Genomic DNA, 72,089 nt, shown 5'->3' with positions numbered 1-72,089 from the left:
GAGTTTTGAGCAAGTTCACACCGAAGAGCCTGATCCCCTGAACCGGTCTGGCCTCGGCATGACCGCCGACAGCTGGAGGCTTCCAATCGATGAACAACTGCTTGTCCGGGTCGGTTGATCGATGGAAGGTGATGGCATCCCCAGCTTTGAGGCTCTTCTCTTTCACGAACCGGCTCCACCCCTTGGTGAGCACGTAGCTCTGGCTACTATTCCAGTACGAGTAGCGGAACCTCCATACTTTCCCGCAGGCGTCCTCGAAGTTCAGCAGCACGCCTTTGCAGGCGGCGCTGCGGATCTGGAGCGGGAAGTGCTTCTCGGCGTGCTGTTTCGGTATCACCAGCCGGTTCAGCTTGCCGACGTCGCTCGGCGTGAGGGCCTTGTCGAAGAGGTGCTCGCGCTGCGCTCCGCCGCCCGAGGCTGCAAGGAACCGAGCGCCTAGGCCGCCGCCGCCGCCGCCGGAGCCTGCAGGCATATTCCTCCTGCCGGCCCCGAAAGCGCGCTTGCCCTGCCGGACCTCGTCATCGTAGGTGTGCTTGCGCAGCATGTCGACGATCTCGGCCTTGGAGTGGGAGGCGAGGAACGACAGCTCGGCCGCGTCGGCGTCGTCGGTCTCGGACAGGGGCTTGAAGTTGGTGACGGCGTCGCGGCCACGGAAGCGCTGGGCGGCGACGTCGTAGGCTCGGGCGGCCTCGGACTCCTCGTTGAAGGTACCCAACCAGACCCGCTGGTGCTTCTCGTAGATCTGGGCGCCCCACCGGCCGTTGGGCTGGGGCACGACGCCCTTGAAGTGCGACGACGGCAGCTTCCGGGACTCAGCCTCGATGCCGACCTCCGGGTCGAGAACGACGCTGGCTCCGCTGCCCACCCGCTGCAGGCTTTCAGGGCCCGGCGGCGGCAGCTTCTCTGTCTTACCGCAGACATCCTCGATGCACCTGCTGTCCATGTCTAATACGGATGGCTAGCTCGAGCCTGCAGTAATGGGAAAGTATATAGGACGGGCTAAGGTTTTGGAAACAAACGGGAAGGGAATATATAGAAGGGGGTGAAGCGGTCATGTTGCTAATCGTTTGGGTTGTTATATAAAGCAATATGTTTGCTTGGAATTCATAAAATCTCGTGGGCCGTGGCGTGGGTGTTTGTGTGGGTCAACTCATGCGATGATGGGAAGAAGATTCATGAGAAGGAGGCAGGGCTATCTTCTTGTGTGCTTGTATGTAGGTATGGGTGTGAGGTGGGGGAAGATGAGCTGGGCAAAGTTGGTGGGGCCCAAAAGAAGCAAGTTGATGAGGAAGGGGTTCACATGAGTGTGGACCATACTTGTAGGTGCATCCCCCCTGAACTTTGCTGCTGCTGATGGTGCTGACCAAGGTATGGCCTTCTCTGCTGCTTTTATCCGTTATCACCACCAACCCCTCTCTTTTTTTCTAGATTATTATTATTCTTGTAGCTAATAAACATACAACGTGTTTCACGATATAGAGAAAAAACAAAAAAAATTGTAAATCTTCTCTCGCAGGTATGTATTATAGTATAGAGTTTTTTTTTTTTTTTTGCATGAATATGCTTCTAAAGTTTATTTACTTTAATTAAAAACAAGTACCTCTTTTTGCACAAATACCTCTTTAATAAAAAAGCATATTTATTTTATTTAAAAATAAAATAAAATTTTAAAATAATTTTTTTGTTTTTTATCGTGATCGTCTTATAAATATTTTTATTTACATATCTACCTGTTGCTGGTGGTCCAAACCGAGAACGATTGACACGACGGTGTGAACGGGGTTCCGCCTGAGTTGTCTTGGTTGGTGCTGGTTGCGCTCCACCTTCCGCCAAGGAACCTGCAAACAAGCCTTGCACCACCACCAGGGTGGTGATGGCCCTCCGACGGTCAAGTCAGAGGAGATTGGAGGAGGAGAGATGATAATCACAAGTGGGAGAGAGTGCTCTGGGAGGTATTGCTTACCCCCCCTTCTCCCCCCAGCCGCATATATACCTGGCTGGGAGGTCTCTCAGGGGGGTTTGTCGTCGTGGGGCACGATAGAATGGCCACCGACATGGCCGTTACGGGGCGTCGTGGAGCAGCGCTGGGTACGGTCATGGCAGGGCGTAGTGGAGCTCCGCTTTGTACGGTTGATACAGGAGATCGTGGGCAGCATCGGGTACAGCCGTTGCAGGGAGTAGTGGAGCAGGAGGCCGCGGCGTGCCTCTGGAGAATAGCCTGTCGTTATCAAAAGATCTCCGACTCGGGGTCGGAATGCTGGATCATAGGGCAGCCGACCCGGGGTCGGGCTGCGAAGCCGAGGAGGTCCGACTCGGGGTCGGAATGCTGGATCATAGGGCAGCCGACCCGGGGTCGGGCTGCGGAGCCGAGGAGGTCCGACTCGGGGTCGGAGTGCTGGATCATAGGGCAGCCGACCCGGGGTCGGGCTGCGGAGCCGAGGAGGTCCGACTCGGGGTCGGAGTGCTGGATCATAGGGCAGCCGACCCGGGGTCGGGCTGCGGAGCCGAGGAGGTCCGACTCGGGGTCGGAGTGCTGGATCATAGGGCAGCCGACCCGGGGTCGGGCTGCGGAGCCGAGGAGGTCCGACTCGGGGTCGGAGTGCTGGATCATAGGGCAGCTGTAGCTTTCCTGGATACGCGTGCCGATCACGTGGGGCATGGCGGCTCAATTCCCCCATAACAGTAGCCCCCCACTTCCGAGCCTGGAACCAGAAGGGGAACAGGTGAAGGGAGTGATGTTTCGAGATTGCCGCCATCCTTCGGAGAGGCGCGCGCGCTTCAAGCTTCCCGCCTTCTTTATGGCGTATGGCGGTTGCTGCTGACCTGGCAACCTGAGGATTTCGGCGGACATCCTTCCTTAATGGTGTCGATTCGCCTTTGGGGTGCGAGCGACCCTTCGGCGGCCAGGCGTCTTCTGGCGTCATCGAGGTGTCACTTGCCCTTTCGCCTATTTAATCGGGGGCCCTCCCCCGTCCGTCTTCTTCTTTACGGACATTTTCGAGTTTCTCCTTTGCGCTACCATTGTTGCCGCCGAAACGTTCGCTTGCTTTTCCTTTGACGCTCTCGGAGCCGTTCTTCCTCCTCTTCAAGTGAGTTTCCCACTCTTCTACTTTGAGCTCTTCATACTTTTTCTTTTTGTACTAGTGCACCCCAGTCGTTCCGGCCTTTCCCTCCTTCTTGACCCCGTCCTGACCGTAGATTGGCCATTAGGGATGGGCGAAGTGGGAGCAGATAGCATCAAGTCAAAACTGGTCGCCGAGGACTTAGACGGATTTGTGGCTCGGTACCACCTTCCCGAGGCCTGCAATGTCACGCTCCCAGGGCCTGAGGAGAGGATGTCTCATCCTCCTCGAGGGAAGATCGCCATCAATGAGGGCATCCTCCAGGCCGGGTTCCGCTTTCCCCCTTCAGACCTAGTCTTACAGGTGCTCCGGGGTTTAGGAATGGCACCGACGCAACTGGTGCCGAACTCGTGGCGTGCTCTGACGGTCTTCCAGGTTCTCTGTCGCTTGCATGCGATTCCCGCCACCTTGAACGTTTTCTGGGAGCTCTACGGCCTGAGCGGCCACCCCCAGGACAAAGGGTGGTGGTGCTTCGCAGCGCGGCGAGGGTGCGGCCTTGTCAAGGAGGGTCCTACCTCCATTCACCACTGGAAGGAGCGCTTCTTTTTCGTTGATGCAGACCCCTCCTGGGAAATCAGGGCAATCTGGGGGACGCCGGTGAAGTCCCCAATTGGCCTGTCGAAGTTGTCGAGGGAGGAATCCGAGGGCGTCGCCGCCTTGAAGGGGTTGGTCGCCGAGGGCCAGCTTCCCCCGGTGGGCCGCCTTATTTCTGAGGATACCTTGGTGAACGTCGGTTTGAGCTCGGTCCCCACCGACCGTGAGTCCGCCATCGTTTCTTTAGCTCTTGGTTGCTTCTTGCTGACTTTTGATTCCCGAAGTTCTTCCGGCGCTAGGCCAGGCATCCGAGGGTTAAACCTCAGGAAACTCTTCCGGCGCTAAGCCAGGCATCCGAGGGTTAGGCCTCAGGAAATTCTTCCGGCGCTAAGCCAGGCATCCGAGGGTTAGGCCTCAGGAAATTCTTCCGGCGCTAAGCCAGGCATCCGAGGGTTAGGCCTCAGGAAACTCTTCCGGCGCTGAGCCAGGCATCCGAGGGTTAGGCCTCAGGAAACTCTTCCGGCGCTAGGCCAGGCATCCGAGGGTTAGGCCTCAGGAAACTCTTCCGGCGCTAAGCCAGGCATCCGAGGGTTAGGCCTCAGGAAATTCTTCCGGCGCTAAGCCAGGCATCCGAGGGTTAGGCCTCAGGAAACTCTTCCGGCGCTGAGCCAGGCATCCGAGGGTTAGGCCTCAGGAAACTCTTCCGGCGCTAGGCCAGGCATCCGAGGGTTAGTCCTCAGGAAATTCTTCCGGCGCTAAGCCAGGCATCCGAGGGTTAGGCCTCAGGAAATTCTTCCGGCGCTAGGCCAGGCATCCGAGGGTTAGGCCTCAGAAAATTCTTCCGGCGCTAAGCCAGGCATCCGAGGGTTAGTCCTCAGGAAATTCTTCCGGCGCTAAGCCAGGCATCCGAGGGTTAGGCCTCAGGAAATTCTTCCGGCGCTAGGCCAGGCATCCGAGGGTTAGGCCTCAGGAAATTCTTCCGGCGCTAAGCCAGGCATCCGAGGGTTAGGCCTCAGGAAATTCTTCCGGCGCTAAGCCAGGCATCCGAGGGTTAGGCCTCAGGAAATTCTTCCGCTCGCTGGTCGGCCAAGGCTGGCGCAAGCCGAAGCGACCGGTCGGGGCTTCCGGCTAGTCTGCTCCCGGGATGATCATCGGGTTAGCCAGGCATCTGAGGGTTGTCAAGCCTCAGGAAAATTCCGCTCGTTGGTCGGCCAAGGCTGGCGCAAGCCGAGGCGACCGGTCGGGGCTTCCGGCTAGTCTGCTCCCGGGATGATCATCGGGTTAGCCAGGCATCTGAGGGTTGTCAAGCCTCAGGGAAATTCCGCTCGTTGGTCGGCCAAGGCTGGCGCAAGCCGAGGCGACCGGTCGGGGCTTCCGGCTAGTCTGCTCCCGGGATGATCATCGGGTTAGCCAGGCATCTGAGGGTTGTCAAGCCTCAGGGAAATTCCGCTCGTTGGTCGGCCAAGGCTGGCGCAAGCCGAGGCGACCGGTCGGGGCTTCCGGCTAGTCTGCTCCCGGGATGATCATCGGGTTAGCCAGGCATCCGAGGGCCGAGCCTCGGGAGATTCCACTCGTTGGTCGGCCTAGGCTGGCGCAAGCCGAGGCGACCGGTCGGGGCTTCCGGCTAGTCTGCTCCCGGGATGATCATCGGGTTAGCCAGGCATCCGAGGGCCGAGCCTCGGGAGATTCCACTCGTTGGTCGGCCTAGGCTGGCGCAAGCCGAGGCGACCGGTCGGGGCTTCCGGCTAGTCTGCTCCCGGGATGATCATCGGGTTAGCCAGGCATCTGAGGGTTGTCAAGCCTCAGGGAAATTCCGCTCGTTGGTCGGCCAAGGCTGGCGCAAGCCGAGGCGACCGGTCGGGGCTTCCGGCTAGTCTGCTCCCGGGATGATCATCGGGTTAGCCAGGCATCTGAGGGTTGTCAAGCCTCAGGGAAATTCCGCTCGTTGGTCGGCCAAGGCTGGCGCAAGCCGAGGCGACCGGTCGGGGCTTCCGGCTAGTCTGCTCCCGGGATGATCATCGGGTTAGCCAGGCATCCGAGGGCCGAGCCTCGGGAGATTCCACTCGTTGGTCGGCCTAGGCTGGCGCAAGCCGAGGCGACCGGTCGGGGCTTCCGGCTAGTCTGCTCCCGGAATGATCATCGGGTTAGCCAGGCATCCGAGGGCCGAGCCTCGGGAGATTCCACTCGTTGGTCGGCCTAGGCTGGCGCAAGCCGAGGCGACCGGTCGGGGCTTCCGGCTAGTCTGCTCCCGGGATGATCATCGGGTTAGCCAGGCATCCGAGGGCCGAGCCTCGGGAGATTCCACTCGTTGGTCGGCCTAGGCTGGCGCAAGCCGAGGCGACCGGTCGGGGCTTCCGGCTAGTCTGCTCCCGGGATGATCATCGGGTTAGCCAGGCATCTGAGGGTTGTCAAGCCTCAGGAAAATTCCGCTCGTTGGTCGGCCAAGGCTGGCGCAAGCCGAGGCGACCGGTCGGGGCTTCCGGCTAGTCTGCTCCCGGGATGATCATCGGGTTAGCCAGGCATCCGAGGGCCGAGCCTCGGGACATTCCACTCGTTGGTCGGCCACTTGTCGCTCGCCGCCCATCGGGGTTTCTCTGTGCCCAGCCGCGACCGTGTTTCTCCTCTCCTCCAAGCGTTGCCTGGGGGGAACACGAGAAGGGTATTAAACGCTAATTAATGCGTTACCTGGGAAATCGGATCGCCAGTTGCTGCTGGTGAGGAGTGTTAGTTGAGCGGCCGCGATACGCGGGTTCTTCGAGGAGGATGCGGCCTGGGCGCGAGCGGAGACACGTGGACCTAGGGGTATACGTCACCCGGATCGTCCTGCACAAAGAATGCGATTTAAGGAGAATGACGCTTAGGAAATCGCGGGGAGATACGCCTCGGGAGCCGGAACGGCTCCGGATTCAGTGCGCCTGCATTTATTGGAGCCACCCGTATCGGAACTACCAGGGGGCCGCAGCTTGGCTATAAATACAGGTGCAGGTACGATGGAATTTGCCAAGCCGGAGCTGCAGGTTGCCATGGATCGCGGACCTCCTCCTTGGCATATGACTGAGAGACTCCTGTCGAAGGAAAGGGGAGGCGCTCCCCTTACAACTTCAGCCAACTAGCCGTTTCATCTGGGATCAACAAGGAGGGTCTCCCCGGCGGAACTCCGCTCTAGGCGTTTCATCCGGGATCACATCTCCCCTCCTTGAAGTTCAGCCTCCCGGTTGAGCTCTGCGCCGGACGCTCAATCCGGGACCGCGCCTCCATATACTCTTCCCCCTTGAATCCCTTCTCTTCCCTTTGAGAGTTGCTAGGAAACACTGCCGTGCGGTCGGCTGGTCACCTCGGACCTCTCCAATCCCGGCCGCTGTGGGGAACCGCATGAGCAAATGGTAGGTAGAAACCACCGCGCGAAGGGCGTTCAGTCCGGGTCGTCCGAGGATAGCGTTGTAGGCCGAGGGGACACGGACGACCAAGAACCCGAGCCGCACCGTGACTTCTGCGGGTGCAATGCCCGCAGTCACAGGCAGCTCGATGACACCTTCGGCCGAGATAGCGTCTCCAGTGAATCCTATGAGGGGGGTGGATGTTTTGTGCAACAATTGTCGGAAAAAGTCCATCTTTTGGAAGGCCTCGTAATACAAAATATCAGCTGAGCTTCCACTATCCACAAGAACACGCCTTACATCATAGTCCGCCATAGTGAGAGAGATCACCATGGCGTCATTGTGGGGAGTCTGAACCCCCTTTACATCTTCATCACAAAAAGTGATTACATTTCCGACCCGCTGCCTCTTCGCGACGGCCACTCCTGATACTTCCGCCGAGCCCCCTGCGTTCCTCACGGGCCGAGAGCAGCCCCCAGTGATGGTGTGGATCACTCCCGCAACGGGTCGATTCTGCTCCCGAGGCTCCTGAGGGGCCGGGTCGGCTGGACGCGGGTCTGCGGGGGGACGTCGGTCGTTTACATATCGACCGAGACGCCCTCGGCGAATGAGAGCCTCGATCTCGTCCCGAAGCTGGAAGCAGTCTTCGGTATCGTGGCCGTGGTCTCGGTGGTACTCACAGTACGCCCGAGAAGGCTTCCTCCCAGGGATCTTCTTCATCTGCCTCGGGACCGGGAGGTCCTCCCGCCCCTTGACCTCCATGAGGATCTGGGCCCGGGGGGCCAGGAGTGGGGTGTACCGGTTGAAGCGTCGGTGCGGAGAACGAGGGCGTGTGGCGCCGTGGTTCCTTGCTGGTGACGGGCTTCTGCGCCGGCGTTGAGGCGTCGGGCTCCTCCTCTGGGGTGCCTCTTTTCGCCTTTTCTTCCCGGGCTTTAGAGGGGCCTCGGCGGCCTCCTTGTTCCGGTGGGAGGCTGCCTCCTCGGCGTCTGCATACTGGTTTGCCCGAGACAACAGCTCCGGGAAGCTCCGCGGCAGGCGTTTGTCCAGGGAGAAGGTGAGTCTGCCCTTCCGGAAGCCTCGCTTCAGGGCTGAGAGAGCCACCTCCTGGCTCAAATTCCGGACCTCCAGTGTTGCCTTGTTGAAGCGGGTGAGATAATCCCGCAGGCTCTCTCCCTCGTTCTGCCGGACATCGAAGAGGGAGTCGGAGACCAGTCTTCGCCGGCTACTGACGGCGAAATGGCTGATGAAGAGACGGGTGAACTGGTGGAAGGACTGGATGGAATTAGCCTCCAGGCCGGCGAACCACGCCCTTGCCGGGCCGCGGAGGGTCGCCGGGAAGGCCTTGCAGAGGAGAGGATCCGATGCTCCATGGAGGAGCATAAGAGTCCTGAAACTCTCCACGTGGTCCCGTGGGTCCGCCGCCCCGTCGTAGGGTTCGATCGCCGGCATTTTGAACCCCGGCGGGTTTAGGGTTCGCAGGATCCTTGAGGCAAGCGCCGGCTGGGAGGAGATTTCCAAGTCGGCGAAGGGATCTTTGGAGTGGCCCTTCAGGACCTGGAGCTGTCTGTGGAGATCGTCCACCCGCCGGTCCAGGGAGCGCGACCGGTGGGTGGGAGACAAGGAGCGGCGCGAGGGGGACCGACTGGAGTGCGGGCCCCTCGAGGACTGGGGTGTCTGAGAACGCGCCCGGGTCCGCCTCTCGTACCCCGCGCAGCTCCGATGAGAAGGTCCTGGCAGAATGGACCGCACTCGAGAATCCTCCCCGCGCCGGCGCTCCTCTCCATGGGAGAGGAAGGAGCGCGGGTTGTGAGGAAGAGGCGAGTGCTCGGGGAGCAGCGGCTCCTGAGCCCGCTGCGGCACCCGAGAGATCACACCCTGCAGATTCTGCACTGCCTCCGCGAGGGTGCGAACCTGCTGGGCTAGCTGGTCGAACTGAGCAGGTTCGACCGTCTGAATGGGAGGAGAAGCGGTGGAATGCTGCTGAGAGTGTGTTGGGGACGCAGCAGCCTCCCGGCCAGAGGCGCGAGAGGCTCCGCGACCGGAAGCATTGGAAGCTCCGCGACCACCTCGCCGTGCCATTACGATCGTTCTGAGATTCGGCCCTTCCTCTAGCGCCAACTGTTGCTGGTGGTCCAAACCGAGAACGATTGACACGACGGTGTGAACGGGGTTCCGCCTGAGTTGTCTTGGTTGGTGCTGGTTGCGCTCCACCTTCCGCCAAGGAACCTGCAAACAAGCCTTGCACCACCACCAGGGTGGTGATGGCCCTCCGACGGTCAAGTCAGAGGAGATTGGAGGAGGAGAGATGATAATCACAAGTGGGAGAGAGTGCTCTGGGAGGTATTGCTTACCCCCCCCCTTCTCCCCCCAGCCGCATATATACCTGGCTGGGAGGTCTCTCAGGGGGGTTTGTCGTCGTGGGGCACGATAGAATGGCCACCGACATGGCCGTTACGGGGCGTCGTGGAGCAGCGCTGGGTACGGTCATGGCAGGGCGTAGTGGAGCTCCGCTTTGTACGGTTGATACAGGAGATCGTGGGCAGCATCGGGTACAGCCGTTGCAGGGAGTAGTGGAGCAGGAGGCCGCGGCGTGCCTCTGGAGAATAGCCTGTCGTTATCAAAAGATCTCCGACTCGGGGTCGGAATGCTGGATCATAGGGCAGCCGACCCGGGGTCGGGCTGCGAAGCCGAGGAGGTCCGACTCGGGGTCGGAATGCTGGATCATAGGGCAGCCGACCCGGGGTCGGGCTGCGGAGCCGAGGAGGTCCGACTCGGGGTCGGAGTGCTGGATCATAGGGCAGCCGACCCGGGGTCGGGCTGCGGAGCCGAGGAGGTCCGACTCGGGGTCGGAGTGCTGGATCATAGGGCAGCCGACCCGGGGTCGGGCTGCGGAGCCGAGGAGGTCCGACTCGGGGTCGGAGTGCTGGATCATAGGGCAGCCGACCCGGGGTCGGGCTGCGGAGCCGAGGAGGTCCGACTCGGGGTCGGAGTGCTGGATCATAGGGCAGCTGTAGCTTTCCTGGATACGCGTGCCGATCACGTGGGGCATGGCGGCTCAATTCCCCCATAACACTATCCATTAAAAGTATTTTAGTCATTTTAATTTGAAACCGTTAACTTTTTGAACGGCGTTAGATGACGTGGGTACATTTGTAAAAATAAGGATGAAAAAAAGTAAAATAGCAAAACAAGTGTTTACGAGGGTATATATGTAAATATTAATTTTTGAAGGATATTCATGGAAAATTTGATATTTAAGAGGATGTTTATATAAAAAAATCATATATTATATATAAAGATTTATTATTTGGCTGTTGGATTCTAATGATCCACCCAATAGCATTCTAGATAAGCTTTTACTTTTTTTTTTTTTTTTTTTTTGGAAGGTAGCATTCTAAAGATAAACTTGAGGAAAAGATCTGCCAAGTGCCAACCTCTCCCATTCCCTCACCTCGCCTCCGAGGGCATGGGCCAATGTCCTATCCCAAAGAGAGAGAGACCTGCGGTGGGGTGAGAAGGGATAAGACTCGGACAGCCTAATCCGACCAGAATAAAGGTTGTCAGGGTGCATGCGGCATATCCCTAGTGGCTACCCTGTACTTGGGACTGTCTTATTTGCTAGGTTCAATCGTTCAGATCAGCAGAAGGTTTTGCACAAGTGTATTTATGTGAGAATAATGTGGATATATATTTAGTCTCATATTAATTATTTGCTGGATAGATTTTGAGTACTTATATAGGATCAAAAAATCTAAATAAAAACTTCCGACTAGTCATTTTGAATGAGATTCTAGGTTGTTATAATTTCCAACCACAATTTCTTCAAATGATCATCATAAAACAAAGTTCGAGTTATTTAATTTCATTCATGTTCCCCTGCGCGTGCGGCATCCGTAAACTCTTTTCAAGAAAGGGGATGGCGTATCATACCGGGATTGATTGAACAACTCCATACCTGTATATCATATGTTAGTATAGCTTTTGTTGTACACTTAAATAGCTGATGGATTTTAAACTATATCAATTCATATCCATCCTTACAGTGACATGGAATGTCTACCTCATTTGTTGCTTTTTCGTATACTTTAATATAGGGAATATCATATAGCTAAGATCTATCCTAACCTTGATTATCTTGAATCTGTTATTCAAAATATCATTGCTAAGGCCCCATGCGTTTGATATCTCCAGACTCATTTAATATGATATGTTACCCTGAAGTTCAAGGAAGAACCTGTGATTCAGTGAGTGGCTTCTACGAGTGCTCCTCTACGTATGCTTTTCCCATCACGCTTATGATTCTGTTCAAAGCCTCATTATATTATCCCTCCCACCATCTGCCTCTTCTCAGGTTATCCCATGAGTTTCTGCCGGATCGACCTCAGCACATACTCCACTACAAATTAAATAAATAAAATATTTTTTTATGCGACGAGTGTGAATATAGCCAACAAAACGAAAAAAAAGAATATCACATAGGAGCTTAGGCACGGACACGTGATTCGTCCAAATAAAACCTCCGAAGTGGTGAGCTGCGAAGAAAGCAACCCAGTCTGCAGCACCATTTGTCTTTCTGTAGACATGTGTAGCCTGAAACATGATGATTTGATTAACCTTTTGAACTCTTTTTTAAGATATCATTCCCTTTCATTAGTATGTGTTTGCACTTTTGCCATGTACCTCATCCTATATGCATATAATGAGATAATCTAAAATATAAATAAGTTTGCTTTAAGCGTAAGGGACTGAACGGTTCCCTGTTTGGCATTGGCGGGCCCTTTCTTGTTTCTATAAAATGAAGGATGGACAGTTTTTTCAACAAGAAAAAAAAAACAAATAAAAGAAGATTATAATGAACAAAACAATAGGTCCAATTAAATCTTGGCGGCAGGTAGTTGTTTGATTTCAAGTGGGAAACCTTGTTCTCACACTGAGAGCAATTATGCTCCTAAAATAGTAATTATGTGCCTCAATTATCTTAGTCGCAAGAAGTCCAAATTTTTATTATTTTATTATCATTGGAATGATTAGAAAGACTATTTTTCACAAATTTCAGGCATAGTTTTCACAAGGTCCATCAACACCAGCTACATGTTTTCGAAGGGTATAAGACAATGTAAGTCAAGCAAACAAGTGTAATCAATCATGCAATTTTCTCGAGAAAATTTACTGAAAAGCAGCAAATGGCATGTGAATTTCCATGGTTAGTGATGTCTCGATCAAAATACAAGCTCGCCGCAAATTTTTCTCTATTGGGAAGTCATTAGAGCATGTTATCTCTTCTTGTTTGAATTGTTTTTTTTTTTTTTTCTATCACAGAATATGAAAATTTTGTAAAGGAGAATTATTTTTTTTTTGAGGGGGTTCAAAAAACGTCTTTTCATTTCATATAATTAGTATAATTTGCTAGATCAAGTGAAAGTAAACAGAACAACATAAGTGAAATGCAAGCTAAGCTTATCCAAATGACCTTCCAATATAAGAGACAACCTAGTCGGCTGCACTGTTCGCCTCCCGATACACATGAGCTATCTAGTAGGAAGTCAGCTCCCTCACCAATATGCGGGTGTTCCGTATCAACGGGTGGCCATTCTCATATTTGTCCACTCTCCGAATCTAGTCAATCATCATGAAGAAGTCACTCTTTAGGCATAAACAAGAGTTACCACTTTCACTCCTCTAGAACACGGAATTTCAGAATTCATAACCCCAATTGCTATGGGAATACCATTTAGTTGTCGGCCTCTAGCACCCGTCTCGCATACAGAATATCCTCTCAAGCTGCTTGTAGTTCTGCTCCCACTACGGTCAGATCTGGTGTGCTCCGCCCTCCTGCTGCAATAAAGGAGAAATTTTCATGTCTACATAATTTTAATATAAATCCCTCATGCAACAAGTAACAACCAGGGAGGTTCATGCATGGGAATGATATATTTTCATAATTGAAGGCACTATATTTTGTTTGTGGAGGAAGCAGTTGGAACAGATAATATCAAGTGATCTTATTCGTTTCTGACACTCCAGACAATGCCCAATGGATGATGGCTACCAACTATGTGGAGATGGCGATTGTATTCTTGGTTCGTACAGGCGAGGACCACATCAAATTTTTAGGTTATTGTATTCACATATGGTCCTCTCCTCCATACCCTGTGGCGGGACCAATTGCCATGCGCACTTGGATTTGGACCGCAAAGACTGATCGGTTCCTTTATCCTGACACTCAAAAAAGAGGGGCCTGCTGTGGCCATCACCATTCACCACACCCCTCTGCATGCATTCGCCCCCAACTCCATCACTTCCCATATTGTTGGTGTAATCACCATTTATCCTAAAAGCTTAAGCTAATAGAACAAGCAGTGATTTTAACATGGTATCAGAGTAGAGATCTTGAGTTCGAATATGTCTCCGTACAATTTAACTCTATAATTAAAATTTTTACATATTGGGCTCATCCATTAAAAGAAAGTCCGGATCATATGTGAGGAGAAGTATAAAAAAACCTCATCCTATCAGCTTAAGCTTTTAGGACAAGCGATGCTTTTAACAATTATTAGAACATCAGAAGCAACTACTCCAGCTGCAACTCCACCACAGCTCACCCCATCCTAGCCCATAGTTTTTTTCTGAATGGAACACATTGCTGCATCACAAGTCCCCTGTCAGGATTAGCTGGCTTTTCCAGCTGGGTTGGATAGAAAAGTGAGGTTGAAGATTAGGGCTAGTGTAATGATGATTTGGAAGGGACTTGTTACATTCTATGCATCGGTAAGGTAATTAACTATAAAAAATTAATTAGCGGCTGTAATCAGGTCATTACCTGATTTGCAGCTGCCATTTGTTGAAGATTTTATTTTTATCGCTTAATTTTGATAGTTATTTTATTTATTTTTTTTGGAAGAATAGTCATATTTTTGTTTAATCCTTAATTTTGTCGCTATGTGTGAATTTTTTTCACAATTGTGCATTGAAACAGGCATAACTAGGCAAAAAAACTGACTTGCAAGCGAGGTGACCATTGCAATATTTTCACTTTTGGACATACATGTAGAAGATCAAAAGCAACTTTGTGGCTCACTTTTCTTCAGCGCTCCAGCAACAAGCTACGCATCCATTTGTGCCCCACCACCTGTTTTGGTTTTTATGACCTTGTTTGCATTGCAACATGGAACCTTTGACAAATCCTTTTTCAATAAATTTCGCATGGTTCAAACGTCCCTTATCATCAAAATGGAACCAAACAAAAGACTATATATATTTTGCAGTTAGTTATTATTTTAGTTTCAAATAATTTCAGTCCAAACAAATTTGATGGCAATTATGACAGCTATTATGGCCTTGTTGGAATCACCCCTTGTTCATGAAATTCTAATAAAAAAGGAGTGCAAATTGTATGATCCATTCCAGATTTATCTTTTTTTTTTCTTTTTTTTTTTTGGTACATCAGCAGTTCGCACTAACCTCGCAAAAACCAAATCGCTTCACAATAGTGGAGGAACAGGTACATCTATGCACTTCTGCAGTAAACATCAGACGTTCTTTAAAATTGGATTCAGATTTAGCTTTTATTTTTTTGTTTTTTCACTTTTACTTTTATTGCTCGTCACCGTGGTAATTATGAGAGTGCATCCGCTTTCCATGTACTATATTTCTCACGTGGTTTGTTCATCCTGTGCTTTCCGACTCCTTGCGCCTTCACTCTCTCCCTTGCAAACTTTGAGTGCCCACACTGTTTCGAGGAACACGCACACAGTGCTTTGTCTTCTTGCACGTTGGAGTTATCTTCTTGGTCCACCGGCGCAAGTTGCAGCTCGCGGGCGTGACATCACCTCGATTCCTTATGCTGCGGATGAGCACTCCCGGCGCCTTCCTTTCGTCCTCTCGGCGGTGGTGTGATGGACTTGTCTCACACACCGAGGTCAAGTCAACACCATTTTGATATATCTTGCTGCCAAGTAGAAGTAGATTATATAGGCAGAGAATTGTTATGGGGTAGCATTAATTTAGTCAACATTTTTTTTTTTGGGGACTGAGATTATACTAAACATGGTACGACTTGATTTTATTGATCATTTGTGAATCTCACTAGCTCTTGCCAACAGTGTTGATGAATGAAAAAAGAAAAAAAAAATCTTGCGACCTTATTTAATCGTTTGTGCACGGCTATCAATTGATTCGAAAATCTTAGAATTTGGATCGGTATCATGTTAGCTTGAATGTGATCTATAGGCTTGAAATTAATTTCGAGTCAAACTTGGAAACCACTTGACTCGACGAGGTTGGGCCCAATGAGAATTCCAATTTAATTTTGAGTCAAACTTGGCAACTACCTGACTTGATGAGGCTGGGCCCAATGAGAATCCCAATTAATAAAGTTTATTATGATATGCATCAGCTAACATATTATATATTATTTTTATGAAGAAAAGCATGCAATCAGTTATTAATTTTAATCCAACAGTTGATTTTTAGTTTAGTCAGCAGTTCATAATAATTTCTTGAGATAATAAGAAGAGGATTTTGGATGCCCAGCCAACTTATTGAGATAATAATTACCATAATTATTAAATAAAAGATAATCAATAATTGGATCAAGTTTCAAATGAGTTTGAATTGTGCCAGCGTGCTTAAATTTATTGCAACTCAATGAATATTATCAAGCTTCTCAAAAATGGTTCGTATTTAACTTGGTTTAAAAATAAAAAAAAAGCAAGCTTCATCGAACAAGAAAAATTAATTTCAAGCCAAATTTAGCTCTTCAGCTTGATATATATATTATTAGGTATGTTCTATCAATTCAAGCTTTCAAGATGATTAGTTAGTTAACATGATATCAAAGCTCAAATTTACTAGCTGGAGATTACAAGCTCTCCAAACTAATTATTTATTTAATTACTAAATATCGTCTTTAGTTACTCCAGCCTTGGTGATTTCTCTATGTGCATGATCCACGCTACATAATATTCGGTAGGTACGCCGTCGATGCTAATCAGAATAATATCACGGTCTCTGCTTATTTTCTCATGATGGTCTCTCCACGTGCACGATCTGAGCCACACGATACTCCAATGAGTATGCAAATCAAGATTAGTCACATGCATCCAATCTATATATGCCATGGTGCTTCAACAACTTTTGATCATGACCTCGAACTTGGTCAAATGAGGGCTCCTATAGTAGGTTAAATAGGAAATAAAGACATGCCACTTTAAATGGTGGTCTTATTTAACTGAGAGTGATGGGTAGGTGCTTGCAGAAATGGCGAAACAGTAGTTGTTTAATTGATTTTTTTTTTTCTTTTATAAGGCATGGCCGAGCAGTTGGCCAGCGCATGGATGGCCCTCGCCTTTTCTTATGTTCTCAGATATGGCAGGCTTCGCTGTCCTCCAAATTCCGAAGAGCCCAACTTTTCTATACCGAAGAATATTTTATTGTCTCCGGCCAATCGGAATTACGCCATATGTATCCGGGCGATTCTTTATGGGTTTCCGGATAACTACAAATCCCTCAACCCAAGCCACGTGAGCCATCGAAGTTGACGATCAAATCAAGTGCTGCTGGATTTTACGCTGGCGTCGTTGGCGTTACCAAACCCATTCCTATCATCAGTTACAAATTGGAATATATATATATATATATATATATACACCTTCACACATCATCCAAGTGCGTTGAAGTAGATATGTCCACTTACAGCTTCGGTCATACACTTGCTCTCCGCTAAAGCTTCTATAAATGAGTCGAGTTGATCCGTGACCCAGCTTGATCCGGTCCGAACGAAATATTAAGTCTAGGTTCTGAATTTAGATCGGTTCTGAATTTTATAAATTTTGATCTGACTTGATTCGTATACTTTATGGGATAGGCAGAGAAAGACAACGTATGAGTGAGAAAAGTGAGGCAAGTAGGATAAAAGAAAGTGAGACTATGCGTGGTTTGCAAGTGGCAACCCTAACCTAGTTGTGATAGAAAAAATCTCTAAAGATCTTTTCTCATCTTGACAAGATCTGACCCCGCAATTTGGCGCTTTCTCCTTTTTCCCTCTATCAATCCCTCCCTTCCATGCCTTTAGAGTTTTTCTAAGTAGATTCTTAGCCTTCGCCCACTCCTTCCTCCTTTTTAAAATTACGAGGGGCAAGTTACAACCCTATCCAAGCCTGGCCCAAAATTTTTATGGGCTACGGGGTGGTCCTAAGCCCAATTTCTTTTAAAAACATCAGCCTGAACCCAATTAGGTCGGTCCGAAGGACTAAGGATTATCCCGGCCCAAGACCTAGTCGAATTAGCAAAAAGCAAAATTTCTTTGCAACCGACTCCTGCCACCAGGAATGGTTCCGGTGGACTTCCCTCCCACACAGGATAATCAAACCTCTATTACTTCAAGGAACTTGTTGTTGGAAACTGAACCCGGAGGCGACCGGTCTGCTGGGAAGAAGGAGCTCCGGCGAGAACTGGCGGGCGGCGATCCGTCAACAGGCGGCGTCCTCCGCAAGTGGCCTGCAAAAAGCCGGTGGCCGGGGTTTCCAGCGCTGGCCCTCCGATGGCTAAATCAGAGGGGGCAAGTGAATTCAAAAGTGGGAGGGGAGAAAAAATATCACCCCGACTTCAGAGTCCAATCCCCCTTTTTATAGGGAGATATATGATTACCGGTGATATGACGGGGCGAAATTACCGTATGGTTGAGCATGTCGTCGGAATTAATGCACGATTGTATGTATTAATGGCTTGCCGTGTGAGATCAGGTCGGAACCAGGGAGCTGTCATGACGGATCGGACGTAACCGAGCTGAGTTGCCGTGAAGAGCATGGGGTTCGTGGATAACAGGAGTCGCGTGCATTAATTATTGAGGGAGCCGAGGGCCTGCAGAGACCATGTGCATTAATTGTTGAGCGAGCCGAGGGTCTGCATGGACCATGCTCATTAATGGTTGAGTAAGCCAGAAGTCTGCAGAGGTCATGCGCGTTAATTGTTAGCGGCGGTGATAGGGTATGGCTTCTGGTTAAGCTTTAGAAGGATGTGACCGTGGTGGATGGGCGGCGAGGTCGGGCTTCCGAGGTTGGCGAACTCCGAGGTCATGCGCCTGGTCGGGCATCAGGCCGGGCGTCCGAGGTAGGGTGCTTAGACCGAAGTTGCGTGTCAGGTCGGGCGCCTTCAGTTCGGCTGCCCTCAGGTCGGACACTTAGAGGTCGGACGTTCTCAGGTCGGGCGCCGGCAGCCGGTTCACTGGCCTTGGGGCTGTTTATTTTCCCCCAACAGAACTGACTGATTGTTGTTATAATTAATCTAGTTCTCAAATTTCCTTTGATTAATCTGACAACTGACACTTAGATATATGTACAAAAGCTTCTAAAAGTCATGAAATACCAAGAACAGCTATCTTCAAATCATAACGAGCACAAGAGTGTCCAGAATTAATTCCATCACTTCCATATTTCTTAACTACGCGATAAACCAATGTGCTTCTCAAGCACCGCTCCTGCCTTTAGCGCCAGAGTAAAGGTATCAGGCGTCGCAGGCGTGCGTCTCACAGCCTTCACTCCGAGTGGAGTGAAGGTTACCTCGAGAATGGACTCTGCATCAAGTTTGGAAGTTTCATAGTAGGAAAAAGGTATCAGGTATGCAAAATAAGATGGATATATTGTAATTTCTCAAAATAAGAACGGATCTCGTGGCTTCAGCCATATGGTCAATTACCAGAACAAAAAAAAGTGATATTAATGTCTTCAAGAGGCTGAAAACATTAAAGTACAATTTAGATAGGAGCTAAGAAGATGAAGAAAGATATTATAAGCCAGTAGAAATAGCATTCAACCTGGGAATTTATCTTCTGATACTAATTAGTCTCATACTCCTTCCCTAGAACAGTCGTTAGCAGTGCTTCAGACCTATAGTACAAGAAAGCACCAGAAACTGTCAAACCGTCAATGTAGCTCCATGAAGCCACTGCAACTCCTGTCCAAAAATTTGATGACTGCTGATATAATCCGCTGAAACACTCATCATCAGAAACACATTTAATAAGAAATTATGAAGTCAACATACACAAGCTATGCCAATTCCATCAACTAATGATAGACCTTGATTTAATATAAAGTGCCTAAGAACTTCCTTCGGTTAATGAAATCAACATTAATGACAAATTGATAAAGCAAATCTCCATATTTTTAAAATAATGATATAAAACTGAACATCTGTAGTCTAATGATATAAACATTAAGGTACAGATCTTTAAGCCCGGAAAGGAGGAGATTAGGAGAGCCCTCACTAGCCTTAGAAATGGATCGGGAATGGAAAATGGAATTGATCATTGGGGGAGAGAATAGACCAAATAAGAGTAATGAGAAGCCACTTGTGATTAGTGATTTAGCGCCTAGCTGCCCACGGGCCTGATCAGCCCATTTTGAATCCGACTGGGTTCGCGCCTGCATTTAGGCCTCATCCAAGATCGAACTTGGATCGGACCAATGATATACTCGAGCCCGATCCAAAAAAAAAAAAAACGGGCTCTATAATTTAACCCAAATCTGGCCTAAAAATGTTTGAGCCTAGACCGCAGCCCAGCCTAAGGTCGGCCTGACGTGATGGGCTTCAGTCTGGTCCAAGCCCATTTTCAGCCTTATGCCTACCTATCACCCCTCGTAGGTTGACTCCTACTCCCCCTTCTTCTGCTGCATCCCCTCTATCTCTCTCTCTAGCCCAACCTGCTAAACTGTATGCCCCGTTTTGACTAAGAGGGGTTGATCCTACTTTTTGCAACTTATACCCGCTCCACCCTTCTAAGTTAACTCTAACTTGAATCGAACTACTGGCCCTTGTCTCAGGTGGCAAGGGATGGCACCATTTGCACAAACTATGGGTGGTTAGTTGACTAGTGTATTATTAGTCCTTGCACACTTTTCATTTAATCTGTTTGGATTCATTTTTTTGATCTGGATCCAAACCCTAATCATCAATCTCTCAGACGTGGGCCTGTCCAAAGCTAATACATTACATTCTCAGATGTGGGCTTGGCCTGAGGTTCGCATGCGGATGTGGGCGGCGGCGGCATATTGCGGGCTTGAGAAGGCCCAAACAACACTTTATCGCTATGCGCGTGGGCTTAACGCGTCACTACTCGACGGCCCAGGCCTTCCCAATCTGGTCCCCTCCCTTTCTTGGCCCGAACCAGAAAGCACGTGGGGGCGTACGTGCAGCCCCGCTGCTTTAAAATTAAACGCCGCTAGTATAGTCGGTGGAAAGAGGGAGAAAAAAAAGATATCCTGCTGACCGCTGCGTGTTCATACAGCTCGGACCCAGGTCCAAGCAGCGGGATCGGGAAGGAAATCTCCACTTCCAGGTCGCTTCCTCCTTCCTCTCTCCCTCTCTCACATCTCTTCTTTCTTGCGAACCCTACGTCCGGAGCTAATGTGTTAGGTTTTGGGCATTCTTCGCCAAGAGAATGGGGGCTTTGGCGATTTTCGACGGGTTTAACTGCATCAAGTTTCTTGCCTTTTTTCCTCCTTTCTTCTTCTAATGCTTCGTCGTTCTTGATTTGTTCAAAAGTTGAAATTCTTAGGGTTTCTTGATTTCTGGTATGCGATTTGGCTGGGTTATTTCAGGCTTATGTGGACGTTCTTTGATTTCTATGATGCTAATGCGGCTCCAATTGTGCAAGATCCGAACCTTCCCCCCCTTTTTTTTCTTGTCCATCTCTTGTCCGGTCGTTTTCTGTCGCGTTTTACTATTCAAGAATTGGATGTTTAAGGGGTTTATGCGAGTTATCTGTTTCTTGGATTTCTCCCGTCCTATTTCTCCAAAAAGAAAACATGTCTCTTGAATTTGAGAAGGGATGCATCTTGGTTCTTGAGTTCAGCTCTTGGGATTTCTTTGAACTGCTTTATTTGTTGCTTGCGTGAATTGTTGCTGCTGCATTACAGGAGATCTTGTGGCCGAAATGAGTTTTGTTGTTTGATATCCAACTTTTTCTGGTGCTCATCCGATACAGTTGTGCAACTTAATCTCACCTTTAAGGATTTCTTGCAAATAGTTCGTTATAAAAATAAGATGGAAATTGAAATTATTTTGTTTGTGTTACTGTTTCTGATTGTTGAGATGTAATTGCTACTTTCTATTGAATTCGTCTACCAATGTACTGTAATTTCTACTTTCAAGCAAATTTCTTCCACTAATCTAGTGTAAGTTCCACCCGCTTGTGATTTATGGGTGCAAAAGGGAAAAAGAATATCAGCAGGTTGCAGTACAATCTGTTGATTCATCCAATCTACAAATGTAGAATTTTGACATGGTAGGCCACTAGGGGTCAATTGAGAATAGGACAGGAGTGCCGCCATACTGAGTTGAACACAGGATATCTTCATAGAGGAGAGCTGTGCCGAACGGCCAAGATAAGTCTGGTTGGCCAGGGTCAATTAGATTTGTAGTTTGTGTTTAGCCTGAATTGTGATTGATTCTTATTTTGCTAAAGCGAAAATTCACCAATTTCCCCTCTACTATTTTACTTTTTTCTTGATACAGTTCATCTAAATTGAAGAATTCTGGTGATTGCAGTACTGTTTCGAACAGATCTATTGGAACCTCATAGCTTCCGCACTCCATGGAAGAGTAATTCATCCTTCATAATTTTTTTTTTTATGCTTTGTCAGATTGAATCTAAGTCTTGCCAATGCTTTCAGGGAAAATATTCTGGATCTTCTCCAACGATATCGCCGCGATCGACATGTACTTCTTAATTTTATCCTTTCTGGTAGCTTGATCAAGAAAGTTGTAATGCCACCAGGTGCAGTTTCCTTGGATGATGTTGACATAGATCAAGTCAGCATTGACTATGTTCTTAACTGTGCTAAGAAAGGTAGTGAATCCTAATTGTTTTTCTCCATAAACCTCACAAAACAATACCAATTCCATTTAAAGTAAGACTAGAGGAGCATTTGGTGATGTAGGTGAAACACTTGATTTGTCGGAAGCCATTAGACTTTATCACGACAGCCTTGATTATCCTTCAATGGTAAGCTGTTAGATTATTTTGCATAACTTCTTGATCGTAAGCTTGAAGAACGCTTTGGATTTCTTTCACATGTCAAGGCTACTAACCATATTTTTATGCTACTTCCCAGCTCCCTAGGACATAACTTAAGCTTAACAACCATTTAAGAAAATATTGCTGTCAGTTATTTGGTTTGATCTGTGGTAATTTGAGTCTTACAATTGTTTAAGTTAAATGCAACAAAATGGTTCATGACTTACTATAAATTGTTTTAAAATTCTGTTTATCTTTTCATCTAAATTTATTATTTCATCTTGGTTATGCTATCATAGTTTTTTGTATGTTATTTTTTTTTGCCATAAAATTTAGTGCGCGGAATATTGATAGTAAAATAACTCCATTTTGGGCAATGAAATAGACGAGCAAGTCTGCAGCATCTGATTCACCAAGAAAAGCAGAAACATTGGTTGCCGAAAACGAGAGAAGAAATAGACGCCGATACAGCAGGTTCAGTACAATGAGAGAAGAAAGATGATGCTAAGCTCAGGAACTAGGGCGCAAAGTCATATCCTTTCTCTTTTCGTTGTGTGCATCTTCCTATTCATCTGTGGTTGGTAGAACTATAGGACTCCCATTAACTCATCCGCTTAGTTATTCAAATAGGCCCTCCCTCTAGCTCACCAATGGTGGTTCACTTAATCCCCTGGACTTCCTAGGTAAGCAAGTGCTCTGCTGCCTACACTTTTTACAGAGATTTAATCTAGTTTGGTAGGGACTCGAACTTTTTGGTTACACATATCAAGACAATTGCAATGGTCTTTTTTCTCAAGGAACTTCACTGTATGTTAAAAGTAACTTGCAAAGAATGTTGATCTGGTCAGCAAAGAACTAACCCTAGTTGCCTTGTGTAATCTTGACATTGTTGATTAGTCCCTCGAAAATTGGATAAAAAAGTTTATTGTTTAGTTTTTGTCAAAACTGAGGTTAGACAAGTGAACAAGATGTCGGAATATTTATATGCTTTTAAGAGATGGCATGATATAGCAAAAAAGGAGCCTAATGTGATAACAGAATTTTTCCATGCATCCCTACCCCCCCTCCCTTTCTGCAGGGCATCCCTCCCCACCTCCCTCTGCCTCCCTAATGAACAGAAGGCAGCATTAAATGAAACATAGAAGCTGGCATCTAGAACTTTCCAGGTTGAAAAATTTCAAGAAATTATAAAATTTCGTGACCGTAATCCTATTTCAATTTTTCATAGAGTCGAGTAACACTTCACATTTCACATTGATTTATGATACTATTGTTCTTATAACCTGTCCTTGTCGTTTATACATGCAGTTTCAGCTAGCCGTACTGTATATCTGATCAGCATCTAAATACTGAACTCGTAATTATCCTTTATGAGAAAATAATTGATCCATTGTCCATACAAATTATTCTGTATCTGTTCTTCCACATCTTTTGTTGGATGATAATGCACAGGGTATCAATGATTATTAACATGCTTTTCAAATATCTTTTATCAGAGCAATACAGGGTCTATAGAAGAGTTCTTTTTGGCTACAAAACCTGAATCTTCAGGGCCATCACCAACACGGATGCCACCACCAGTACCTGTCACCACACCATTACCCATTTTGACAAGTTTGTCAAAGTCACAGTCATTTCAATCTTCACATGAGCAGGAATTAACTGTAGATGATATTGAAGATTTTGAAGATGATGAAGAAGAGGTTGATAACTTCATAATTGCCAGAAGGCAACCAAACAATGCTAGCAGCTTTTTATTGCGATTGCCATCATTTTCTACAGGTAAATATGAATAGAAATCTTGAATCTATGTTATGTTTGATGGATTTGTACCAGTTTGAAACTAACACATCTGACAGGACTTGTGTGAAAAAATTGCTAAAAAGAGACTTTTCTCCTATGCAATATATGGGTGGGCATCTCATGCCCTTTTTTTATTATTATTTAAAGATCTTTTTTAGGCATTGGGCCACACAATGGGATAGTCTTCTCCTAGTACTCCTAAACACTCCAACCTTGATGAAGGCTGGATTCAATCTCGTCTCTTGTACAACCAGTCAACAACCAAGAGACTTTACCAGTGGGCTAAACTAGCTCCTCATTTGAAACTGTTGCTGTTTATGATGAACCAACTATCTAATTAGTTTGAGAGTTAGAGTTGGCTATAGGCAATCCATATCATCTAGGGCCTTCATAAGCCCAAAAATAGATTTAGAAAACACAATCTTATAGCTACGCTACTAGAGTTGTATTATCAAATGAATAGATATTCTAATGGTACATGATACCACAGGAAAGTTAATTGATTCAACTGCAATATTAGGTCTTTCTCTCAATTGCCTTGACAGACAAATTGACATGCTTCTCATTTTCACCATTGGAAGAATAAACAAGTGAGAACAAAGGAAAGAGGGGTAAAAGGTGGACATGAGTTTAAATTAGCACCTCATGGATCTAACCAATTAATATTTTTCTGCTTTTTTACATTTAGTTGTTCAACAATAACTAATGGAGAGATAATTGTTCCATCAAAAAAAAAAAGTTGAGGCTTCCAAGTAATCAAAACTATAAAACTATGTTTGATTACAAATTAGAACTATGATGTACTTCCAGATAAATTGATGGTGCTCCCACTATAAAGTGTTTGTTTGTTGATATCCTAATTTGATATAAATCACCCAGATTTTCTTAAAGATCAGTGGTTAGACTGAAGGCACACATGATGGAATTTTTGGTTCAACAAATTATATTGAATTATTATTGATGGAGACCAAGGGAACAATTGACCAACTTGGATTGTTTGATCTCAAATTAGGAAATCATTTCTTGTTCATAAAGTGGAATGTCAACTTATACATAATCATTTACTCACGAAAAGCCTTTTTCTTTTTTGACTAGCTGATTGTACTGAAAGTTTGTTATTGTCCACTAGTTATGGCAACATGGGTTTGTATAGTTAAGGATAATCTAGTAATTTTTGTTTTTGGTTTTTTAATCTGTGTTCTGATATCAAACCCAACAATTGGTGAATTTTTTTAGAATTTTTTTTGAAGTGTTGTTTTAAGTAATATTAATGTCTGATAGTCCATTTTAGGTATTTTTTGGTTGGGAGGCCCAAACTTTTTGTGATTAAGTTTTGGAAAGTTAGGTGCTTTTATACATCAATTTCCAGATGGATTTATATTCCTCATCTTGTTTCTTTATTTTCTTCTTAGCTGTTTGAGACTCTCTTCAGGAAAGGGCTAGTCTTGAGTCATAATAGGAAATTTTACTTGTCTACTTAGGCAGAGGTTTTGTTCAAATCCTTTTGTAATTTTTCTCAAGGTCACGAGGAACTGCTAAGGCCTTGTATAAGTTCCATTCCCCAAATTTAGAATAAATCCTGGATAATTCAATAAAAGTTAGAGGTTTTGATTTTCTTCTCCCGCGACGCGATTCCATGACTTGGAGGTCAAATTCCTTCACTCTTAGGTTCGATGTCTATATATTTTGTTTGTGCGATGTTGTCTCTTTCTAATATCTTTCTTGCAGCTTCCTTAAAACTTATATCTTATTTTCTTCTTCTTTGTGTTTCAAGCCACCCTTATATAAACCTTTTAGAACATCATCAAACCCATAATCCGTAATTTGTTTTGCCTCTATGACATTTTACCATCCATTTCTATCGTCTTTGCTCAAAATTTCATGTCTACTTAAAAACTAAATCTCAGGCTATTTTTAATTTCAGGCATACATAATATTTTCCTTATCTCTTAAGTCAAACCTTGAAATTAAACTGCAAGCATTTAAATTCTGAGCAAAGACTTACCTGCTATATAAATTTTGCAAGTGGATTCCAACTCAAACGGTACAAGTTGAGGAAAATTTTAGATTCAAAAAGAAAATCCCATAAGTGCAACTTTTGTTATTGCAATTCAAAATCCACATCAAAATCTTTAACATTCTTGTTCCTGGAACCTTCCTACATGATGTTTGGATGTTAAAAGGCTTATTTTTTTTGATCTTCCAGAATCACTCTCACTTTGAATCACATGACAATCTATCTCCATATCTTAAGTCTGGTCTTCATATACTTTGCCACTAAATATACACATCATGGCTTGATTGTCATAAAACATTCTTATGGAGTGACTACCATAATCTTATCCCTTCTAGTGAAGTCTTCAACTATACTACTGCATATGCCATATGTACAGATATAGATAAATGTCCAGTCAACTTCTGCATTGGATTTCTTGTAAACACTATATTTTTTTAATTCTTTCAACTAAAGGAACTTTTTATGTTTATACAACATACCATTTTTCATTTGCTAGAACAATAGTTACAACTAATAAGGGCCGATAAGGAATATCAGAATCCAGAAGAGCAAAAAATTGAAGAAAAAATATCAGATGAGCAAGAGAATGCAGATTGATCCATGTCCAACCTGCTCCACCCTTAATATGAGCGAAGCTCATACCTTTAGTTAGGTTCCATGAGCCTTGATCTTATTTTGATACCAAAAACCTGTGAGCCAACTATGTTGGCTCTAGATCTTGCAAAATTTGGACCAACTTTGCCTGACCTATTTAGACCTGTAACGACTCATCTTGAAATTGCCCGGGACTCTAGGTTTGACCCTTAAATTTATGTCTTTGAAAACTCTCATGAAGCAACCAAGAACCTTGATGGCTTTTCTAGAGAACTGTTATCTACCATGGTCTTCCTTATAAAGGAAGCTGTCTTTTCCAATTAGCTTTCTCTCTGTTTTTTATTTTTATTTTTATTTTTCAGTGAAATAACCCTGCGTTCTTCAGCTACTGTTCTGTTGACTTTAGTTTTATTTTAAAGCTCAACCTTGATAAATGTTATAAACTCCTTAACACGAGTTTTTCCGACAAATACTGGCTGACAAGAATTTTAGGAGGAAAACCTTGCTATTAGTAACTGGGTTTTTCATTCTTCTACTCTGTTGACCATTCAGTGGTATAACATTTTTTTTGATATTTTGTATAAATTGTGATTTAGAATTGTGAATATATTGTCAAGTAATCTCATAATTCTATAAACTAATTGTAGATAAGTCAAGGAACTGTTCTGTTATAAATTTGGAGATCATGGAGCTGGTGCCATGAGACTTTCTATATCATTCTAGTAGATGCAGATTCATGATGGCCATACTACCATCTCAGTTCCTTCTGGTCATTAACCTTTATAAATTAACTTTGAAGTCTCTGTTTACATTCTTTCCTAGATGGAATACTTTATTACTTATCTTATTTTGAACTTCCTTCAATTAATTTCCTCATGAAACCAACACTTCAGTTTAATCTTTTTTTGTTATCTACATATTCTATTAGAATTTCTTATTGCCTATGCTTTATGCAAATTAATTATTTCGTTTATGAAGGAGCATGGTTGCTGATGAACATCCTTGGTGAGTCTACAACAAATTAGACAATAGGTAGTGAAAAGCTGATGTCAGTTACTAAATCATGTAACTAGATCAGCTCTGTGGAAGATATCTCATTTTCATTGTACAACTGAGTGAAATGCACCAGAACTTTAAGATTTGTTTTTTGTCCACAATGCAACTCGCTGGTGCTTTATCAGCTGATCATGAACCAAAATAAAATCTGGAAGCTACTAGTATATATTGCACTCATCCCCAGAAGCACAGACTAAGCTGTCTCTAGATTATTAATTCGAGTTCCACATGCGTTGCCCTCCTGTTAGACCAACAAAAGGCTGCTTACACTAATTTCACGACCACCAGTCATGTAGCTATGTATACCATATCCATTAATGACCTAATTATGGTGGGCTCGTTATTAGCTTTAAAAGACCGCATATTACCAAAATGTAGAAGTTACAAGAAAACAAAAGAAATCTTTTGGAGTATTTTTACAAATTATATAAAATATTTTCTTGGGAGGAATGTTTGAAAATAAATATTTTCATGTTCTTTCTTTAAAGAAAAAATTCTTTCATGTTAAATGGATAAATGGAGATTAGCAAAAATGCAGAAGTCTTCCCAAAAAATCCAGGTCTGTTCTCAATCAGGACTCTTGGGTCATAGACGAATCGATTTTCAGATTCCATCTCTTCCTGGAAATCCCATGAAGAGCTACCCAAATGAATGTAATTTCTATTTCCTTTCTTTTTGTGCTAAAAGGGCTATATGTCATATCATTATCTTTCAGGATATGTTACATCTTTATCCTCCCTAAGGTGGCTTTTTAATACTCTGACAAAAAAGTCCTATATATTTCCAAATAACCATGTTTTCTGCTAAAATTTGCAATTCAGTGTGCAACCTGACAAGCATCTCATTGATTTAACTTCATTTAGCTAATCCATTTCTGAAATCATTATATATTTCCCTTGATGCATTTTCAACAAACCATGGTATTTTTTCCTTTCATTGTACCAGCTGCAAATAAACTTGAAAATTGGTCTTGAAGTCTAGTTTTTGACCTTTAATTATACAGTGCTTGCTTTAATCCATGGAGAATTCTCCCAGCTTTTCCTAGGGAGCTGAGGTTAGCTTCTAATCCCTCTACTGTATAAGCCCTTTATGCTTTCATTTGTTGAAGTAAAATCCATTCCAGCGATTCCATGCACTTATGTTAGAGATCCATCTTTATTGATTTTAAACCATCTATTTTCCAGTCTATTCCATTTTAGAAACTTGTCATTTCTTTCTCTCTTCATCTAATCTGTAAATTCTTATTGCCATTAAACAATGTCTTTTAATCCAATAATGTCTTCATACATGTTATCTCCCAAAACATCTCTTGATTCTCGTGTCTATTACCACTGACATCTGACAGAACTATAGAAAAAGTTTGACAGTAGCTCCATGATAGACATACAATGGACAAATTATTTGTTTTTATTATCAAATTCAAGTTCAATTTCCCATTTTCTAGAACAAACTTCTTGCAATTTCTGCATTTCCTCTTTCCTCCGTGTACAGTGAATCACCCTCATGCCCAGAGGCATGTCCTTTATATTAACTTCCTCTTGGGTAAGATGTCCAAGAAACAAGAAGCTCGACCGCTCGTGTTAGCTTGAACAAAATATAGCTTAATATAACACCAAGATTATGAAGGAAGCAGATTTTCTTATTGTTCTGTGGATATAGAAAGTTGAAATTGTAAAATTTTGTTTTGTGAGGTAGTGAAATTGTAAACTTCTATATCCTCATTAATGTATGCTATCTGTATTGAGGAGGAAAACCAACAGGCTTACCTTTCTCATTCTTTGTATGGAAGATAAACCCAGTCATCCATTATAGAACATGGTCTAATAGATCTTTCCAGAACTATGATAGATAAATTGAGTTTTAATAGTCGCTTATAGCCTATAGGTAGGCCTATTCATTTCTTCTACAGAACTGCAGAGATTACTTTTGGCTATAACACTGCATCATAACTTTGTGATGCTCTGGAGTTGGCCTCGAGAAATGGAATGAAGCCATCAGAGGGAAGCGCCATAAAACTTCGACTTCTCCTATAGAGATTAGTTAATGAATCATTGGGTGGTGAGGCATTAGGTGGGTGAAGAATAGGAGAGATAATAAGATGAAGGAAGTTTGGGAATGCTAGGCTATAAAAAGGAAAAAAGAAGGGTTCAACCAAGTGGGAAGGTCACCAAATAAGATGAATAAAAAAAATAGAGCCAGGGTAGGCAAGAAGGGATACTTAAGTGAAAATTTTTCGTTCGTGCTTTTAGTGTATGTAATTGAAGATGGGTCCTACAAGAGACCTACCATATGGATTAACCATTCCAAGGCTGGGTTTTCACCAAAACCTTGAATTATGAAAGTGAACTGATAGGAATAATAGCTTACATAATGTATTATCTGATTACAGGTATCACAGATGATGATCTTCGGGAAACTGCTTATGAGATCCTTGTTGCTTGTGCTGGAGCTGCAGGGTATGCTTCTGATTTGATGAGCTTCTTGCAAAGCATTTTTTGGTGATCAGAGTTTCATTTATCAGGAGTAAACTTGTAAGTTCTTATAAATTTCAATCCCTTTTTGTGCTTTTGATTTTTCTTTGGTATTTAGTGGTCTCATAGTACCATCGAAAGAAAAGAAGAAAGAGAAGAAGTCCAAATTAATGAGGAAGCTTGCTCGTAGTAAGAGCGAAAATGTCACACCCCAAACTCAGCATGTTCCTGGATTGGTTGGTTTGCTGGAGACATTGCGAGCCCAGCTGGAGGCATGTTTCTTTTCCTTTGCTCTTATCCTATTTGTAGTCATTAGCCAAAATGTTGTCTTAATATCCATTGAAATGCTTGCGTATATCAACACTCATGCGTATATCTTTCTATACATGTAAATGTTAAAATGGACTCTCAAACTACTATATGGAAGAAGAAGCAATGTGATGCCTATTATCAAATCGACCCTTGAATCCTTGTTAATTAGCCATAGTGCTGAAATGGCAATATGCAGATTTTTTTTTTTTGTAATCATGTAGTTGAGTAACCCTACTGTACTTCCATTCTCTAGAGTAGTATAACCTTTGGGGAGTGTTTTTGAATTCTTTGCTTTGCTATGCATGTATAGCATGTTCAGTTTCTTTATTTTAGAGTAGTTGACCCAGTATAACTGAAGGAGAAGATTAAAGATGGGAGTCTCGGCCGGTTCAGCCCGTATCGGACCGGTCCGGTCTCTAAGCGGTCCGGTTCCGCAGTGAAAAGCGGTTCTGGCCCCAATGAGGTCGGAATCGAGTGGTACAGAGCCCTTATTGGCCTGAACCAGCTGGTATAAGAGCGTACCAGACGGAATTGGACCGGTTCTATTCGGTTCGGCCTACGAACCAGATGCTTTAATGCCACTCTGTGGCATTCCACAATGCGCTACAGAAATGCCACTCTGTGGCATCCGGTTCGCCAAAGAGTGGCATTTGCCACAATGCCATGGAGTGGCATTTGCACTCTGTGGCCACAGCGCGCTGCTAGCCGGTTCGGTACCCGTATAAACTGGTCCAAACCGGTACTGTACCGGTCTAGTAGGCGACCGGTACATCATTCCTTGGATGGGACATATGTGAGATATCATGTTTTATGAAGATACCTTAATCCTTGAAAATCTATTATTGCAAAAAGGAAGGCTGTCTATAATATATTAAAAACTTAAGGATCATGGGATTTGTGTTAAGCACGATCATTTATCTCCCAAATAGTTGAAAAAAGGTTTTGATGAGAGTGATTATTGTGTCTCCAAGTGAACGAGATTATATAGTTCCTTTGTTATCTTACTTTGCTTATTTCCACAGATCTCAGAATCATTGGATATTAGAACAAGGAAAGGATTGCTTAATGCTCTTGCCGGAAAAGTGGGGAAACGAATGGACAATCTTTTAGTTCCACTTGAATTGTTGTGTTGTGTTTCAAGAACAGAGTTTTCTGATAAAAAAGCATATCTTCGGTGGCAAAAGAGGCAGGTGAGTATCCACATTCTGTATAACTAAATTCTGATTTATTTATAGTGACATCAGTCTTAACGTTTTAATACTTCATTTCTTCTTAGCTAAATATGCTGGAAGAAGGCCTTATAAATCATCCTGTAGTTGGATTTGGGGAATTAGGGCGCAAAACCATTGAGCTAAGAAACCTTCTGCGAAAGATAGAAGAGTCTGAGGTAACCTCTATTGATCATAGAGCGCACAATAGCATTTTACCTTTACACTTACATAATTGTTGTTATTATTATATTGGTTTCTGTATCTACAGTCACAAGATTCAACAATTTTTCTTGAAAAATGCATGGTGGATGCTCAGCTGAATCCTTCAGCAAATCATAAATTTATGAAAATCATAAACACAAATAGACAGTAAAATTCATGAAAATCATGAAGAATTCACAAATCCAAGAATTGTTGACTAGAGTGAAAACAAGTCCATGGCACAAACACTCCAGTTTTCAGGCACTGAGGCAGGTGTGGGTCTAGGGATGTGTGTACTTGACTTACTGAGATATTATACATAAATACATGCATACAAAGACATTATACATAAATACATGCATACATCCATACATACCTTTGTACATAAATGCATACATACATACATAATCCTACCTTTCCTGTTCTCCTTATCTTCTCCCCTTTTGTCCCATTCTTATCTCCATGTTTCTATTCTTGTCACCCTTTAACACGGCCACATCTTACAATTCTTCATGGCTTCTTGGGTCAGCGTTCACCCTCAAGAAAGCCCTTGAATATTTATTTTTCTTAAAATCCAAACACCAAGTTCACTGGATTCTTACCGAATGCGAAAACTTCCCAACCTTACTGCTTCTAGGTTCTAATTTATATAATTTTTGAATTGATACATGCATCCATGCATGCATGCATACGTACACTCGTAAATACATCCATCCATCGATCCGTACATCCATCCATCAGACCTACATGCATGCATACATAAATAATTCTACATTTCATATTCTCCTGACCTCCTCCCTTTCCCATTCTCATCTCCTCCTCCCTTCTCCCATTCTCATCTCCATGTTTCTCTTCTTCTCACCCTTTTACATGGCCTCATGTCACAATTCTTCATGGCTCCTTGGTTCAACCCACCCTCACAACTTCTTTACCCTCGAGAAAGCCTGTGAATATTTATTTATTTTTTAAAATCCCAACACCAAATTCACTGGTTTTTACCGAATGCCAAAACTACCTGACCTTGCTGAATTGTTCTCAAATCCCAAACTTGTGACTGTGCTACTGTGGTGTCTCTTACTGCTTCTAGATTCTAATTATATAATATCTGAATTGATATTGGCAACTTGCAAATTCATTGCTTATGCTGATAATGTTTTTTCTAGTCTCTTCCGCCATCAGCTGGTGAAATCCAACGTACGGAATGCTTAAGAGCTTTGAGAGAAATTGCTAGTTCACTTGCTGAAAGGCCAGCACGGGGTGATCTAACAGGAGAAGTATGCCATTGGGCTGATGGTTATCCCCTCAATGTCAGGCTGTATGAGAAAATGCTATGCAGTGTTTTTGACATCTTGGATGAGGGGAAGCTTACAGAGGTTGTCATGCTCGTCAATGCACTGATTCTCTAAAAAACTAAGATTATACTTGTGGTTACATTTATCTACTGAAATAGTCAGTTACATCTAATATTATCTTGTAATTGTAGGAGGTGGAAGAAATTCTTGAATTCCTCAAGTCAACTTGGCGAATTCTGGGGATTACAGAAACCATTCATGACACATGCTATGCTTGGGTGCTATTTCGGCAGGTAAATGAAAATAATAAAGCTTGGAAAATACTAAAAAAAGAGTAGAGATGAAGCTCTGTATGTCTACATTACATTTATTGATCTGATAACTAGCTAAATTTCATTGGTAAGAAAAATGCAGTTCTCCATCTTCCTGTATAGCAACCTTTTCAATGCTTTATCCTTTATTTACCTCTCAGGAAAAGAAACTGAAATTATTCTTGTTCTCCTGAACCTTTTGGCTATGGTCAGCTTACTAAGTGTGTTAATATGATTGGTTTACTAAGCTATAATTTTTATGGGGGTTTCTTTCTCCTAAGTTACTATTCTTTTCTTTTATGATGAGACATATGGTGCACACAATTTTCTACTTCAGTGGCATCTTTCACTTGGTGATAAACCTGCTTTAAGATACTGTGTGTACTTGTGATATATGCATAACCTATCTGCACCTGGGTTATTGACTTCTTGTTAATTGCTAAATGGTCTTTTCTTGTTTAGTTTTCTTTCTTTTCTTTTTGCATGTGTGCGCACGTGCATGTGTGCATGGGGTTGTCCATTGAGATATTATTGTTCTTTTTCTTTTCTTTTTTAATAATCAGACTTTATGTGCAGTCCTTTTTTTCTTGATGATACATGTAGCTGATGCTGCTTTGCTTGATCCAATTTGAATTTCAAATTGCACAGATTTCATTCCATATGAATGACATCTTGTCTTTAGGCTAGCTTAGACCTAAGGATCTGCTTTTGGAAGGCCCCATTATAATGATATGTCATTGTATAGTGATATCATTATTTGATTAATAATTCTTAGGCCTAAAGTTCACGAACCGTCATTTTCCTTTAGAAATATGTTGCACATGATCCTGATACTGTGTGCGTGCCCACTTTAACTGTTTAGAATCTTTGATCGCATAGCTAAACCACCCATGGTCTGCTGTGCCGGTACCGGACATCGGATTGGTAGCCCGGCGGCATGGGCTCGCGCCATGCCGTGCCAGGCCTGTATCGACACAGTAGAGGAAGCGGAGGAGAGGGTGAATGAGAGAGGAAAAGAGAGAGAGAGAGGAGGAGAGAGGGACGGCGGATGGCTGGTGCTTGGGTCCCCTGTTTCGTTTGAAACATGGTTCGGCCGCTTTTTAATTTCGCGACTTTTAAGTGAACGAAACAGGAGATCCAGCCACGATCTCCGTCTCCTGCCCGAGCGTCGGCCTCTGACGGCCCTCCGCCACCTTCCGTCGGCCTCCCTCCCTCTTTCTCTTCCTCCCTTCCCCACTCGCTCTCTCTTTTCCTCTCTTTCCTTCTCCTTCTTTTCCTCCGGCAACGGGTTTCGTTTCCGTTGCCGGAACTGTCCCTATTCACTGCCGGGATGGCTCTGTATGATGGGGCGGTTCCGCCGACCCTGAAACCACCCCATTTAATGGGTCAGATCCTTGTGCTTAGGATAACTGAAAAATGAAAATGATGTCCTTGTGAAACAATTTTGACATCTTTGTTCATGGTCAATTGTTTGTGCTTTGATAGTTTGAATGTCATATGATCTTGAACTTATGTATTTACCCAATTTTTCTCCCATTTGAAATTACAATTGATAAATAATAATACTTCTGTAATTTCCAATCTAAAGTTTCTTCATAGAAATGAGCATTGCTTGGATGTCGTCAATAGTATTATTACAAACTTGAAATTTTACTTTCTACTGAAGGCAACCAAATTAATCTTTGGATTGTTTTTATGGATGAGTATGGTCTGGGTATCGCTTTGATTAGATAAGGTCAACTATCTCTTTGATGTGCTTTGCTTTTGATAATATCCCATTTCATATGCATCAAATGGTTTGTTAGACATTTTAGGGCCTATTTTATGGATGAGTATGGTCTGTGTTTTATTTGTTTTTGATACGTCAACTACCTCCGAGGTCTTCCTTTTTCTCCCTTTAGGATTCGGGCCGGCCCACTCCAAAGCTATTTCTGGGCAACTATGAATATAGGCCTAGCCCAGCCTGTATTTCTGTGATTTTGTTGGTTGTACAATCCATGAATCCAATAGGATTTTCAGCCTAATCATCCAAATAGGTCCCTAGACTTGAGATTTTCTTCATCGAACTAATATTTTGTTCATGGCTTATCCATTTATAGACATATGGACCGCAGGTTCCATGTTCGTTTCTTGTAGCAGTGGCTGGCTATTTGACAAAAATGATGTTGAATTTCACTATCTCATACCATTTTTTTTTTCAAATGAACTTTCATATTGCTTCTCTTTTCCCATTATTATGGAGAACTACAACCTAGTAATCTAGGATTTTAGGTTGGCATGTACCAGTAATATTGGATCACACTAGCAAGGTAGGAAAACCGGTATGCCTCTTGTTACCAGCTTTTGCACCAACACGTGGTAAATCACCTCATTTTTTATGTGCTGTAACTGAGAGGCGTACTATGTTTTAATACAGTACCATACTGTTCCAGTGAGCCGTCATCAATATTTCAACCCTGGCAAGTAAGGAACTTGGAGAAAAGAATTGCCTATTTTAAATTTGAGGATAGTCATATGACCTGTCTCAGATAAAAGTTTTGATCCTGTATTCTCATGCTCTTTTCCTCAAGCATTTGTAAGTTGCTCTTTTTTTTTTTCTTGAGATGGAAGTATGCAAATCTTTACATGATAGAGCCATGGCTTTTTCCTGTCATTCTTTTTTCCTTTCAAATACCTCTTTAACCAGTCTTGCTTATGGATGTTTCTGCCAGATAACTGCCTAACCTGAATTTGTTGCCAAAATAGTTTGTTATTACAGGCGAGCAGGAAATCCTGCAATTTGTAATTGAGCAGTTGAGAAAAATTCCGTTGAAGGAACAGCGGGGTCCACAGGAAAGATTACACTTGAAAAGTCTTTCTTGCTCAGTTGAAGGTGAAGATTTCACATTTTTTAGGTCATTCTTATCACCAATTCAGAAATGGGTTGATAAGAAGCTGGAAGACTACCATTTGCACTTCTCAGAGGTTTGTTTAGTGCCTTGTTTAATGGCTGGAGTCTGCTTGCATTTTTTAGTGGCTTTTAACTTTTGGATCTTATCATGTCAAAGACTTATTCTGTATGGATGTTTTAAGCATAACATATGCCAGTTGATTCACAACTATTCCATTTGTCATACATGAAGTTGAAGTGCATGCTGAACTTGCAGGATAGCCATACTGCTTTAGGTGGTATTTTTATGAGTTTTCATCTGCATATTTTGATTTAGATTATCAAAATAGGTAAAGCTAGCTGCCTAGCCTTATGAACCTTGCTCGCTGTGAAAGAGGATGTTGATTGCATACTAATGACAGAAAAGAAAATGTTGCTGCTTTTGTTAATTCATGGTCTATGTGTTCTGTATTCATAATTTTCCATGTTTGGTATATAAAATTTTGTTATGATGAAATAATTCTTTATGTCGAGGAAGAACAATAGCTAAAAACGTGGGCATAAAAGTGAGGGAAAAATGGAAAAGGAAGAAGAATATGCAAGGAAGTTGTAAAAAAAAGTAGTCACAGAAAAGAATTTCAAAGAAAATTGATAAGAAAAAACAAATTATTAATTTCTGTTCAATTGTGATACAGAATGAAGTAAATATATTGGAAGCAAAGGAGAGTAGGCAAGGAAAATCATAAGGGAAAGACTAACAAAGTGGTCTGATTATGAACAGGAAGAAAAAGAACAGGATGAAGGAGGTCAAAATATTTAAAAGAAAATGTATAAGGTGATGAAGAAGAGGAACTGGGTGTGTGTTAGGTTTTTCAGAACTACAGTTAATCTTTGTTGGGGAGTTTCTTCTCATAGATATGCATTACCTATACTAATTCAAACTATGCTGGATGACTAAGTAATTTTATCTGAGCCTCTTTTGTTTTTGATCATGGACGCTATTATGCACATGTTCATTGGAATTATGAGCACTCAAACTGGGTTTACTTTGGAAATAAATTGACAACTTGTTGTTGGTGGTTCTTATATATTCTATTCACTGTTACATACCTCATGTCTCCATCATGTATCATCATATTTCTATTTTTTCATATGCAAGATACTATTTCTTACTTGGACAATCATGTCCAGCTCCTAGAAGTCAGATATATATCTGAATCGGATACATGTCGAACATTGCATAGTTATCAAAATTTATTTAATTTCAGTTTTTAGTAATTCATAGGGAGTTGATTCCTTCATCAATGAGCTCAACCCACTATAATAGCTTTTAAATTAGCTTTTTGTTCATTTCAGAGACTGGTTAAGCATGTACATGTTAAAACGATTTCGCAAATTATCATTTTCCTAAAATGCTCAAGCTAGCTAGGAAGTTCAGGTGAGAAACATTTATATTAAAAGACCACAAAAATAATATCTTTTAATATTTTCTTTTATACCACATTTAAATGTATAATTTAATCAATGCTAATTTTTTTTAACATATCCTCATCTCTCTTTTTTCTCATCTTGCGAAGTTAGACGCTTGGACACATGTCCGTGTCCGATTCTTGTGTCTGTGTCCATGCAACACTATTATCTTATTGAACATGATATTTTTTTGAACTATTTAGTATCTCTGAGGATTTTTTCAAAATCTTCTTTTAGGCTCTTTTAACTTAGTTCTTTTGTTCTCTTATTTTTAATATCTTGCATGGGGCTTGCAGGAACCAGCCGTGATGGCAGAGATGGTGACTGTGGCAATGATCATTCGAAGGATATTACTTGAAGAAAGTGAACAGGTTTTTAGACTTTCCCTTTTTTAATATTACTATTTAGCATAGATATGATTGACGAACTTGCCATAATCATGGAAATTTATCGTACCAGTTCATGCTTTTCATCAACATATTATTTTCCAGGGGAAAGTTTATCTTGCAGCATTGATTAGATAAGAATACAAAAAAAACTATTGAAGTTCAATATACAGCTATAACCTACAGAAGTTAAGTAAAATTCATATCTTTTCAAAGTAGGTGGTGGATGTGGCTGATCGAGACCAGATTGATGCGTATATTTCATCTTCTGTTAAAAGTGGCTTTGCAAGGGTGAGTTCTGTTCTGAATATTGTCGTTCTTGATTGATTTAGCTACAATTTTCTAGCAAGACTTGGATATATGCCTGTTGATATCTTGCAGTAACACTTATAAAGATCCTGGTCTTCCTTCTAAAAGAACTTGAAAAAATGTCTACTGCTTCTTCCTCTTTTCTGTTATACAATTCTTCTTCTGCCTATCCTATTATTATTATTTTTTCTTTTTCTTTTCTTGTGGTGATTGTAAGACCACATTTTCATCTTTCTTTTCTTATGCATGTCTTTAAAGCAGATTTTGGTAGTGTAGTAATCTTATTATGGCCAAAGATGATGTCTTATCCATCCTTTGGGTTTTAAGCATTTGACTTTTGTTTTTAATGTGAGATATGGGTTGGTAATATCTTTCTTGGTAAATTTATGAGATTATTTTTTTTGTGTAATGACTGTCATTGGGATTTGGCATCTTTTTTTTTTTTTTTTTTAAGTTAGCCTGTCAATACTGGATGTCAGAAGATGAATCATATTTTCAATGCTGTTACCCCCAGATTATGCAAGCTATTGAAGCTAAGGCAGATAAAGCTCATGAGCATGTTTTAGCATCCCTTGCTGAAGAGACCAAAAAACTTCTGAAGAAAGATTCAAACATCTTCTTGCCAATTTTATCAAAGTGGCATCAACGAGCTGCAGTTGTTTCTGCTTCCCTTCTTCATAAATTATATGGAAACAAGTTGGTAAGCTAATATTTGATTAAGGATGGTACCCTTCTGGTAACTTTTTGCTTTTTCACATGTATGAGAGATTTTGCTTGAATGGAGATTTGAGGGGCTTTGCTTGGACATGTTGTGGCAGAGACCATTTGTTGATCATGCTGAACATCTTACAGAAGATGTCGTGTCTGTATTCCCAGCAGCTGAAAGTCTTGAACAGTACATAATTTCTGTAATTGGATCTGCATTGGGAGATGATGATGTGGAGGAGTACTGTAGAAAAAGATTAACTTTATACCAGGTTGAAATGATTTCTGTTTGTGTCTTTTGTTTTTAGTGTCATGGTCTATACTTTGATGCTCTTACAAATTTTCCAACTTTATTTGATTTATTGTCATGTGTTCTTTTTGTGGTCCGTGCAAATTGTTAGATAAAACTTTTATTTTGCTCGGTAAATTAGATCATCTAATGCAATCTAATTCTACAAGACCTTTTAACCAATTTTCTTTTGATGGTTTGCTTTTTCTATATGGCCGCACATATGTAATATTAATATATTACATACTACACAGTTCTTCATATGTTGCAATAGTTATTGCTTCTTTACTTAAATCTTTTATTGTTTCTATATAAACAAAACTAAACCTTGTATATGAAATTGTCGAGTTTTTGAAACAAATCTCTCTATTGATGCTCATGCAATGGCATGTTATGGTTGATATTAAGATAAATCATGAAAGTGGACCATGAAATTTAGATGCAGTCAGACTTCAATACTTGTTTTATAGAGTTGTATTTACATATTTGGACTAATTTGGTTCATCCGTTTTTCTTAGGTCGAAGATATATCTGGAACATTGGTTTTGCGCTGGGTGAACTCGCAACTAGAAAGAATTATAGGGTGGGTTAAACGGGCCATTCAACAAGAGGTAACACTTGCAGTTGATGGTGATTTGTTTAATAAGCTTAATGTCATATTGATTCCATCCAAATGGCATTCAACCACTATTTATTTGCTCACGTTTTTTGGTTTTATTTAGTTCTTTTTTTGATGCTAGAATTTTTCACAATTTCTTCCATTTGAATATTGTCAAACTTACAGAAATTTATTACTTTCTGAGTTCTTTGGTGCATTATAAATTGAACGTTCTATTCTACATTAAGTGCCTATGAGATTTAGGCAATAAAATAGCTCAGCTTTCACCCTCCTCATGAATTTTTTATGATGTGATTGTCCAATGGTGGAAGTATATGTTGAATTGCTAGAAAAGTATAAAAATTATAGGTATGTTTAAGGAAAACATCTACAGGCATTTTCGCTTTTTCTTTTTTTGTATATTCTGGTTAACGACCAACATAGGTGTGAGATATGAAGCACAAATTGTTCACTTGGTTGTGCTAACATTCATGCTTCAAACCATTTACTGGGTGATACAATTGTTAAATTATGGAAGCAAATTTTGTTAAATTTTTAGCAACATTTGAGAATGACTACAATATCGAAGGTAAATACGTAGGCACTTTGGCTTTATTACCTGTATCTGGTTAACCACCAAGATTATCCCATCATTGAGATGAGTTATGAATTGAAAAAAAAAAACTAGAATATTTTGCAGATGGATGGAGCATGTTTCTACTGTGCTGACATTCATGCTTTAGACCGTTTGATGGGTGGACGAACTTCCAGTATATAAGTAAACATAAACAAATAAATACTTGTTTCATTGCCTTGCAGTACTGTTAAAAACTGAAATTTCTTTTGCAGGTTTGGGATCCTATATCACCTCAACAACGACATGGAAGCTCCATTGTTGAAGTTTATAGAATTATCGAAGAGGTTCAACTTATGTCCTAAGATTTTTTAACCACCTTCTTGAGTCAACTTTCTATATGACTTTGCTAGCAATTCTATTACTCTCTTTCTGTCAAGTAGGCTACTTTTTCCAGAATGCAATCGGGAATAACTGTGGCCATGTATATAGATATTTTCGATGCTGTCATTTCGAAATGTCTGCTTCAACTGCTGTTTCACCTCCCAACCATTTTTTTTTGCCCGTCTTTTATGACAATCAATCTACTTTTGGAAGCAAATGTTAGGAGCATCTCATGCAAAGATCATAATTTTTCATTTTTAATGGAAAGAAGACAAAATTAAATAAATTTTTCGAGAATGTGTTAGCTAGTGAAGTGAATGGGCTTGCCAGATTCATTTTCCCTTCCTGACATAAGAGCCTGCTCGCATCACTATATTAGTCAAGTCTTGACTATGCCTTGCACCTTCACTTAAAAGGAAGCTGGCATGTACTTAACTAGCAAAATGTACTTAAGTCTGTTTAATCCCTAGTATGTAAGGCTTCTTTCCAACTACTTGGACTGAGTCTCTACCTTTCTGGTCTACTTTCTTTCCCTGCTTTTATACCTCAATAAATCCTATTTGAAGGTCTCATTCAAAGCAGTTCAGACTATAAATAAGCCAAAAAAATAGGGTTGACAATTCAGTTTCAGTCAAGATTCGTTCCATCAGACTAGGAAAATTGGATAGCCTATGGCAGGCTGGAAGAACTGATTTGAATCGAAGCAGATCTAGAAGCAAAATCTTTATAGAACTGATCAAACAAGTTATTGAGGCCCTGTTTATGGTTTTAGATGCAAGGGGGATTAGGGGCCAAGGAGGCTTCATTCACCATCCATCAATTCTATGCAGAACAAGACATGGCTACCTAGATATGTAAAGGATAGATCTTCATGCATGAGAGTCAATTGTATCTTTCGATAGAAAAAGTTTTAAAATAAACTGATAACAGAAAATAAGCTGATTATACTTCTAGTAGAAGGTACTCTACTAAAGTGTGGTTAAATAAGGCCCTTCTACAAAAAATAGCCAACCATCGAAGCAGAACAAACCGGAAACAGCATAGTGCACAATTTCTGACTTCTAATCTAAAGTACTATGAGGTTTAGGGCAGCATGAAAACGAAGTTTGAGATCCAAGAAACTACCTGAAATCTGGAGCATCCTAACTCAATAGAGGAATGGAAACAATGACATATTTCTGGTCTCAGATGTGACACAGCAATAAAGGGTTCGGAAGGTGCTACGAGGTCAAATCCTAAACCCTCACTTCCAATGCTTGGAACCCTTGGTGGGAGAGAGCGGCAGCTCTGGAGAAAGAAGAATGAAAAATGCCTGCCTAAAGATCCAGCCAAGGTACTCTTTAGAACTTGAGGCTTTCTTGGAGAAACCAAAGTGAAAACTTTCACCTAGTCCCATCTAATATCACTTATTTCTTTCCCAAACTCCTTATGACATAGTTGTTATAACAAATAGGATCAAGGGACCAAAATGATCCAGATTTGCCCCAAACATGACCTAACTAAAACTAGAAAACCAAAATGATCAAAATACTCCTGGACTCAGCTGACCATTAGGATTCCCCCAAAACTTTATTCTCTCTTTATGATACTATTGATAACTATTTATAAATTGTACTATTATTCTGTTGCATCAGTTATGTTCTATGCATGATTTGCCGTACCGGCCCGTACAGGACGGTACGGAGCATACCGTACCATACTGGTTCGGGGTATCGGTATCCGGTAAGGGTCGCGTACCGACACTTGGTACGTCAAAATGATTCCGTTTTGTACTGTACAAACATAGTGCTAAAGTGGCATCAGTGCGGGGTCCAGTACTGCGACGACGAATCTTGGTTCCATGTTTCATCATATTGAAGAAAATAAAGAAAAAAATATGACAATTAACTAAAATCAATCTCTGTTCAGTTTTTTTTATGGCAGATTTTTTGAGATGTTGAAGTCCCACCAATTGTTTTTTTATGCATTGAAGTATCTTTTCACTAGATAGTCTGAACATTGTTATCTTGATGCTGCGGATTTGGCATAAGTTTAACTCTTCTAGTAAGTAAGTGTTTTGGTTATTAAAATTTATAGGATTTACTATTTAATAGATAATCAACAAAATAAAGCAACTGACCGATCAGTTTAGTAGTTGCCTAGGTAGTGCAGGTATTTATGGGCATTGTTTGACCATGTTGTGCTGCATAGAATGGCTTCACTCCAAGGATTGAGTTATTCTGTGCCATGCTGTGCTAGTGCATGACTCCCTGTGGGCATGTGCCAGTTCAACCAGCATAGCTGGCATGCATGGATGCACAATTTTGGGTTTTGTTCTTTTAATTTTGACTACACTAGAATTCTTTCCACAAATGTTAGGTGTTCTCTCAAGTCTCAAGTCTCGTGTATAGAAACAAAGATGTTGAAAGTAAGATATAGTGCCATACAATCAATAATTATAAAATGTATGTATTCTGACAACTGTGCAGTGGGACATCTAAGTTAGCACGACACGGTATTGCAACCTAACAATGCATTAGCACTGCAAAAATGACATTGGATGATGAAAATGCAGTACTCATTTTTACGAACATATTATCATGAAATTTAGCTAATTCATTTTAGAGTTTAAATTATTTTATATATACTTATTTGGATTAATCAAATGCCTATTTTGTAGCCCTCACCTTAACCCCATGTAGAATGCCTGTTGGGTTCCTGCATGCCCTCATCAGGCATCAGTTTCATGCTGTAATTGTTGTGACATGATATTTTCAGTTTTTAGGAAATGACTCAAGCACTGGTCGCAACCAAAAACAGAAGTCTATATAGAAAATTCTTGCACTTCATAATTTCGAGTATTTATGTCATAAGGTGGAGAACAAAATAATGGCCGTCTTGTTAGTTACAATTGAAATCTCTACCTTTATTATGTGGTTTTAGATTGTGAAGTCATGCATTGCTATAATAACAAGTAATACACATCCCTTTTGTTGTAACTCCTGTTACAGACAGTTGATCAATTTTTTGCTCTCAAAGTGCCAATGAGGGTTGGAGAACTAAATAGCCTTTGCCGTGGTCTTGACAATGCATTTCAAGTTTATACACGTCATGTCCTTGAAAAGTTAGGTGAGCATCACCTTTACTTTTTTTCCCCCCTCAAAGGAAGTGTTTGTGTCAGTTTATTTCTAAATGTTTTGTTTTAATCTTTTGCCTCAATCATCATTGTTTTTGTTATGCTCATTAACTTTGCATACTAACAAAAAAAATTAAGCTTGGATTTTTATTATAAACACTACAAGTCAAGATAACATGTAAGATAACACTAAAGATATGGCCAATACCATAGGATGCAATATGTTTCTTGTATTTTAAGAAGCTCATGAATCATGGCATATCATGGCTTTTAACCTTGTCCATGATGTATAGATGTTCTATCTGCTAACCCTATAGTCTACAGTTGATTTCTGAAAACTGCAATCCCAACAGCAACCCGCCCCAAAACAAGGGGCAAGCATGATTGCACTTATGCCATGTAACAGACTTCTCTTTAAAACTACTCACAAATTTTATCTGGTTTTATGGACGTCAATGATTCACAAAGTTAACCTTGTTGCATATTCTTTTTCTCCATGCTGTTACGACAAATCCTTTATTTCATTAGTCCAGCGCCATGAATATTTTAACTTTATTTAACATTTCTATTTCTATTTCTTTGTATATCATGTCCCTGGATTTTCTTACAAACTCCAATGTTTCATTTTTGTGGCTTTTGTTGTTTTTCTATGACCTGCAGTTAATATAGAAGATTTGGTACCACCTGTGCCTGTTCTCACTAGATATAAGAAGGAAACTGGGATTACAGCTTTTGTGAAGAAGGAAGTAACAAATGTTAGATTGACTGATGAGAGGAAATCGAATGAAATTAATGCACTGTCCACAATAAAACTGTGTGTGCGCCTGAATACTCTATATGTAAGTTCTTTAAAATAAATAAATTAATGATGTTATTGCGTTAGTTTACCATACTGTTTTTTCAAGTTGCATTGTACTGATTTTTTACCTTGTTTCTCTTACTTTTTATTAATTCACTCCTTTTGTCATTGGATTTCTTCCTTCTATTTTTGTTGCATATATGGTGAAGCTTCTGTCCTACATTTCTTTGGGAAGGGGAGGTGGCACCAAAATATTTGTCTTATTGACATGTGATCAAAGTCAGAAATGTGAATCCTTTATACCATTAGATAAGGTTTAATGCTTGTTATATTAATAATTTGGAAGTATTTTAGACAGGTAGGATTGCTGAATGAAGATTAAACTTCACTATGATTGATAATTCAAACTTTTGAATTAGTTCTCTGACCAACTAAATAACTCAGGAGGTCACACTTATATTAAGTGTACTTTAAAGTTTACTGCAATATGACAAATTTTGGAGCATCCTGATAAAATGACACATTACATTTAATCAAATAGGAAAATAAAACAAAATTAGTTGCTCCAAGCTTGAAATATGACAAAGTTTGTGTACTCAGGGACTTCAAAGTTCAAATTCAGTGCATCATTTCAATTTAAGCCAATTACAGGTGCCTCTGTTGAAACTATATGTGGAGGTCAGCTGGTCATTTTTCTTGGGGGTATTGCATACATTTTATAGAGCCAAAAATGTGAAAATCGCTATGCTCACAATCAGGCTGGAACGGCATCATTTTTCTCCTTGTTCTCTTTAATTGCGTTGTGGGAGTCCAAGTTATTCTTCTTAATTGCATGGCCTTTAAAAGAACTTGTTGTGTCATGTGATAATAAGTTTTGTATAAGAATATACTGATGAGTAACCTGTAAATGCTTCCTCTAAATTATTATATTTTCTGTGGGAAGTAACCATGTGTAAATCTTTTTGGTTGATTACCAAGGAAAGTGTTACTAGTATTTCTGTTTTAGATGGTCGTGTGCAGAATGCTTTAACTTTTCTGGAGATATTTTACTTGATGGATAACATTTTGATACATACAAGGGACTTTGCATTGTGAGCAGTATGCAATTACTCAGTTAAATAAATTGGAAGACAGCATTGAAGAGCGATGGATGAGGAAAGAGCATGAGAATTTTAACATCAGTATGTTTCTAGAATTACTTCTTTCTGATTTTTTTGACTTTTTATATTTGAAAATTGTTTGTAGTGTGAGCTGTCAGCAGTATATTTTATAGTTTTTCTACATATTTTTACCATGTTCCTACATTGTTACTTCTTCTATCCTGTATCACGTAGTAGGCATTATCTCTGTACAATTAACTATTGAAGATCTATGTAAGATGGCATCAAATGTTTGTTTCTTCAAAGTTATATTGAACTATATCTTGTATTGAATTTGTTTGCGTAAAATGCTTGAGATTGATCTTTATTTTAATAAATGTGAATATATGTTTAAGGAAACTATGAATGATTAGTCATGAAGGTGAGGATCCACTTACACTATATTCTAGGTTAGATAAAGCATGAATTTTGGCATGCTGAAAACTATCATTTGCTTAATGTTATGTTGGCTTATGTGTGGCTTTTCAACAATGTTTCTTCCTTTTGAGTATCTGAGATTTGACTATTCTCTCTTAAGATCAAATCTATTTAAAATACTATTGACTTTTTGAGGAGAAGGGAGTTACCTTGGAACAAGTGGAAGAGTAAGAATGTGAGAGGAATAAGTACTTGCTCCCTTAGTTACATTTCTCTTTCTCTGTCTTTCTCTATCTATTATTCTCATCTCTTTTATATGTGCTTATATAGTCTAGATTTTCTGAGCAATCCACTTCAATCCTTTTATAACTCCGGTTCGGGTTATCTATGTGCTCCCTTTTCACTTGGGACTTAGAAATCATAAAATATTGGGTAGGGAGGCCATGCTAGTTGTAGTCCTAGTTAGGATAGTGATTATTAACATAGAATAGGGATTTTCCGGATTCTTTTTCGCTGGGGCTAGGAAGGGAGGACATAGATCGACCCTCTGCCTCTTTACATATGGAGCATCGTTTCATATCTCGGTTCCTGCACATCCCAACTCGTTCCTGTAAGAAATCAAGACTTGGGTCAGGGCCATGACTCTGATCCCTTCGAATGCAGGATCCCTTGCTTGTCGTGTAGTGTCTCGCCCAGGAAACACTAGAACCATAGGCGGAATGCATGTGATTGTCCATCCTGAAGCCAGTCTCGAATTAGGAGTTGTAGCACCCATGCTTGATTTTTTCCATGGGTTCTCCTTGTGCTCAATCCACTTTGCCACAATCGATGATGAAGGAATACAGACTCAAATGTTGGATTAGGTATCATGAAGCAAAAAGAGGATTAGGGCTTTGGTCTGCTAGGGTTTTAGAGTGAGGGAAGGAGAGAGGGGGACTTCGAATTTTTTTTTTTGGTGGGGGTGGGGGGTGGGGGAGGGGGGTGGTTGGGGGGGTGGGGAGCGAGACTAGGGGTGAGGACCTGCTCAAGGTGGTTGCTTCTAGAATATGCCAGGATCGGGTGCAAATGAGGATGTCAAATGAATTGAGTTGCTTGGGCTCATCTTGAGAAAACTTGAATCAAGCTCGATTTGAAGCTAAACAAACCAAGCTTGAACCACCAAAACAGGCTCGATATTAATTTCAAGCTGAGCTAAAAATCAACTAGGCTTGATTAAGCTTTGCTAGATAAGGCTTGAAGATATTTAAATTATATATTTTGTATATCTTGTGTATTTTATATATTTTATTTGGACGAGCCTTGCTGCAACGGTAAGGTTGTTCCTTTATGACCTTCGTCTCATGGTTTGAAACATAGAAATAGCCTCCTGCACATAGGAGTAAGGTCGCATACTTCTGACCCTTTCCAGACCCTATAGTGGTAGGAGCCTCATGCATTGAGCAACCCTTTTTTTTATTTTTTTTTATTAAATATTTAATGGATCATTTGATTAAGGCTTTAATCAATGTGTTCTTTTATTCATTGGATCAATTAAGTGTTGATTTAGGCATGATCCAAGCTTCAAATTAAAAACCAAGCTTTCTTTAAAGCTTGAACTGAGCTTCATGTAAGCTTGATTTAGGATTACAGGCTGATCAAGTAAGCTCGTGTTTGGCTCAATTGTTCCTGTATTTGAGCATTAGCTTTGTTTGGCATGACTAGAATCAACTTGGCCATTTTCCCCACTGGTTTCCTTGACAATCTCTGAGTTTCTAGAAAGCTCAACCTCTTTGATGGGTCAACACGAGAATTGTCAGCCTAAGAACTAGATTCATCAATTTTGAAATCATATCTTCTACTATATAAGCAATTCAGCATTATTGATGCACCTGAAAGAAAACAATCCACATCTAGCTTATCTCACAGAATGAAAAAGTTCAAACTCGTCAAAGTAATGACATTATTCTTGAAGTCCAAATACATTCATAAAACAAATAAAACAACAAAATCTTCTAAGAAAAGTTGACAAAAATGAAACAAAAATAAAAAAGGGCTTTCCAAGAAAGTATCAGGATGCTTTACTTCCTGAGTGTCAGGACACGGTGGGACACAACATGTGCCATTCTTGGGAATTACTAGGACCGTCCCATCTCCCAGGATTTGAATTATTGTGATGGAGATTGATGTGCCTTCAGGACCCACCAAAAGCGTTGACAAAGAATTACTATTCTATGGATGGAGGACGACTTTTTTTAAATGATGTGTGTTTTAGTTTCTTCATTCTTAGTGACTTGAATAGTCATTTTATTATTTTTGTTTTAGTTGAATCCCTTTATTTTGTAATTTATGGGGGATTGTGACTTCATTCTAATTCATTAGGGTTGCTAAATAAACATAATTGCCGATAGGGTCCCTTTATTGAAATTGCCAGTTATTCATATATAAAGTGGTCAATCCTAGGGTTTGAGTGGACACTGTTACGATGAATAAAGATATCAGATTTTCTTCTGTGCTGTTCTCTCTTTGTGCAAGATGAAGTCAGCATGAGGCTTCCACAGCAAGTGGCTTGTCTGACCTCTCCTCCTTGCTTTCCTCCATCCTGTTTCTCCCCGGCTGTCCAAAACCCTAAATCCTAATGTTGGTGTCTATCCCTGATGCCACATGATCCTTGTTAGCAGAAGCAGACAGCTCAAGGTTGTTGTAAGGCTGACTGCAGATCTGAAATCAGTCTGTTCAGTTTAGTAACAGCCAAAACCTGCGTATCTTTCTTAGATCTGACAGCCACCAAAGTGCTTTTCTATGAACCTGATTTTGCATTTGTTGTTTTCCATATAGCATAACCAGCACTATAGCAGTCCATCCTTTGCTGTCTTGGAGGTCTGATTAATGCTTCTGCATGCTGTTTGCTGAAATCTGTGTCTGACTCTGCAAGATTGGGACTTTCTGTGCATCCCGAGGAGCAGTCTGTTGTTGGACAAATCACCACTTCCATAGGACTTTGAATTCTTGTTTCTTGCTGGTATTTGTTAGTTGCATAATCATTTCATTGCTTAAGAATTTAAATATCAAATCAACTAGCATCATTCAGTGCATTAGATTATTTTCTATCATACCAAATAAATTTAGTTGGATTGTTTCTAGTTTACTCTTTGTTTATGCTTTAGTACAGTTTTATTTTCTATCATACCAATCAGCATTAGATTATTTTGCCTTCATATTTAATTTTGATTAGCTATGCTTCTTCCATTCGCATCATCCTAATGCATATAACTTTTCCCTCTAGATCTGTCCTGCATCATTCCAACTCCATCACTATTTTTGTGATCATCTTGCAAACATCCCTTGTAATATTTGTCATGATATTAATTTTCACATTACTTGATCAGTCCTATGCTCTGGTGATCATCTTTGAGAGTAACGGATGATATATAATAGACTCCTTAGTCCTTTCTGTATGCTAAGGGATCGTGTTTTTCTTTTTTTCATGTTTTGTCTTGCAATTTATGCTGTTGAGATGAGTCATGAACACAATTTCCTATGTCAAACCTTGCCATCTTCCCTGATTATTAGACATTTTTCAACCATGGGAAGTTTACAAATTGTCTCTTGCTGCATGTTCTTGATTTGTGACTGAGAATTGAGTAATAGGGTCTCCTTGTCTATGGCCTTTAGGTTTCATGGCAGTACCATTTCCCCTTAAAGTTCTTTGGCTTGAAATTTAACACCAACTTTTTAAGGGTTGATGTTAAGCATACAACTTCCATTCTCAAAATTCTGCTCGATGGAGCCTTCTTGATGTAAAGGTCTGCTAAATACTGATGCACAATTCGACAGAAGTTAATGATTTTTTCCTATGTGCTGGTAAGTTAAAAAAATGCTCAATATCATTCTTTCTGACTATTTATGTGACTATATTTTGTGTTACATAGAAGAATTTGAATTGTAGGTCTAGTGATGGATAATTATTCATTTAACCATTTGATAGGTCCATAAAGGCATACTCTTACCATAAGATATTTAGTTCAACTATTTGCATTAAATGTATAAACCTCATTCTATCATTCCTAGCATTTGCCACTCTGGTGTTACTGCAAGATAAATCGTTTTTTCATTTCCATCTAGGTTGTCTCTCTCCTCTTCCCACATCCTTTGACATAAATTTGAGATTCTCTTTTGTGTGTTCTAGCACCCCTTCATGTTATGATGGATGACTAAGTATTGTTGAAGTCTGTTTTTTATCATTTTTTTAACAAGGCCGTATGTCTTATGTGTTCATCTGATTATGGCTGGTGGCCCTTTATTTATCCTTCATTCTAAACCAAAACCCAAACATTCATAAGGAAATGGCATTTGATAACCAAATTAAATAGGATGTTTTGAAGTGCAGCTGTTTTTTGAGATTTATAATTGTTTCATTCTTCTTACTTTTAAGGGGACAAGCTGCACTTTTTATTGGAAGTTAACATAATAATTTAACACATGTTTTCAATTATCTAATTTTGTATCTAGGACGATCAATGAATGGGAAATCAAGAAGCTTTGTCTCGAACAAAAATAATGCATTCAATGGTTGTAGGAAAGACATTAATGCAGCTATTGATAGAATATGTGAGCTCGCAGGTAAGCATTTCCTGAATTTTCACATTCTTGTGGAAAACATAATATTTTCAATATACCTATCTTGATACACCTTTTTTGTTTCTGCAGGAACAAAGATCATATTTTGGGATCTGAGAGAGCCATTTATAGAGAACCTATACAAACACACTGTATCCCAGTCTAGACTGGACGCTCTTATTGATGCACTTGATGTGGTAGGCCATGCTTATAATTTATAGTTATTCAGAAATTATTTAATAAATGAGTGAAAATTTGATGGAGAAGGTGTTCCGGCAAGCAAAACTCCAATTATCTATCGGCTGTTTGCATTTAATGACTGTTTTTGAACAACATACTTAAATGTACATTGCTTTTGTTTGTCAACTTATACGTTATGCTACTTGAAGCTGTGCTTTATTTAATTCTCTTTTGGTGTTTGGCTGCATGGTCACATGTAAATTTTTCATCTTGTAATTGCTGCTCGTTTAGAATTTATATTACTATTGCCTTTAGCATCATCATTGTCTTTTAGAATATAGTGCAACATAAATTGAAAATTTAAGCTTATCCAAGATGTGCTTATTGAATCACACCATATCGACTGACAATAGTTGTTAAGAATCTTGTCATCCTTTCCAAAAAGAAAGTTTAAGACTTGACTTTCATTTGGTTGCAACTGCCCTGGATATATGACTGTTAATAGATTTATTCTATGAAAAAATTTATGGAGGATAAATTGATGGAGAAATGTAACGGCAAATGTTGTGAAAAGAGATCTAAAAAATGAACTAAAACAAAAAGGATAAATAGAAAAAGGAAGATAGAACATAAATCTCAGTTATGCAAAACTTTTCAAGAATATGCAGAAATTAGACCACCCATTTAGTAAAAGGCACCTGAAAAATTATATCTGGACTGATAAATAGTAGTTACATATGCCTAGATAAATAGAAGTTGACTAGGTGAACTAAACTGATATTAGAAAGTAAGCTGATTCCACTTATAATAGAAGTTAGTCCGCTAAACAGTAGATAAACAAGGCCTTTTCTTAAATAATAGCACAACATAGAAGCATAACAAATCCAAAACAACAAGGAAAACAACTTTTCCAGTAGTAACCACAACTAGTTCAGTTTAGAGCACAAAGACCAAGTCTTCTCTTAGATCCAAGAAAGTATCTGAAAAATTTAGGGCTTCACAGCTCAGAAAAGAAGAGGAACAGAGGCAGAATGCTGGCCTCTTGCATGTGAGACAGCGATAAAGGGATCGGAAGGTGTTGTGAGTTAGCCCTCATCTCAAATGCTTGAAACCCTAGCTTGGAGAGCAGTAGCTGTGAAGATAGAAAGAATAGAAAAGTCCCCTTGAAAGACTCCCAAACAAGGTTCGCGGTACCGAGCGTACCGATGTACCGGTCGGCTTTGGTAACGGTACGGTATCGGTGTCGAACCGAGCCAAACCGATACCGTACCGATAGGGCACATTCGGCATGGTTTCGACCCCATCGTCGTCTTTTTTTTTTTTGGAGTTCTTTCACTTTTGGATTTTTTTTGATGTTTTTATGTTTAGGTTTAATGTTAAAACTAGATGATGCAACTTATTACTTCCAAATGATTCAAATAATGAGATGAAGAAAATAAAATATCTTCAAATTAAGATACAATCAATTATATACATTTAAAGCACTCTCGGATATCTAAAATCGGGTCGAGTGGCGATGCTTCTCGTCAATATCTGGATCATCAGCATAATATGGAGGCAGATCAACTCATTCCTCTAACTAAGCGGCATTGTAGTCTTGTATGCCCAATCCTCGAGGAATGCGCGTCGGGTCATAAGAACTATCGGATCCCTCGCTGAAGTTCTGGTTCTAAGAGGTGTCTTGATAAGGGGGGCATCCGAATATGCCGGCACCAAAATCTGAACCGTAAGACCCTCTGGACTGCGCAGGGTAGTAGCCACCGGAAGACTCCGATGCACCATATCTATAGGCTGGCTGAGGCCGCGGATAATAGGAAGACTTGGAACTTGATACATCAATGGATCCGACTCCACATGAGAGGTCATCTGCAGCTTCATCCTGGCCTCCTGAACGACCTTGAGGAACTCTTTTTCGATATGCAATGGTATCCGACCGGCCTATATCAGATGGCCTATCGTGGTCTGTATCTTGTGTGGCATGCGTAAACTGAGACTCACCGGTGTATCGAAAATCTTTCTCCAGTTGTGTCTCATAAGTAGTACCATACTGTCCTCCACTCCTTCCATGGCTAGTAGATCCATCACCACCAGAACCTTCATCGCTACTGGTCCAAGTCTCCTCCTCGACACTCTTCATTGGGGCATTTTCCTTTCCTTTTCTCGTTTGTTGGGATTGACGCCCTCCTGATCGAGTCGACTGGGTACTAGAGCGTCCTCGTCCTCGTTTTACCTTATTTAGTTTTTGCTGGATTTTTCTTCAAGAAAAACGACGCTCTCCGACCCTTCTAAATTTTTTTCACACCTTTGTCTTTGCCTTTCTCTTCTTTTCCTCCTCTCTCTGCCTTTCCTTCACCTAAGCTGACGGATTTGGCTTTAGCATTTGGTCGGCTTTTATAGCCAACCGTTGGGGCACTGTGGCACTTTGAAAAGTGCCACATTTTGCCACAGCGTGGCACTTTCGACGTGCCTCACCGGCACTTTTGACGTGCCGCACAAAGTGTCGCACAAAGTGGTACTTTCAAAGTGCCTCTGGATGGAGTGCCTCTGGCCAGCGCTGTGGCACTTTCAAAGTGCCACAGCGCTGACACTAATTTTAAACATCGAACCGGTGCGAACCGGCTCGGTTCGCACCAGTTCGAGCTCATATCGGTGCGAACCAAGCGGTTTGCACCGGTTCGAACATGTACACGAAGCTCATACTGAACAGTTCCGAGCCAAATTGGGTCGGAACCGTTTTATACCCTTATACCGGACCGGTGCCAGTCGGTACGGCCCGGTACGACCGGTACAGGTCGGTTCAGCAGACCATGCTCCCAAGTACCCTTTTAAAGCTTGAGGCTTTTTGAAGAAGCTTCTTGTCTCTCAAGTCATACTTCTCACTGAACCCCATCTAACACTACATTGTTCTTTTCCAAAACCTGCCATAACATGGTTATTAGTACAGATAAGAGCAAGGGACCAAAAGGACCCAAAATCTCTCCCAAACAGGATCTGACAAGAATTGGGAAGCCAAATGACAAAAATACCCCTGTACCGACCTGATCATCAGGACATCCGCAAAATTTTAACTCTTTTAAGATGGTGTTGACAACTATCTATCCAATTACAATTACTATTTTGCTTCACCAATGTATATATATTGGTGCTGCATTGCAACATAGCTGGTGGGTTTTAGCCACATACATTTTTTGTGCCATGGCTGTACTGAGCTTCAAGTCTAGACTCCAGATTTTGGTGCTTGAGCTGATTTCTCGCTCAGTTCACGCACATTTGTGGCAGTCCATGGTAATTCGTGTAACTTTTTGACAACCACCGATGCATCATCATTTTTACCTTCAATGTTAAGATGTCCATTGGGAAGTAAATATATTTGCATATAGGGGATTTTACATAGGCTATCCTTGCTACATTCTCTTATGCACTCATTGAAGAATGCATGCATTGGTGGTCAAGTGATGCTAGATGCTAAGAATGTCAAATTGCCTATGCGAGGCCGGGTGGTGCAAGTGGGCTTGGCCTAGGCAGCCTAGCTAAATTAAGCGCCTAAGCGCCCAAGTGGCTGCTTTTAACAACACTGCTAGGTGCATGTACTGGCTAGACACTGTAATACCTATGCCTTTTTGTAATTCCTATTTCTTGCTTTAAATATTATTTTGTAAATTCCTTGTTTGCATATAATCCATTACATATTTCCACCAAGGAATAACTACAACTTGCTCCTATATATTAACCTTATCACTCATCTAGGATTTTTCCTGTGTCAACTTTTCCATTTGTAGTTCCTATTAATTAATGTATGACAACTGTAAAGCAAAGAATCATGCTAGTGCAAAATATGGACTCGTGTTGAACACATGGTTTACATTGTGGATTTCGAGGTAACCACTTTGAGGATATCCTTGTAGCTGACATATTTTACGCCTAGCCCCAAGCAGAATTTCTTTTTCTGATTTTTTATTTAGATGTTGTAAATCCTGAAAAAGGTTTGGAAAATTTTTGATGGATAGCTTTGATGGAAGAGGATCTTGACTCTACAAGCATTAGATGGTAGTAATTTGATTAAGCATTGCCTACTTATATTAAGAGATAATGGTAGCCTCTTGATGTCTTTAGGCTCCTGACATGGATATATGGTGGTAAAAACATATGGAAACTCTAGTAAAGTTGATTTCACTTTTAGAACAAAGGAAAATATTTAAATATGCTAATGCCATTTCCAAATTGACAACAGTGGCTTGTTTATATCTAAGTAATGTCCAACTAGCACAGTGGGATGGGAGACAAGCAAGGACATGATAGATATCTGGTTTTGACTTTGTAAGGGTGGTACAACCAAAGATCAATGAAAATGAAGCTATCTTACTATTAATGAAAAAGGATGTGCCTGATGATCATAATAACAACGGTGCTTCAGAAAGTATGTTGCAAGGATATTGTGAATACCTAATAGGATTGTAGCATGATATTCTATTATTGAGACTGATGCTGAAAGGACTGCAAATAATTGAGGGAAGGACCAAGTATAAGAAAACGCATGAAGATGATGGTAGATGAAACTAAAAGTAGCGTCATTTAAGAGCAAGTGCATAGTCACGCTGTGCTTAAAGTTTAAATAGCTTTTGCTTGTAACTAGGTTAAGTTGAAAGAAGTATCCAGTGAGGTTGGCTCAAAGATTTACTGATTTGTGCTTCAAGAATAAGTTAAAAAGACGGAGGCAAACTGCTATGGTATAGAAGATAATGGAAGTAGTTAGAAATATTCCCTAGTGGTCATTAAAAAGCTGAAAAATCTTAAGACTTACTATTCACTAGAGAAATCATATAGATTGATACAAGGTCCGCCGTACCGGTACCGGTCGGCGTACCGGTGGCGGCCCGGACCGGTACGAAACCGGTCCCGTACCGGTCCATACCGGTGGCGTACCAGTTCGTACCGGTCCGAACCGTGCCGAACCGGTCCCGTACCGGTTCCATACCGGTTCTTCAACAATAAATTACCGGTACCAGATTTTACGCTGATCCGGTACCGGTCCCAGGCCGGACCGGTACGTACCGGCCCGTACCGGCCGGTACGGACCGGTATGGCAGACCATGGATTGATATGCTTAGGATGTATTATACATAGGAAAATGTCAAGTGAAAAGTCTTACTGGGAATCCCCTTGTGGAAGCACTGGGAGGAATTGATATGTCTTAGAGAATTGATTCAGAGGGACTCAGAGGAAAGATTTAGTCTTCTTGACTCATTTACAGCTTATGTAGGGTGTCAAAAAAGAGCTAATTACTAAAGAAAAGGAAGGTTTAAAAGATGTTAGATGGTAAGTAGGAGCCCCCGAGCACCCCATGCTTCGCATTAGGGAAGTGCTCAATTTTCAAGCCACTGCCAATTGCGACAGTTGCAACCAGGGTTGGCAGAAATGTCTCGAACTGGATGGTTCTGGCTGTTCCGAGCTATACCGGTGGCCCACCGATATGGTTCCAGCAACGGAAACAAAAACCGTTGTCGGAGGCGGAGAAGGAGAAGAAAAAGGAGGAAAAGAGAGAGCGAGCAGGGGAGGGAGAGGGAGACGGAGGGAGGGCGGCAGACGGCCGGCGCCGGGGCAGAAAGGGGAAGCCGTGGCCGTTCCCCTGTTTCGTTCCCTCCCTCCCATGCTCTTTCTTTTTCTCTCTTGTTCTCCCTCTCCCCCGCCTCTTCTATTATGTCGGTACGGGCCTGACACGGTATGGCACGGGCCTGTATCGACTCGTCTTTCCGGAGAACTGGTACGGTGTCCTGTATCGGTTCCACCGACGTTGGTTGCAAGTTGCAACCATAGCAGTAGCTGCCACTTTTGGCTGTCTATGCCACAACAGCAGCTGCTGCTCATGGCAGTCATGACCACAACAACAAATGTGCTTGCTATGGACCAAAATTATTGTAGCAGCAGCTTAGAGGGCATACCTCTTGTCGACTCTTGCTGGTTGCTGCAACCGCCAGCATTGACCATCGTAAAAGATTGCCTTGTAGCTGTGGTTGCTGCTTTCCTTACCCTCCATCTCCACTATATCTAGAGCATGTTTGTAAGAAATAAAGGGTGATGGGGTAAAGGATTTTGGGTTAAACAGGTTTCACATGCGTGTTAGTGTGTAACCAGCCCTGTCACAGGAGAGGTAGCAGCGAGACTTGGACCTGCAAGATGCCTAGAGGAAGAGATATTAACCTCGAAGACTATTCAAGTTAAGCCACATGCCCAAATCTCAAACATGCTAATCCCTCTTAGGCGGGCATCTTGGGCTGAGTGGCTGCCCTAGGCTGAACAGGTGCCCAAGCACATTTCTTTTGGGACTGGGCTGCCTATATAAGCTCGCGAATCCCAGGTGTGGTCAAGAATCTGCCCTTCCTCAGGCAAAAGTTTGAACATTTTTTACAATCATGAAAGGATACTAACATTCATTTGACTATCCAAACTCGTAATGGTTGACCAAATTTATGATGTGATGAACTAGAGGAAAAGTTGAATACTCCAACATTTGAGGTATCAAAAAGTGGAGTGTTCATAGAATGAGTTCTAGGACAATGATGACAAATTGTGATAAGCTTTCAAGAAGCTATGGTGGACAATATAAGAAGATTGAATTGACACCCAACAACATCATAGTAATATTTTTATCTTACATGTGTGTGTATGGATATGTATGTCTAATGTATGTATGTATGTATTTGTTTGCATGTAAAGTGAGCGAGCTAGACTATGCAGTATACACTAAATGTTAAATCCTTGACAAAAAGATTTGACTATTCGAAAATAAATGATGGGCCACTCAAACGGAAGGTCTGCATTGTTGATTTGTGTTTCCATATGTAACAATGCCTAGAATGAGAAATTATATTTTAGAGATCTTTAACATTTGCATGAAGTGCAAAAATGGATAATACCAAATGTGCTAGTGTGCTGAAATGCATGACAGGAAATTTAATTGAGACTGCACATTGTTGACCATTCTCTCCATATGTTAAAATATGTATAAATCAGAAATCAATTAGTTTTGATGCTTAAATAACTGCAAAACATTGTATAGTGTCATTGAAGCCATTCATTTTTGCAACCACTTGATGCATAAGTTGGACCCTGCCAAAACATATGATTTTTTTTGTTTATAGGCATAGTGATGTAGATCACTGTAAATGGTGTGGATCTTCAATCTGGTGGCTTCATAATTGATTTTTGAAATTGTAAAGCTTGTATTGATGATCTAATATTAGTTTGTAGTCTAACACACACATGCGCACGTGCGCACACATGTATATGTGTATGTTTAAAACTCCTGGAATATGCATAACATCTTGGATGTTTTAATATTTGGTGTAGGAGACCTCAAGGATAGATAGAAGTGAACCATTTAAAATAGTAATGAAATGGTCCTAACAATAATGAAGAAAAAGTTAATGCAGATGCATCAGGCCATAAGGTTACATTCAACTGAATGATTCAGAAGGGGAAACTGATGGAATTGGTAAAAAAAGGTAGTAACCTAACATTAAGCTGAGATAAAAGTCTGGAATGATAATAGAAGCTGAAATAAGCACTACAGCTGAGAAATGTCAGTAATACCTATAAAAGATATAGTAGCTTTAATATTTTAAAATTGGGAAGGAAAATTCTGACAAGCTTTCAAATAATGATACGATGCTCATGTTTTTGCAAATAGCAACAGAAAAAGCTTTCATAGGACGAGAAGAATGAAAGTAGCACATGTTGATAATAGTCACTATTGGTGGTCGAGAATGCTGTAAGCTGACTAAATACATGCACCACAAGCAAGAATAGTGTCATAGCAGGCTTAAATTGGTCCAAACCATGGAATGCCGTACCGGCCGGTACGGGCCGGTACGTACCGGTCCGGCCGTGGACCGGTACCGGAACGGATAAAAAATCGGTATTTTTCGGTTTTTTATCCGAACCGGCCGGTACGGGTGCGTACCGGCCGGTTCGGGCCCGTACCGGTACGATTTTTTTTTTTTTAGAACCACAGCGCTGCGCGCTGTGGTTTTTGAAACCATCGCGTACCGGACCGGACCGGTACCGTACCGGTCCGGCCGGCCACCGGTACGCCGACCGGTACCGGTACGGCGGACCTTGGTCCAAACACTCTATAATAGGTCCGCTGTACTGGTACCGGTCGGCGTACCGGTGGCGGCCCGGACCGTGGCGGACCGGTCCCGTACCGGTTCTTCAACAATAAACTACCGGTACCGGATTCCACGCTGATCCGGTACCGGTCCCAGGCCGGACCGGTACGGCAGACTAGAGTCTAGATGGTTGTTCAAGATCATATGTAAGCCTAGAGGATGCTTCTTATGAACTGCTTAATATGGATCTTTTTGATAGTATCATTTTCATGAAGAGGTCTCATTGCAATGACTGCCACCATTATCAGAAGTCAAAGCAAAGTTCAATCTTCAATGCTTATTGCCATAAAGGAAATCTATTAATATCATGCCTCTAAAAGAACAATCATCCATGGTCTTTGCGCCATGGTTGGTCGGTTCTTTTCCTCTTGCTGGAAAGCCACGTCAATTCATTCTTTCTAATAAAGCATAGATGTGCTTTGGCCTTCCTTTCTTCTGAGGGAAAAAAGGGGAAAAAAAGCCAAGTCTGATTCGTATTTCATTTTGGCTTTTTTCCCCATCTGATAGTGCAGTTTGACAACACTGTCACATTGATGCTTTGATAATGCTATATCTCTTAGATAGGCATGCTGATTATCTGAAATTGCCAGTTATCTAGAAGAATGACTGGAAACATAAGAGCAACTGAACAAGTGTTGAATACTTTAGTTTTTATTGTTTGAAAGAAGCTTGGTTTTAAAAAGTACCTAGTCTCCATTTCATTTATTAAATTATGCATCTCTTTTTCCTTTGATTTTCTTTTTCTTTCTTTTAATCTTTTTAGCATGAACAAGTTTCAAGCATAAATTTTATATGATACCAATGTAATGAGTTGGAGCTGTCCATAGGTGCTAAATGAACTATGTGATATCATTGTTGAGCCACTCAGGGATCGCATTGTCACAGGGCTCCTTCAAGCATCCTTGGTAAGATCCATGTGTTTCTTGAGTGATTTCAATATAAAACTGTTGTATTATCTATATTGGTTTTATTTTTTTGTAGGATGGCTTGCTTCGGGTGATACTAGATGGGGGTCCTTCACGTGTTTTCCTTCCCAATGATGCTAAGCTACTAGAAGATGATCTTGAAGTCTTGAAGGTATGGGAATGCTTTCTTCTAGTTGTTAATGTGTGCATGCAGCGTGACACTGTAAATTTTTTTTCAGTATCTTGAGGATCTCCTAGTACTTTAAGGTTCATTAAATTATGTAGGATCTTGCTCCTAACTGTTAAATAATACTATCAAAATTAAGAAGCTTAATACTCTGCTGCACCTTGTCTGTTTAAGTGCTAGACTGGTTTGTCTTTTACCTATACCAAAAAGCATGTATCTGCTTTCAAATGATAGTAAAGTTTCTCACCTGCAGAATTCGTTGTGCATGAGACAGCCATATTAAAATGAGATCTTTATGCAGGTCTGTAGACTTTTAGAAAGAAAACTATCTAATCTCTGGAATAATTTGTTTATGTAAAATGCAGGAATTTTTTGTATCTGGTGGAGATGGATTGCCTCGAGGAACTGTTGAAAATTTAGTGGCTCGCATTCGTCCCATAATAAATTTGCTTGGCTATGAGGTATGACCTCTTTCTTCACTCCAAAAATCTTAGTGTCTGCAAGAAATTTAAATGACAGTAGTTGTTTGCTGCCCTCCAAAGCACGGTTACTGATAGAAGTTCTGAACAACAGCAGATATGGGCTAGCACTATTTTAGCCTGAGATCATTTGGCTCATCCTATGCCTGTGATGTGCCTCACTATGTTTGCCCACTTGGGTATCCTGTTGAATTATTGAAAAGGTCAAATCAAATTGAACTCTAGGCTTCATTGCCCATTTCATCATGAATTAACGTATTTTTATCATTACATGAATTGCAGACAGAAAGCTTATGTATGATATTGTACATGGTTAATGTTCAAGGAGATCCATCTCAAGATAACCAATGTAGATTTTCTTATTTCTTTTTTTGTCTCCAGAGCCTGATCTAACAGATCAAGGATTAACTGCAAGCTCTCTATTATGTTAAGAGTGATAATATTATCCAATCTATATGGCCATTTAAATAGCTATTACTGTTGATTCTGGTCCATGCTTTTCTGGATCTAATGTGCTCCTATTAGAGAACCAAGATCGACCAGTCAAATGCTCACGTCTTATTGATAAAACTCTTCCTTTTATCAATCTATGTAGAAAATTTTGCCGGGCAAGTTCAGTATTGATGATAACTTAGTCCAAACCTTGCCTGCCAAGAGCTGAATATGATGGCTTTGTTTTTGGTCCAGCCTGTTAGCAGCTCTACATTTATCTTTGGGTTTCCAAATTGTTATCTTCCACTGGATAACAGCCTATTAGCAGTCCGTGTAATGAATGTTGCTACGTTGACACTGTTAGCAAGTGGTTGGACTTTGACCTGTCTTCCTTTCGTTTTTATTATTATTTGGGTTTTGATTATTTTGCCTAACCAGATAATCTCAGAATCTCATATGTGTTTCGTTGTCAAGGAAAGGGAGGAAACTATTGGGAAGAGAATAAAATGAAGGGAAATGGAAAGAACATACCTTTAGTTTGATTTTTTATAGAAGGATTAAGGCATGAAATGATATCTGTATTTATAACAGTACTGTCATTGAACAAATGTAACCTATTAACTTGATATCAACCAGCAGCAGATGATTTTGTGTGAATCAATGTATATTATTTCCAAAAAATTCAAGGTATGAAATTGAAGACTACGAGCTATCTAGGAACGACACAATGCCAGATACAAACAGTGTGGATCCCATATACATTATCCTTCCACTAATTTAGAGTGTACAACACAGTGGGAAAGGTGGAGACTTAATTTGTATTTTTCAATTTCATGTTAGATGTTTGGTATAACCAAACATTCCACTCATGCAGAAATCTCGCCTTTGAGCAACAAAGGTAAACTGTGTTTCACCTGAAATAATTTTTTTGCTTGTTGGTGTTTTTAACTTATTCTCTTTTTTTTTTTTGTCAAACATTCATCACGTTCCACTCGTGTCGAGATCTCACCATTGAGGGACTAAGGGCAATTGGGTTTCACCTGATATATATATATATATATATATATAGTTTTTTAACTTGTGAATGTCTGTCCTTGTTATTATGTCGTTAAAAGAATTTCTCCTCTTGCCATGTATGTTTTATTAAAGCCGGTCATTCATGTTTTTGCAGACTCGCGTATTAATTGATGACTTGAAAGATGTAAGTCAAGGAGGCAAAAGCAAATTTGGGACTGATTCCAAAACTCTTCTAAGGATTTTATGTCATAGAAGAGATTCTGAGGCTTCTCAGTTCCTTAAAAAACAATTTAGAATACCAAAGTCAGCTGCTTGAAGAAGTATCAGAATGTGAAGAACGCAGAAAATAAGATTTTTGAAAAGAAATGTTATGCAGATATGAGGTACATCTAACTTGAATTTTAAATAGTTATTGTTATGTAAAATTGAATTGATTTATTTTTATTTGTTCTTGTTGGCCTTATTTATTGGACAATGCTGTTGATAATAAGCATAAGTCTAGCTTCCTGAAAGATTTGGTACGTTGCACGTGTGCAATTTTTTGGTTGTCGATTTTTTTTTTTTTGTCTACTTGTGAAGGTGATTTTGGCAATATACAGAAATACACTTAGGGGCTGTTGGTGACCCAAATAAGATCACCAAGGTGAGCTTAGATCACTAATGATTTTTATTCGGAGATAATCTGATCCCGAATAATCTAAGATGGCATGCTATGTTCTAGTGGTTAAGGATTCCAAGGTATTCGTAACCTGTCTGTTTGGTATTCCATATGAATTCAAGTTCATTGGCTATATAATACCAAAATTATCTCCGATATATTTTATAAAAAATATATATTTATTAATCATAAAAATATATTAAATAAAAATATATTAGTTATTAATATATTCCATAAAAATATGTTTATTGGTCCTATAAACTATTAATTCCATAAAAATAAAAGTAATATATTAAATAATTTTATTATATAAACATAAAGTATAATAATATATTTTTACTATAATTTAAAATTATCATTAGACAGTGATATAACAAAAATATGGTTATTAATATATTAATATAATATCTATCATATATATGATATATAATATTAATTTAATATAATATTATGTATGATATGGATATAATATATTGGCAGTATATTAATATACCAATTTTTTTAGCTAGATTGGGGGATATTTATTCTCAAATTTCAGTATAAGATGACTATCCTGAATGATCTTGGATTTCCAACATCAAGGGTGGGTAATCTTATCACTAGGTTGGGTGGTGGTTTAGAAAGTAAGGTTAATTTAGGAGCACTGTCTCATAGAATCATCATATGGTGCAACCAAATGTGGTGATTTTATCATCTCCACTCACATTGGATTTTGGGATGAAAATGCCTAAGACGAGTATGTCGACGAGTATGTCATGCCCGAAAGGCGGGGCAACTTGTATATTGGCTAACACTTATAACTGTGGGTATAACCTTTCAATGCTGCTGTTTCTCAGCTCTCCTTGATTCACAGCCAGTACTTGTAACTGTGACAATCGATTTCCTGCTTGTTCTACGGAGTACGGTTCAATCGAAGTTGGGGGTACTGTAGGAGTTGAAGTTGTAAAAGAAGTGCAAACGTTACGGGATTTTATTGGCTAACGTAAATCGACTTCATTCATTTTTGGGACGTCCAGTAGTACATTTCAATCGAAGTAGGCCGCTGTAGCAGAAGGAATTTCAGGAACTCACGGGTATTTCGAATCCGATCAGGCGGTCAGATTCAGTTGATAAGGTTTAGTGGCGTCGATCTGCAGAGAACTAAGCTACACGATAGAAAAACGCGACATGACAAACTACATGAAACTAAATAAAAGCATTCAGATGATCCGCGAGAAAATAAAGTAATCACCAACAACTAAAGATAAACGACAGTGAAAAGATAACAAGAATCGTATCATTTCAGAAAAGGTTCTAGTGAGAGAAACTCTGATTTTAGTGAGAGAAACATAATGGCTAGTCGGCTGGGGGTACTTCGAAGCCTAACGACTAGTCTCCGATCAGTGGGGGCGGTGATTCGACTGCCATATGGGTGCTCACGGCAGCCGTGGTGGTGGAAAGGTTATGTTTCGAGAGTCTCTGGTGGGTTTAGGACGGCCGGAAGGGGTGCCAGCGGTTGGATCTCCGAGGTGCGTCGAAGCCTCAAGGCTAGTCTTCGGTCGGCTGGGGTGGTGTTTCGACTACCGTGTGGGTGCTAACGGTAGCCGTGGTGGTGGAAGGCTTTTGTTTCGAGGCTGGGGTGGTTTGTGTCCATCGGTTGGTGGGTTCGAGACGGCTGGAAGGTGCCGGCGATCGGATCTCTGGGGTGCCTCGATGCCTCAGGGTTGGTCTCCGATCGGCCGGGCGGTGCTGCGACTGCCGCATAAGTTGCTCACGGCAGGCCTAGTGGTGGGATGCCCTTGTTTTCGTGGATCTGGGTGGACTGTGCCCATCGTCTGGTGGGCTCGGGGCGGTCGGAAGAGGCAGCGACATTCTGGTCGGGTGGAGTGCTCACGAAGATCGGCTACGTGCTTCACCTGTAGATCCAAAGCCGGGTCAGTGTATATTTGGTTTTCCCTAACCCCCTTTCTTTCTTTCTTTTCTTCTTTTTTGTTCCTCCCGGGTTCTACCAGGTGTTATCTCCTAGGCCCCCGGTGACCCCATTGAGCGGACGGCAGGTCCAGTAGCAGAGCGGATGACGGGGAAGAGGGCGGAGGTGGTAGCTCAACACAAAGGTATGGTATCGGGAAGCCGTGGGGAGAGATTTGGAGCCTGGGCGAGACCAGGGCCCTAGGTGATCTGTCGGCCTACGGAAGTGGAGGTGGCCTGATTGAGCCGCTGCTTCTCGTTAGTCCTGGAGCTCCCAGAGGAGCCTATCGAGGCTGCCCGTCGAGAGTGGAGGAACTGGCGGTGCAGCCTCGGCCGGCGGGTGCCGGCCGAGTGGGTGTCCGCTCAGCCGAAGAAGGCAAGGGAGGTGGCGGTGGTGACACTAGCTGACGACCATTTTGCCCTATGTTTCCGGACGACGGCGCATCGGGACCGCACATTATCGGAGAGGCCGTGGGTGGTGGCGGGGCAACTCCTCGCCACGGAACCATGGGTACCGGATTTTCTGCCTAGGGAGGACCTTGTAATGACCGGGGTGGTTTGGCTCCGACTACCTAGGCTATCGCTGGAGTACTGGTCGACCTCGACCATTCTCGACATCACGGCCCGAGCAGGGCGACCATTGGCCGTGAACAAGTTGACCGAGGAGCGGCGAGCCATGGGCTACGCCCGGGTGAAGGTGGCGATCAACGCCATCGAGCCTCTCCTCTCGGGGGCTTGGATTCATGGGAAGACGAAGGTGCTCTAGCAGCCCTTCGTCTTTAAGAGCATTCCGACGAAGGTGCGGGAGGACTGGGCACCCGACGTTTGTCTGCAATTCTCGAAACCAGCACAGACGGAGGAGGGAGGCCATGCGGTCGAGGAAGTTGGGGACGACCCTAGAGCGATGGGAATATGCCCCGGGGAGGATGACCCTGGGCCAATCTACGGCCCATGGCCGGTGGTGACCCGTGCTCGGCTTCTGTGGGAGAAATGGCCGCCGCAGCCGAGGAAGACGACAGTGCCCGTGGCTTAGTCTCTACAACTCGGCCACCCTCCCCGGTGGCTCGGCCTGGTCCTCCTGCATCCCTGCTAGATCTGGAGGGCCGACAGAAGCCAACCAAGGTGGCCCGTCGCCGCTCTCGACCAAAAGGGCAGCTGGAGGTGGTGGCTAGTTTCCCGATCTCCAGTATCCTGCCTGAGGGATTCCGAGTTGACCTGACCCTCGACTCGACCATGGGTCTGGGTGACTCGGTTCCCCCAGCGAGCGAGGCTGGGGTGGCGGGGGTGCAGGCCGGCCCGGTTGAGCAACAGGTTGGCCCAAACACTACACCAATGGGCCAGCCTGCGGGCCCATCCAACAAGCGGCCAAGGAACCCTTGGCTGCTATTGGATTTGGGCCCCGCCGTCGCGGGCCGGGGCCGGATGCAGGGAGCAAGCCGCGACCCGGCTAGGACACAACTGCGCAAGGCACGTGTGCCCCGCGTGGCATGTGTGAGGGGCCAGCAGGCCTGTCGCGGGGCTACGGACGCGCGGGCCCAAGAGCCTAGGCCGCGCGTACGTAACAAGGGGAGGCCCCTATGGATGCGGGCCTTCCGGAGGGGCAGATTCAGCTGGGCCCAAGTGGGCCCGCTGGTAGGCCTGGCTCGGGCCGTCTTGTGAGTGGGGTTGCCGGGCCCGCTGGGCCCCGCTCCAGTGTGTGGACCAACCCCGGGGAGTGGATCCCGGGGGGGGGGGCTCCATGACTCTGGGTCAGGGCATGCTCAGGATATTAGACGAGCCGGGTGATTTAGGAGTGATGGGGCCCCTAGAGGGCTTAACTGGGGGAGTGGCTGTGTTCTTCCACTTTACCTCTCTAGCCCTGGTGGCAGATCTGTTTCCTGAGATCTACACCTCTCGAGGCCATGTAGGGGTGTCTACAGTGCAGAGGAAGGCCGTCTCAGGCCGGTTTGGTGTGGATGGCGAGACCCGTTTGGCCGGGGACCAGGTGATAGGGACATCAGCTAGGCCACCATTTTATTTGCATATTTAGTTTATATTTATTTCTGGGCTTGTTTGCATTTTAGAAATTATTTATTTTGTTTGTGGGTTTATTAGGAGTTATTTCTGTGTAAGGGGGTTTTATGTTAATTGTGTTTATTGGGCCTATATATAGGGGACTATTTTTATGATTAGGATTTTTAATGAAGAATTAAGAATTTTTTCCCACGTCTTCCTCTTCTCTCTTCCTCCTCGCTCTTCCTCCTCTTCTCTTCTCCCTCTTCTCTTTCTCTCTGCCGCTTTCCCTCCCTTCTTCTCCTCTTGTTCTTCCTCCCTCTTTCTCTGTTCCCTATTTTAGAACCACAGCAGCCATCTCAAGCGTGAATTGTCACCATTGCAGGCATTTCTCCCTTCCGGTTCGACATCAACTTGGTATCAGAGTCGTCGGCCTTGCCCTGTCAAAGCCACAATCCATGGTTCACTACCCGTCACCTCCCCCACAGCAGCCCCGTTCATTATAAAAAAAAAGGAACGAAAGGGTACCTATTCATCTTCCCCGTTCGTCCGCCCGCTGCTGCCGTCGTCGCGGCTCCTCCGTCGTACGCCGCCCGAGCCACCGGTGCCTGCACCCGACGCCACCACCACCTGCAGCAACCGCCACCGGTGTATGGCCGAGCATTGCCGGATCCCCGGATTTCGGTGGGCGCACGAAATCTACGCGGTACCCAGACCACCGACGTCAGAGCGTGCTGATGGGCCACGAGCGATTCTCGTTGCCGGAAAGAAGAAGAGCATCGTCGCCCTTTTTTCGGCCCTGCCCCTCGGACCCGTCGAAGTACCCGCCGGCCACCGCGCACAGGGGAAATCCGCTCGCCGCCACGTTCGGCCGCCACCTGTCGCCGCCGACCACGGAGCCGCGGCCGCGAACTCCGTCGTCGTTCCGTTCGGCAGCTGCCACCGAAGCGACCGAATCGCCCTCCCGAATCGGTCGGAAGGTTGAAGAAGAAGTCAGGTAACGGGTAAGTCCTAAACCCGTTACCCACAACCTGGTGACCCGGGTCGAACGAGCCAAAAAAAAAAAATGTAGAATCACCTGACTTGCACGTGCCCAAAAAAAAAAATCTTACCTCTACCTGACGAAGAGGAAACCCTAGAGGGCTTCCGCCGCCGTCGCCATTGACGTTGCCGACCACCCCACGGACGACAAGCGCCGCCAGCCCTCGCCGTTCGCTTCTCTGGGCTGCGTCACCATGTCTGCCGCTGACGTTGCCGCCTCCCCTCCGCCGCACGCGACCCGCCCTCTTCCTCTGCCGCCTGCACGTAGCGCCGCCCCCGTATTGCGACCGCCTCCGCCTCCACCGCAGCCCCGTCCCCTTCCTCCGCCGCCCATACGCATTGCCGCCCCGTGCCGCGACCGCCTCCGCCTCCGAACTCCTTCCCCGAGCTCCACCCCTTCTCCCACTGCACCCTGCCACCGCACCCGCCGCTGGAAGACCGCCGCCGGCTCCCTTCTCCGAGCGCCACCTCAGCCGAGCGCCCCTCCGAGTCCGCCGCCTCTTCCTCCGAGCGAACCGCTTGCAGCGCCGTCGCCGAGCCCGCGTCCGAGCCGCTTTCATCCGATCCCTCAATCGGACGCCTCCGCTTTCCCTCTCTCCCAGCCGAACCAGTGCCATCCGATTCCACCCGAGCTCGACCAGCCAACCCCCCAGTTCGTGTTTAGCAGGCCGCCAGCCCATCTTCCATCATCCGACCCGCGCGCCAGTTCTTTGAGCGCGGCCCAAGCCCAAGCGGCCGAAGGTCCGGCTTGGCCCAGGCCCGCGCGCACGCTTCTTTGAGCATGACCCAAGGCCACTTGGCCGCAGGCTCCGTTTCAGGCCCGATCCAGAGTGTTCTTCAGCCTATTTCAGCAGCCCAGGAATCCTTGTACTGTAGATCCAGGTCCACAGCTCCCGCTAGCTCTGCCTGGCGCCGACGTCGTGTCCGAGACTCCACAACGGACGCTTCCGGTTGACTGCATCTGCCACAGGTAACAGGTTCTTCTTTTTTTTGGGCTTGTTTATCTAATTGTGTTCTAGTTCTCTTGCATGATAGCCATATTTTGAAAATTTACTTTCTTGTCAATTTTTAAAACCTAGAACATATATTACCACACCCATCCTATTCACCCTCTAAATCTAGATATTAAATTAGCGCACCCTAGCGACAGGATATTTCTCAACATCCATAGATCAGATTACTTTAGGATTAGAACGACCATAATACGTGTTTGCAACCTAACTTCTTATAGTGACTAATTTTCTATCTTAATTTTGAAATAACCAAAGTACAAATTAGTAATATTTAATTTTAAGTTATTTTGTGAAAATTTGCTGATTTTCGAATTAATAGTAAACTGTATTAGTAGGTTGTCCTGCATTACATTTGGTAAGTTAGGGTTCATTAGTAGCATTGCCTATCATATCACCTAATAGAGTCGTCCCTGCATGCCAACCCGTAGTGGTAGAGAGTATCTTCTCACTAACTCTCAGACCCCTTTAACCACCATGGACCCCAGAGTTATGCAAGATCTTATGGAACAAATCGCTGCATTACGAGTTGATCAAGACGAATTCAAACGGGAGATCCGCGCTCTAGTGCAACATCCTAGGACTCCTAAACCGTCAACCCCGATCGCAGCTTATCCCGAGCTTGGTTTGGCCACACCCCCTGTAGCTCTTCCCCATCCCCTTAGGAACCAACCCCCTCCCGATCACCAGCGCGATCTTGACGAGCGATTACTTCGTACCGTAAGAGTATATGCTCCCACATTTGCTGGTCAATTAGAGTCAAGCATGTACCTTGATTAGAGAGCAGCCATGGATAATTATTTTGAGTGGTACGAAATGACTGACGATAGAAAAGTACAATTCGCTAAAATGAAGCTTATTGGGCAAGCTCACTGGTACTAGCATAATGTTGAACATATGCGTGACATCCAAAGGCTTCCTCGTATCACCACCTGGAAGGATATGAAAGAAAAACTGAATGAGAAGTATCTGCCATTCTTTTACCAACAACGCCTTATGGATAGGTGGCAGAAACTAACTCAAGGGACTTCAACCGTTGCCGATTACATTGCACGATTTGAGGAGTTTCACATGAGGTGCGGTGTAATCGAAGAGGAGACTATTACTCTTTCTAGGTTTCGGGCAGGACTCCGCGAGGAGATCCAGAAAGAATTAATCCTCCGAGAGATTACTACTCTTGGCTAAGCATACCAGTTGGCTCAAGATGTGGATAGTTTCTTACAAATCCCTGTAGTAAGGCATCCCGACTCTCGGTCCATACCCCAAGAGCCCGACCTAATCAAAGCTATCTCCTGCAATCTAGACCATTTTCCAACCATCCTAACCAGCCCAGCTCTAGCCAAACATCGACTAGACCGTCCCTAATGCCTGTTCAAAGTCCGTCAACTGATAAAGGAAAAGGCATACTAGGTTCCAACTTGCCCTCAAGAGGCCAAACCCAGTGTTTCAGGTGCCAAAAGTTTGGTCATATCGTGTCCCAATGTAATGCCAAGACCTATCTAATGACTGAACTGGAAGTAGGGACCCAGGAGATTGAATGTGTCGAAGAAGTCTATGAACCAAACATCGAGGATTCTGTAGAAGACTTTGGAGACGAACAGACCGGGTTAGAGTTTGTCCAGCTTGAATCCCAATATGAGCCCACTGATCGAAATGACCAAAATTCTAGGCTTCATGTGGTTAGGTGTACTCTAGCCCAAACCAAGACCGAACAAGATTGGCGTAGAACCTCTCTATTTTACACACTTATTAAGATCAATGGTAAAACATGCAAATTCTTATTTGACAGCGGGAGTTGCATCAACACCATTGCGTCTGGAGTTGTTTTCCGTCTCGGCCTAAAATCTACCCCTCATCCCAACCCATATAAAGTAGCTTGGGTAGATAAGACGTCCATCTCGGTGTCGGAAAAATGCCTTGTCTCGATTCAATTTCTATCTTATAAAGACGAGATCTGGTACGACTGCCTTCCGATGGACGTAGATCAAGTCATTCTAGGGAGACCTTGGTTATACGATAGGGACGTCACACTTCATGGTCGGTCAAATTCGTGTAGCTTTATGTTCCAGGGTCGGAAAATTATAATGAATTCATTGCCTCCTAGAAAGTCCGCTCCTGAAAAGAAGAGTGCTACACTACAGAAAGATGAATCACTTCACATCATTACTTCGAAAGAGGTAATAAAAGATATCGAAAGCCAACCACCTATGTTCGCCCTTGTGGCTAGAGTTATCAATATGGAGTCAAATCCTGAGCACCCACCCGCAGTAGTTCCCCTGTTGGAGGAGTTTCACTCTATTTTCCCTAAGGATCTTCCAGATACACTTTCACCGATGCGTGATATCCAGCACGTAATTGACCTCATTCCTGGAGCATCCTTGCCAAATCTTCCCCATCATAAGCTAAACCCAAACGAGCACACTGAACTGAAACGTCAAGTTGACGAACTCCTCACTCGAGGGTATATTCGTGAGAGTTTAAGTCCCTGTGTTGTACCCGTACTTGTGGAGTGATTGATTAAAACCCCATTTGATTTTGATGAGCTCAAAGCATTTGAGTATATCTTGTGATTACTAATGAATTCAATTGAGTGTTTCAGTGAAAATCCTGTCCAAGTGTATCTAGATTTGGTTCATAGTATTTTGGATAAGTTAAGAAGTCTGCTGAACCAAAGTCTGAGACTCGAGTCGACTCCCGAGTATCACGAGTCGACTCCAAGCGTATCAAGTTCACTGGCACGAGCTCGAGTCGACTCCAGATCAGTACGAGTCGACTCCGACTGAGAACAGACAGAAGGACAGAAAGCTTCATCTCAGAACCTGTCAACGAGTCGACTCCTGAAGTGCGCGAGTCGACTCCAATGTTCACCGAGTCGACTCCAGGAAAGTAAGAGTCGACTCCAAGCAGTCACAGGCAGAAAAGTCAGAGAACGATTTTCGGACTCTGAGATTCGAGTCGACTCCCGCAATACGCGAGTCGACTCCGAGACTGAGCGACCATCGACAGACAGAAAACCATGTTACTGCCTCTGAGATTCGAGTCGACTCACAGACAGCTCGAGTCGACTCCGAGACAAGCTTCACGTCAAAAGGCAGAAGACCAACTTTCGGAAACTGAGAGCCGAGTCGACTCCAAGGAGGTTCAA

At 42.6% G+C, this 72,089-nt stretch overlaps 2 protein-coding genes across 3 annotated transcripts in view; one reads left to right on the top strand and one right to left on the bottom strand.

The window, feature by feature from the left end:
• Nucleotides 1-1,389, bottom strand: part of LOC103708187 (AP2/ERF and B3 domain-containing transcription factor RAV1) — a 1,675-nt gene extending 286 nt beyond the window's left edge. The window contains exon 1 of the mRNA XM_008793006.4: nucleotides 1-1,389. This exon is cut by the window's left edge and continues 286 nt beyond it. Coding sequence (XP_008791228.2) covers nucleotides 1-943 — 943 coding nt within the window. The 5' untranslated portion in view covers nucleotides 944-1,389.
• An 18,879-nt stretch (nucleotides 1,390-20,268) lies between these two features.
• Nucleotides 20,269-62,808, top strand: LOC103708188 (protein unc-13 homolog). 2 transcript variants are annotated; one of them, XM_008793008.3, is made up of 27 exons: nucleotides 20,269-20,369; nucleotides 21,581-21,634; nucleotides 21,706-21,881; nucleotides 21,973-22,037; nucleotides 23,546-23,831; nucleotides 29,909-29,975; nucleotides 30,109-30,262; nucleotides 31,325-31,492; nucleotides 31,579-31,689; nucleotides 32,878-33,087; nucleotides 33,198-33,299; nucleotides 36,063-36,281; nucleotides 37,953-38,027; nucleotides 38,262-38,333; nucleotides 38,866-39,051; nucleotides 39,170-39,328; nucleotides 39,864-39,956; nucleotides 40,793-40,864; nucleotides 43,892-44,009; nucleotides 44,677-44,855; nucleotides 45,915-45,996; nucleotides 50,821-50,931; nucleotides 51,019-51,125; nucleotides 60,104-60,181; nucleotides 60,258-60,353; nucleotides 60,734-60,829; nucleotides 62,451-62,808. In XM_008793008.3, the coding sequence occupies exons 2-27, from the start codon at nucleotides 21,627-21,629 to the stop codon at nucleotides 62,610-62,612; spliced, it is 3,252 nt and encodes a 1,083-aa protein (XP_008791230.2). In that variant the 5' UTR covers nucleotides 20,269-20,369; nucleotides 21,581-21,626; the 3' UTR covers nucleotides 62,613-62,808. The 2 variants fall into 2 exon arrangements, with proteins under 2 accessions (XP_008791230.2, XP_008791229.2); XM_008793007.3 differs by having other exon boundaries at nucleotides 21,548-21,634.
• Nucleotides 62,809-72,089: the final 9,281 nt, after the last annotated feature.

Source organism: Phoenix dactylifera, chromosome 4 (genome assembly GCF_009389715.1).
Source record: "Phoenix dactylifera cultivar Barhee BC4 chromosome 4, palm_55x_up_171113_PBpolish2nd_filt_p, whole genome shotgun sequence".
Taxonomy (NCBI): domain Eukaryota; kingdom Viridiplantae; phylum Streptophyta; class Magnoliopsida; order Arecales; family Arecaceae; genus Phoenix; species Phoenix dactylifera.
The sequence above is the reverse complement of the archived record's forward strand: the minus strand, read 5'-3'. Positions and strand labels throughout refer to the sequence as shown.

Coding starts and splice junctions, on each gene's coding strand:
- LOC103708188 (XM_008793008.3), top strand. Junction 33,088..33,197: donor ATGAGGGGAAGCTTACAGAG/GTTGTCATGCTC, acceptor TTGTAATTGTAG/GAGGTGGAAGAAATTCTTGA. Junction 51,126..60,103: donor TTATTGATGCACTTGATGTG/GTAGGCCATGCT, acceptor AGCTGTCCATAG/GTGCTAAATGAACTATGTGA.